The sequence below is a fragment of the Dryas octopetala genome, chromosome 3 (genome assembly GCF_963921425.1).
Source record: "Dryas octopetala chromosome 3, drDryOcto1.1, whole genome shotgun sequence".
In the NCBI taxonomy this organism is placed as follows: Eukaryota; Viridiplantae; Streptophyta; class Magnoliopsida; order Rosales; family Rosaceae; genus Dryas; species Dryas octopetala.
Genome location: NC_141368.1, coordinates 26,624,314 through 26,682,282, shown reverse-complemented (window position 1 = coordinate 26,682,282; position 57,969 = coordinate 26,624,314). Strand labels below are relative to the sequence as shown.

The following is a 57,969-nucleotide window of genomic DNA, read 5'->3' as shown; positions in this document are numbered from 1 at the left end:
TTATTGATTAACGTGTTAATCACATGATTAAGTGTTGGATGACATATTGGTCAAAGGACATTTGACTTTCATGTATGACATGAGATAAGTCACATAATATTAAAGAACTTGGGGCAATAGTGCAAATAAGAAAAAATGGTGATTAGTGGAATTAAATGGGTGAATGAAGACCATCCATTTAAGATGGATGACCTAGGTCATTCATTAAAGAGATGAGAAAACATAAAAGGAGGATTACTACTCCTATGTGCCGCACCTTTCTCACAAGGATGAAACCTAAGGTTTCATCCATTCTCTTCCTCCATGAAAATTAGGGAGAAATTGATGGGTCTTGTAAAACCCATCTCCATTACCATATCTTTGATGTCATTCTATGAAAAGATGATGATTTAGTAGCCAAGATCAATATTTTCTTTTCATCTTTCCTTCTCTCATACTTGGTGTGGACTAGCTTTAGAGAGATCACATTTGTGATCTTAAACCTCAAGCTAAAAGTGAGTTCATCCTCATGGTGGAGACAAATCATGAAGATGGACATGGAAAGAAGACATCCTCATAAATGTGTGCAAATCTTGGATTTCATCCAAGATGGTCTTCAAGGGTAAATTTCTTATCCTAATGCTATTACTACTTTTTCATATCTCATCACATCTAAGGATACTAGCTAGGGCTAAGGGAATAGATAAATAAAATTAAAAATCCACCATACTTCCACACTTAGAAATTGTTTCTAGGATTACCTACCATTCCCTTCACCAAAACCTTCCAGATCATCCATTGAAGAACCAAATAAGAAGCTAAGTTCACTGTTTGGAGTTGTTGCATTGAATCACCGATTTTTGCTTCAACATATATAATCCAGTAATTATGTTTTCCCTTGTACTAATTTGTTTGTTTTTAAATATGATGTCCCCCTAACAATTGATTAGCAATCATGTGTAGGTTTGTATAAAGCTGCAGTAAACGGTGATTGGAACACAACTAAAAGAATCATAGATAGAGTTTCGACTATTTTAGGTGAAAGTATCATACGGGAATCATATATTGCACTTCATGTAGCAGCCGGAGTGCGACATGTTCAGGTTGTTGGAGACAAGAAACCACTTTGTTTTGCTTCTTTGTTTGGATATGAAAATATGGCCACATACCTATATGCTCCTCACAATTCTTAACCGATGGCATATTTAGCAGAAGAGCTGCTTGGGGTATTTTTCGCTTCCATAAATTACGGTCTCTTCGGTAAGTTCAAAGTTTAAACGTTTCTCCTTTTCAGATCACTTATAAACATGTACAAGGGTGCTGAATAGTGAAGAGTGCTGAACTTTCAAAGAATGTTAGTCCCTAAGCCTAAAAATGAAGATAATTTTTTCTTTTGTTTTGTTTCATGAATCTTTTTTTCTGGCTGATGGTCCTATGAATCTGAAAATGAGGAATTAATCAAAGAAATATTCCATATTTCCATGCATTATGCATGTCTATATCCAATTAATTAATTTTTCATTTTCTTCTGTGAATTTTTGTAAGTTTTGCCTCGACATTGCTAAATAACTATTTAATTTTGCTTCTGAACGTGATTATGAAGGCAAGGTGACCTTGCATTTATTGACTCAAAAGCCTTCAACATTTACCATGGGAAGTCCAGCCTATGCATTACTCAAATAAGCCTTGAAAATAGTAGAAGAAAAAGATGTAGAATACATAAGGGCCACGTTTGGTATGTTGGATTATGTTGGAGCAGACTATTCTTATGGATTATACTAGATAGTGTTGGACTTGAGTAAGCTGGACTAGGTGTATCCTGTGTTTGGTGTTGTGTTGGATTATGAAGTTGGATAAGCTAAATAACACTGTTATGTGTTTGGTGCATAGTCAGACTAAGTTATAATTATTTTAATTTTTAAATTAATAAAAACATTTTAATTATCTATTTTTTAAAATATATTTTCAAGACCTAAAATAATTAACTTTATGTATTTGTTTATTAAATAAATACATCTTAGACAGTGAGAATCCACTTTTTATTATAGTTTGAAGAGTTAATATTTAATTATCAAGTTTCTCTAGTTTTAATGTCTAAAATAATTTATTAATTTGTTTTTAATTAAAAAAAATGCTATGAAATGCCATTGCATCTCTCCATTTCCTTGTACACCCTTTCATCTAATTAACATTTATATCATTAATTTTTTTGTTTATGATAAAACACTTCATTTATCTATTTAATTTAGGTGGTGTATGTGGTTATGTGTGCAACTTTTAACTCCTGGACTTCCATTTTTCCTTAATTCATTACAGGGATCTTTCGGAGGACAGTTGAGCTTCATTTGCTAAAAAAATTGAAGAAGCTTGAAATTAATAATAGATCAAAAAAAGAAAAAAAAAACCCCAGAAACAATAATAGATCAAGAACCACTATTCATCTATTCTCTCTCTACTCTTCCTTCTTACTATGCAATAGAACCATCAAGATGCCCATTACTGATGGGCCCTAGGCCGATTGCTTGATCCTGCCCTTTCCTTTTTTTTCTTCTTCTGTTTCTTCTTCTCTCCCACCATTTTTGCAGATCGCTCCCACCCCACCCTACCCTTACACCCTCATCTTCCTTCCTCTTAATCTGTAAAACCCAGAAAAAATTCAAGGCATCAATTCATTATATCAATCTCAAACAACCCAGTAGATCAATTCAAGCTAATCGATCTAATCCACAAAGAAAGAGAGAGAGGTTGAGAGAAAAAAAAAAAAGGAAGAAGAGAGGAGGGAGAGAGAGATAGGACTGGGCCTGTTGGTCTCCTCCCGTGGGTTCGACTGAGAGCTAAGATCAAACTTGGTGCAACTCTCGGAAGCGTCGAATAGTCTAAGGAGAAATAGCACTCGTTATTTAGCACGGTACTTCAGCACCGTGTTGTAGAAGAACGTCTAAGCCATGTTTTTAGGAAAACCGGTGCTATGTATGTAACGCTCCGAACCTTGCGCCCATAAAAATACTGAAACATTAACCTTTTTAAATTTGTTTTCTATTTCCTTTGAGCCATGTACATAAATATAAATAAATAAATTTATTTCAAATAAAACATTTATGTAAAACCTCTGTATAAAAACATTTAAACAAAACAAAGTGTGTCCCACTGCCACGACTTCTTCTCATTGCCTCCTCAGCCTGCTTAACCTGCAAAACACCAACCCTACACCACAACCATGGTGTACCGGGTTATACAACAAACTCGATAAGCTCGAAAGCTCGTATAAGTGAAATGACTTAATTAACTGACCTCACTAATTCTTCAATTTCCATACTTAATAATAATCCACAGTAATAATCAATATTTTTCAATCACAAAATAATTTCATTACCAATCATCCAAGTAACAAGATAATCATAATTCCTCAATTCACATAAATCCCCCCAATAATAATAATTACTCTGACAAATCAATTACTTAATCATCAACTATTAACCTCAACCTCGATCATTCACATCCTAATTAATAACCTCGATGCATGAACACCATCAATTCCATTCTCAAGATTCAAGCTTAGACTTTACCAAGTCCTAGCAAACAATGCAATACAAGCACACAAAATAAACAAAAATCTATCTAATTTCACTCACGTCACTCTTGGAAATCCTCCAGCTTTAAAACTATTTTCAAAATCTCTTTTTTCAAATCCATTTTTAAATCCCCTCAAACCGTAAATCGAACTCTTAAAAACAAATAATACTTTCAAGCTGTAAAACTATTAAAATATCTGAAAATAAAACGTAAAGCCTTACTGAAACTGTCATTTAAAATATTTACTGATGTAATATCATTTCTCAAAATACTCCACAACAGAAAACTCACGCTACACTAGTACCCGGGAAACTGCTAGTCATACATTGCCGAGTCATCTCTAGGCAAGTGCAGAGCAATATGTGATGCTGGTCATACACCGCCAACTAGGCAAGTGCAGAACAATATGTCATGCTGGTCATACACCGCCAACTAGGCAAGTGCTGGTCATACACCGCTTAGTCATCTCTAGGTGAGTGCAGAGCAAATCTATACCTGCTGAAGGGGGGGGGTACTAATATGGCAGTTTGAAACTGCTTTTGGATATCTCAATCAACCACATCTCAAAAATACTTCTCCAGATAAAAACTGAAATTTAATTCTTCCAATAAATCCGCTTAAATAAAATCATTCTCAAATTGTGAAAGCTGCTCGATCAAAATCATCTTCCAAAGGACGAAAATTCAATAATTAAACTTCCCCAAAATAATGCCAAAAACCATTTCCAGAAACTATCTATACTCAATTAAATCAAGAAAAGAGTCGAATTATAAAATGTGCAAAACAATTCGGAAACCAGAGATCCACTTACAATCTACCCCGAGCTATACCGAATCCTTTCCGAAATTAATTCCTACTGATAACCCCTCACTTGTTTACCACTCAAATCGTACCAAATACTTCCTCAATAAGTAACTTGATTATTATGTATGATAATTGCCTAATCATTATTCATTAATCCTCGACAATAAGCATTTCTTCTCTAATCTAGCAATTATTCTCGGGCAACTCTATAATTCCTAATTAATTCCCTAGCCTCAAATCATCAATTCATTCTCATGATCCAAATCATACACTTAGCCTTCCTAACATAAAGCAACAAATCACACAAAAACAGACAATTCATCCACGGTATTCTACAATATAACCAGATAAGTTTCACTCACAGTGCAAACACGTGAAATGACCGAAATGTCCTTCACGACACCATTGCTTGGATATCAAATCCGGCAACATAACGACATCGGGAATGAGATTTCCCGAGCCCGTGCACCTGTTAAGACCAGGCAATCAAATCAAAACAATTCAGATTCACAAATTGACCGTTCAACGGTCGGATTGGGCGGCAACACCACACCCGGTGGCTGCCCGGCCACAAACAACACACAAAACATCACAAAAACTTACCAGAAGAATCTAGAAAGGTTCTTGGGACTTCAATTGGACGGAATCGGGTCAAACAACCATTAACCTGCCGCCAAAAGTGGTGGTTCCGTTGGTGGCAGTGGCGGCACGAACCTAGAAATACCCAAAATCAACTCCAATTCATCCTAAATGCACAATGGAACCTTCAAGTACACAAAAACAACTCGAATTCAAGTCCAATTTCAAGAAATTCGAAATAGACATAAACCCTAAAATCGAATTTCCAATTTCTCAAAATTGGACGTGCCCACCTTAGGGGAAAGATTACCTATACCTCGAGGATCATTTTTGACAACTGGACCGACGGACAAAAGTCGCCGGAAATGACGGAAATCGGCGGTGAAAGCCGGCGGTTGGCTTGGCTTCCCGAGCTCATTGCTCCATCGTGGAGCCTCGTATGGACAAACGGAGACCATGGTTGAACTCACCGTGGTGAGAGGAAGAAGACCCAATAGGTTCGGTGTCTCGTTGTTGCCAAAAAAATGAGATCGCCGGCAGTGAGTTGGGTGTTTCTCGGCTGTTCCTGCACGTGGAAGAGTTCGCCAGTGCAAGGAAGACTCAGGGGAGGATGGCCAGCGGCTGGGGGTCACGTCAATGGCCTTCGGCCGTCGTGGGTTGGCCGGCGAAGGTGAGTTCTCGCTGAAGCTGGCCGTGCGCAAGGAGAGGGAAGAGAAAGAAGAGAGAGAATCGGGGAGAGAGAGAGAGAGATAAGTGGGGAGAGAGAGAGATAAATTAGATATAAAAATCTGATTTTGGGTTTTAAAACCCATTTTCATAAATTTACAAAATTGCCCTTCACTTTGAACGTCTGTAAAATCGAAACCGTAACTCCGATTTACATGTGTTTCGTGTCTACGAAATCGTGAACTTGAGACCTATCCAACGTGCCCAAAGTCAAAGACGAAAGCCCACTAATTTTAAAACTCAACTCTGGGTCAAACCCAATTTTAAAAATAGAATTAAAAATTAAATCCAATATCTTTTATTTCTAAAAAAAAATTCTCAAAATAATCAAAATAAATTCTCAAAATATTTAAAATAAATCTTTGAAAAATACGGAATCTCACAATGTAATCCCACTTAAAATAGCATCGAGTGATGCCAAACACAGGATAAGCGTGTTATTTAACACAATCCTCTCTAGTCCTCCCTAATCTGGTGTACCAAACGTAGCCTAGAAGGCTAAATTAGATTCAAAATATGAGCACAACACCTCATTTGCAAATTTTTACCATTAAAAAAAGTGCATTTGGGGTTTGCCAAGTCTTCATCTTTTCAAATGTTCCAAACCTTTATCGTTTGAAGAAGCATTGCCAACCATGATTGTAAGTATTTTCTCTATACCCCATTCTACCAAACATTCTTCAGCAAGTTTCCCAATAGTCTCACCCTTACGATTTGAATTGGAATCACACTAAAGTTCAAAATTATTTTATGCAACATCCAATCATCATCTATAAAATGTGTAGTGAGAAACATATAATTCACTTGTTGAATAGATGTCCACGTGTCTGTAGTGAGACTAACCCTATACCTACTTAAATCATCTTTCAATTTACTGTTTTCAGAATAATAGAGAGCAAGCACATCTCGAGCAATTGTCTTACGAGATGGCACTCTCCATTTAGGGCATGCAACACTACAAAAACGACGAAACCCTTCTCCTTCCACAAAACTAAAAGGTAACTCATCAAGAATAATCATCTCAACACATGCTTTTTGACAAGATTCCTTACTAAACCCAACATCCATAGCAGGATTATCATAAGCCAATATCTTTTGTTTTTTGTCCTCTACTCTATAAGGGTAATTCTTACATCTCTCAAGATGATGGTTCAAATTAGTTGTCCCATTTTTTTTGGGATGGGCAACATAATCAGCTTTGCAGCAGTTGCAAGTAGCTCTAATATTACCATCAAATGTAGTATAAACGATCCCATACCTCAGATGGTTGCCTTGTTGAAGATTTTCTTTTCACACTCTCAAGCTCGGTAGCTTGGCCACTCTCACCAACTTGGGTTTGAGTTGCATTAACTTGAGTCTCGGAAACTGGCGCCACATGTGATTCCGCCGTCTCGGTCCCGGTAGTTCTGGTCCTTGCTTCTTGGTGAGGTGATTTACCTGAGTTTTCCATCTACAACCAACAGCAACACAACCAATTTAGGGAATTAACCAATGAAACAACCAATTTCTGTGATTCAATATAATATATATTCACTATCAATTCCCTGATTTCCATCTTTAACTATTTCCAAAGTCACAAGTTGGTTCAGATAGTTGAGAAAGTAAATGGCCTCAATCCTTCTCATGTATTGTTTGATGCAGTGCAATCAAAAAATTCTAATTAAGCTTGTAGTTGAGTTTATTCACGCTTGTCCTGGTTTCATTTGGGAAAACAATGCCCAAAATTGGATCATAATACATGCAGCAATTTCACATCGTGATACAAGCGTCTTTAATTTAATACATGAGCAAATAGCTAGACCTAAAAAGGAATGTGATAGGTGCGTATGAAGATAAGCAAGGAAATACTTTTCTTCATGTAGCTACACAATCAGCTTCGAAAAGTCAATTAAATAAACTAATTGGAGCAGTGTTTCAAATGTAGGGGAATTATTATGGTTCGAGGTAGGGGCGGAGCCAGCTAAGACCCACAAGGGTCGGCTGACCCTTCTGACTCCCCCCTCTCCTCTTAGTTTTTAGGTTTTGTTTTTAACCCTCCCTCTATTATTCAGCATTATTTCAACTACTAAGAACCACCTGCAACATAATAAATTGCTTATTTAATTATGATTTTGTGGCTTTATCAGAAATGTTTAGATATTAATTTTTAGAGGTTTTGACATATCTTATTTGAGAGATTTGAGAGGTATTGTAAAACTTGAAAGTGTTAAATTTTGATGTCTTTTTTGTATTTAAAATAATTTAATATTATGGATTATTTTTCAATAAATTGCTTGGTAGCAGTAAGTAGCAGTAAATATTTTTTATAAAAAAAAAATTTTTAGAATAATATATTGTGGTTAACAAACAAAATTTGATGTTTGTTGATGCAAATTCTCGTAAGGCAGATGCAACAACGTAGAGATGATGACTTGGCTGATCCGAAGTCCTGCTGGATGTTGATGTGGATGTTGATTGGGATCTTCCTGTAGACAAAACAATATCAAAGGGAATGGACCGGTGTGGTACCAGCCAAACACACTCCGATGATGAAATCAGTGATGGTGTTTGGTGGTGGATGAGGAAGAACAGAGGATGAACTTGGGAGAATAGGAAGAACAAGGCAAATGTTCTGGGTTATTCTCAGCAAGTTGGGTAAGCTCTCTGGTGAATGGAAATTTTGTGTAAGTGTTTATGGGTAGATTTGTAGTAGTGGTTTTTGCACATTGACTTGATATATATATAAGCAAAGGAAACCTTAATGAGTAAGATACCTGCATGTGAATGAATGGTTGCCAGAGACCCACGCACCTGGTCAGACCCAGTTGCATGCTCAGCTGCCTGCTTCCTCAGCGTTCAATGCTGCATTGAATGCTCCATTAAATGCAAGGCTGGAAGGTTCAGGCAAACTGCCCAGCAGCCATGAATGCAGACTGGATATTCTATCTGTCAGAAGATTGTGTCAGATGCATTCAAGTGTGGCGGTTCGTCCCAGCATGATCTTCCTGGAAATGGCGGCGGAGGGCCGAGCCGAACCGGACAGATGTTCTTTCTGCGTATGCGTGAAGTCCATGTGTGATCGGATCGGGAATGGGATCCCGGACCGATCCGAACATAGGGACCAGGGTCCCTCCGAGCTCTAACTGGCTGACGTCAGAACTCGAAAGGAGGTTACTTCGGTGCCGAGCCGAGCCGAACCAGGATGACCGTGGAAAGATGGACATTCAATCCCCTGGAAGATCATCGGTTCGGCTCGGACTGGGCACGGAGGACCTGGCATGGGGATCCGGTCCGGGCTAGCGGAGGCAGTGCTAAGTGGTGATGACGTGGAGGTCAAAGTTTGACCACTGAGAGTCAACTCCGAGGTGGATGTTGACCAGCCACGTGTCGAGCTGTGATTGGCTATTCGGATCGATGTGGATTTTCCCACAAACAGGAGTCCCCCAACTTCCGATCCGAGCAGACAGTGGTGGATTGGAAGTTGAGATGTAAGGATCTTCCCAAAGATAGCACTTTGTTTGATCCGAGCCGAACCCTACAAGTCCATGTTCTCGAAGATCCGAACACATGACGACTTGTGATTGGCCAAAATATCTCAGGGGCAGGTGAAGGGACGTTTGATTTCTGCATGGGGGAACGTAAGGGTCACCTCGTTATGGGAATTTTTGAATGCTTGACAGGTGTCAAGATCTGGCATGTGAAGCGCCAGAAATGAAGGGCTGAGATCAGTTTGCATGGGGGTATAAATCATGCCTTTCTCTCTCTTCCCTCTGACTTTCCAACCTTTTCAGAAACTCCCACTCTCTCTCTGCAAACTCTTCCCTCCTCCGCCGTGAATCTCCTCCTATCTCCGTCGTCAGTGCAGCAGTTCGGTCACGGTTTCGGGCAAGCGTAACCATAGACGAAGCCATTCCGAGTGTGTGAGGGGTGGAGAGATTGGCCGGACAAAAACCAGTAAGTGATTCTGTCCATTCTTGAGTTTTTGTGTTTTTCGGGTTTTTCTGGGTTTGTTCTTGGTGTTCTTGAAAAAGGACACCTTTTGATCCAAAAAGCAAGAGAGAGAAAAAGAGAAACTGTTAGTGATGTCTGGATCCGACTCGAGTGATCGGCTCGGCTCTGGAGAGGCGTTTGAAGGAGATAGTGAGGCCGATCTGAGCCGGAGCCCTTCTGCGGACGAGGCCGAACCGAGCCGAAGTCCACTTGCGGGTGAGGCGAGTTGGGACGGGTTGTCCGAAGAGTTGGACGAGGCCGGCTCGGCATTGAATCGCAACCCAGGTGGTGAGCGCCGAGCCCGAGGAGACCAAGAGAATCCCGAGATACTGAGTTCCGATCGGGAACAAGGGACGGCCGAAGGAGGCGACGAAGAGCCTCTTGATGTCGAGCCGATCGCCACCATCCCGAGCAGACTCACCTCAGGCTCGGATGAAAGAGACAGGGGTCATGAGGCGTCGACCTCGGCCCAGGGGGTGACGGGGAGTCCGATCGACCCGGACTTCTACGAGGAATTGGCGTGGAAGGCCGATCAGATCCCCAATGAGATGACCGAGTACCATCTCCGGGACTTGAGGGACAGATACTCAGTTCCCGACTCCGTGTTGATGAGGTTGCCGGCCGAGGGGGAGAAGCCGAGCCGACCCCCGATAGGATGGGTGACCATGTACCCGGAGATGTTTGAGAATGGGGTTCGGCTTCCCCTGCACGCCTTCCTGCAGGATTGGCTCGCGACGATCGGCGCGGCGCCACACCAGCTGAACCCGAACGTATACAGGATCATCCTGTCTATGCATATCTTGTGGCACAAAGTGCACAAGTGTGTGCCACACAAGGATATCCTGTTCTGTAATTACGCGCTGAGGTCGAAGCAGAGCGAGCTCGGATTCTACAACCTTCAGGCGTACTCGGGGCCACTCTTCGGTGGGAATCCCTCTTCCCAGAAGACATGGAAGAAAAGATACTTCTTTGTCTCTGGGGATTGGGAGTTCGCCGATCCGAACAGAATGACTTCGGCTCGGGTTCCCAGAGCCTTTAGGATTCCAGGTGGGCATTGGGAGTTTGGGGCCGATCCGAGGACAATTTGCTTACGTCTTGTAATAATTGCATTTTTTTTTTTTTTTGTCTAACTCTTTTTGGCTTCGTCTTTGCAGTCAGCTGGGGCAAGTATAAACTCCGAGGTGAGCTCAAGGACCAGATCGCCGCGATCAGGGACTCACCAGCAGAGTACTTGTCAACCAAGTTTCTGCTCGGGGAAACCCAGATCAGACAGAGCGGGATCTCCTGGTTTGTACCCAGGTGGAATCCTAGGGCAGAGAGGGGAATGGCGCCCACCGAACTGGAGGCTCGCCTCAGGAGGAAAGCTGCTCGGAGCGTCCAGAGGAGGGCCGCGGGGCGGGCCCCTGCCGAGCCGGTCCAGGCTCCTGCCCCAGCGGCAGCTCAGCCTAGATCTCCTGCGCCGAGACCGACTCGGCAGGCAGAGAAGAGGAAAGCTCCCCAGGCCGAGGCCCCGGTGGAGAAGAGAGCTCGGGCCGGGCCCAGCGGTTCTGGTGCCGAGGCGTCCGGATCGGGGCCCCTGAAGGCGGTGGAGGTAGACCCTTGCCTCGAGCCGTTCGTCACGGGCTTTAAGCGTGTGATGACGCCGAAGGCGCTGGAGGGGCTGTGGACCGGTCATGGCGAGCCGGGCTTCAGCCACCAGGCTTTGATCACATCCCGCCAGGCTATGATGGTAAGTCTTTTTTACTTCGGATTTTGTCTATCCGCTCGGTTCGGATTAGTAACAGATTTGTTTCTATTGCAGCTCGCCATGAGGCAGTTCGAAGCTGCTAAGGCCGCCGTCGATGCCGAGGCGAAACTGGAGAGGTTTCGGGCACGAATCCTGGAGCTAAAAGAGAAGCTGGCCGAGGCCGAGCGGACGGTCAATGCCGAGCGCGAACGGTCGGAGGGTCTGCAGTCCAGGCTGGCCAGGAAGGAGGAGGAGGTCGCTCGGCTCGGCAAGGAGCTTGCGTCCTCGGAGCAAAATGTGGCTGACTTGAGGCACTATGTCGGCGATCTCCAGCGAGACGTCGACGCGGCCGAACGGAGGGTCGAAAATGCCGAGCTCCGACGTCGAGCTGAAATGCCGAGCGCCCAGGCACTTGCCGATGCCCACTTCGAGGGGTATAAGGAGCTTCTGGACGAGATCAAGTCGAAGAGGCCGGACTGGGATGTCTCATTCCTCGGCGAGTCCGATGACGAGGGGGAGGATACCCAGGGGAGTCACCAGGACGAGCTTCCTCCTCCCGATCGCCAAGTCCCCGCTGAAGCCGAGCCGACTCCGGAAGATCCTCCGCTGCCCGCGTACGAGCCGACCCCGATCCCCCCGGCCCCCGAATCCGATCCCAACGCTGAGATGCAGATCGGCGGGGTTGAGGTGGTGCAGCTCGGTGAGGAGTCGCCCGAGGAGTCCATCGAGCCGATCCAGGAGGGGCCTGCCGAGCGATCTGCATGATTGCTTATTTTGTTTAATTGGAAAGTTATGTTTTTATTTTTCTCCCCGAGCCGAGGTGTGGCTCGGGTTTGACTAATTTTGGAACAGATTGTATTTGGATTTATCTTGTTTAATTTTATCAGTATTTTCTTTTTATGATACAAGTTGCTGTCAGTTCGGCTCGGAAATTAAGCTAAAAGACAAAACTAATAACACATGGACAAGAAAATGATAAAAGTGAAAGACATAATAAAAACCAAGGCATTTTGAGATCGGCTCGGCATGCCGATCGCAATGAAAATGAATGGTAGTGATAAATTAGAACTTGTCTTCGGATCAGCTTGATAAGCATAACCAAGATAAGTAAAAATTTAAAAAACCAGTCACCTCGGACGGGCTCGGCATACCCATTGAGATATTTAGGAATGCAGTTTTTTGAGAAAAATATTCAAACCTACTTTCAGATCGGCTCGGCATGCACGATGAAAGTTTCGATTGGAGTGTATATTTTTCTTTTAGAAATATCCTGTTGAACGTTAGGACTGTAGGAAGTCACTTCGGCTCAGACAGGGATTTTTATAGACCTGATAAGTCTGTACCATGCCGAGCATTGGGCCGAAAGTGGCGCGCTAGCTCGGCACGGGAGTTTATAGACCTGATGAGTCTGTAATATGCCGAGCATCGGGCCGGAAATGGCGCGCCCGCTCGACACATGAGTTTATAGACCTGATGAGTCTGTAATATGCCGAGCATCGGGCCGGAAATGGCGCGCCCGCTCGACACATGAGTTTATAGACCTGATGAGTCTGTAATGTACCGAGCGTCGGGCCGAAAATGGCACTTCGGCTCGGCACATGGGTTTGTTACTTTTTTCGGAGGGAACACTTAGATCTTTCCTCTTTGTTGAAAGTGTATAGGAGTAGAGTCCCCAGTGTTCGCTTCGAAAAATAAGAAGAAATGAGTCAAAATGTGTTCATCTCTTCATTGATTGGAATGGGTGTTAGGTCGGACAGTCCCCGATCCTAACTACATTTTACTGGTAATAAGTCTTCAAGTGTTCAGCGTTCCAGCTATGCTTGAGAGGCTTCTAAGCCAGAGTGGCCAAGTTGTAAGTGCCAGGCTTGACTATGCCTGTGATTCTGTATGGTCCGGTCCAGTTCGGATCGAACGAACTCTCCTTGATGGCAAGGGGATTCTTCTTCATGACGAGACTGCCCAATCTGAAGCTTCTGGGTCTGACCCTCTGATTGTAGTATTTGGCTACCCTCTGTTGGTAAGCGGCTCGGCAGAGATTTGCGTCGGTTCGCCTCTCCTCGATCATGTCCAGGCCGAGCCGAAGTCCGGTGTCATTGGTCTCGGGATTGTATGTACTGGTCCGGAATGAAGGAGTCCCCATTTCGACCGGGACGACAGCGTCAGTTCCGAACGCCAATGCATAGGGTGTTTCCTTCGTGGAGTTGCGATAGGAAGTTCGGTAGGACCAAAGCACCTCTGGCAAGAGTTCAGGCCAATTCCCCTTAGCATTATCAAGCTTAGTTTTGAGGGTTTTCTTGATGATCTTGTTGATGGCCTCGACCTGTCCGTTTGACTGCGGATGGTAAGGCGCGGTGAAGCGCAAGTTGATGTTCAGACGTGAACAAAAACTCCTGAACTTCTTGCAGTCGAACTGTTTGCCATTGTCCGCAATGATGGTGTGCGGCATGCCGAACCGGCAAATGATGTTCTTCCAGACGAAGGTCTCCATCCGTTCGGCTGTGGTTGTGGCTAGGGGCTCGGCCTCGGCCCATTTGGTGAAGTAGTCGACTGCTACCACCGCCATGGTGACTTGCCCTTTCGCCTTCGGCATAGGGCCGATCAGATCGAGTCCCCACTGCGCGAACGGCCAGGGGCTGGATATGGAGGTCAGCAACTGGGGAGGTTGATGGGGAACCGCGGCAAATTGCTGGCACTTGATACAAGCGCGAGAGAGATGATCCGCGTCTTTGTTCAGCGTCGGCCAGAAGTAGCCCTGCCGGATCGTCTTGTAGGCGAGGGCTCTTCCTCCAGAGTGGTTTCCGCATATCCCCTCGTGGATTTCTCTCAGCACATCCTGACCTTCTCGGGGAGTGACGCACCGCAAGTAGGGCAGGGAGAAACTCCTTTTGTAGAGCTGACCGTTGATCATGCTGAACCGAGCCGACCTCGTATTGATGAGACGTGCCTTGTCCCTCTCTGGGGGAAGGATCCCGGAGACCAAGTAGTTGATGATCGGCGTCATCCAGTTCGGCTCGGCTTCGGTCTGCATGACGGTGACTTCGTTTTCGGCGGTGCTAGGTCTGTCCAAGATTTCAACTGGAACGTGCCTAGCGGATCCGGTGTCTGTGGCCGAAGCCAGGCGTGCCAAGGCGTCGGCTCGGCAGTTCTCTGCCCTTGGGATTTGGGATATTTTGTACTCATGGAAGTTCCCAAGCAGTAGACGAGTCTTCTCGAGATAGGCGGTCATGCTGGGTTCTCGAGTCTCATACTCTCCCAATATCTGATTGACGATGAGTTGGGAGTCGCTGAAGATGTTCAGTTTGGTTGCGCCGAGCTCCTTTGCCAGTCTGAGTCCGGCGATGAGAGCCTCATACTCTGCTTCATTGTTGGATGCTTGAAATCTGAAGCGAAGGGCATACTCCATCACAACTTGTTCTGGGGAGATCAGAACAAGCCCGGCTCCACTTCCCATGGTGTTGGAAGATCCGTCCACATAGAGGGTCCAGGTGAGGAGGTCAACCTGGCTGCGATCGCCGTTTGTGTTCGGATCAGACGCCGCTGGCATAGCGTCGGTGCGCGGTGGGTCCTCCGTCGAGGTGGTCGACTCACAGATGAAGTCCGACATGGCCTGACCTTTGATTGCCGTCCTGGGACGGTAGATGATGTCAAACTCGCCGAGCTCGACTGACCATTTGATGAGCCGACCCGAGGTCTCGGGTTTTGCCAGGATTTGTCTGAGCGGTTGATCCGTTAAGACGACGATTGAATGGGCCTGGAAGTAGGGTCTCAATTTTCGAGCCGAGCTGACCAGGGCGAGAGCCATCTTCTCGAATTTAGGATATCTGGTCTCGGCATCGGCGAGGGCTCGGCTCGTATAGAAGACGGGGTGTTGTACACCGCCGACTTCTCTTACTAGAACTGAGCTGAGAGCCGAGTCAGAAACAGAGAGGTAGAGAAAAAGTTCTTCACCTTCCTCTGGTTTGGATAAGATGAGAGGTTCCCCCATGTGCCTTTTCAGATCTTGAAAGGCCTGCTCGCATTGGGGGGTCCATTCTATGCTCTTCCCTGCTCCCCTTAAAGCTTTGAAGAAAGGGAGGCACCGGTCGGTGGATTTTGAGATGAACCGGTTCAGGGCGGCGACTCTTCCAGTCAGACTCTGGATTTCCTTGCGTGTCCTTGGGGACTTCATGTTGATCAAGGCTTGGATTTTCTCTGGGTTGGCCTCAATCCCCCGTTGGCTGACCAGGTAGCCAAGGAACTTGCCGGACCGAACCCCAAAGACACATTTGGCTGGGTTCAGCCGCATCTGATATTCTTTTAGGACTCCGAACATGTCTGAGAGGTCCTTGACGTGATCATCCGCCTTGATGCTTTTGACCAGCATGTCATCCACGTAAACCTCTACGGATTTGCCGATGGAAGATCTGAACATGTGGTTGACCAGCCTTTGGTAAGTGGCTCCGGCGTTTTTGAGGCCGAAGGGCATGACCTTGTAGCAGTACATGCCGCGGTCCGTTATGAAAGATGTGCCTTCCTGGTCGGACTTGTGCATCAGGATCTGGTTGTATCCAGAGTAGGCGTCCATGAAGCTGAGGAGCTGATGTCCTGCTGTTGCATCGACGAGCTGATCTATTCTGGGCAAGGGAAAGCTATCCTTGGGACAAGCCCTGTTCAGATCGGTGAAGTCCACGCACATCCTCCACTTCCCATTGTTCTTTTTCACCATGACCACGTTGGCAAGCCAGTCGGGATAATTGACCTCCCGGATGAACCCGTTGTTTTGCAACTTGGTTACCTCTTCAGCCATGGCGGCGTATCGGACCGGATCGTATGACCTCCTCTTCTGACGGACCGGTTTGCATCCCGGGTCGGTGTTCAGCCTGTGGGTGATCACGTCAGACGATATGCCTGGCATGTCATCGTAAGACCAGGCGAACACTTCCGCATTGGCACGGAGGAAGTCAATGATGGCAGAACGTTGCTCGGGGCTGATCTGAGTCCCCACTCGGACGAGCCGATCCGGTGTCTCGGCCGAGATCGGCACTTCCTCCCAGGCCTCGGCGGGAAGGGGCCGAGATTCTGGGTTCGGCTCGGAAATGAAATTGAATGTCTCCGCCCTCGGCCACCTGCCCGAATCAGCGATGGAGTCGAGTTCCTGTGAGTTCGGCAGCTGACCCTTCTGCTTGATCGAAGCGGCGTAGCAAGACCGAGCCGAGCACTGGTCTCCCTGAATGACGATGCAGTCGTCGCCCACCGGACATTTGATGAGGAGGTTGGCGTAATGGACGATGCAGTCAAGGTCGACCAGAGCCGGTCTGCCCAGAATGATGTTGTAGGCTGACGGCCGCTTGACGACAATGAAGTACGTCATGCAGGTCTTCTTGATCGGTCCCTTCCCGAGCGAAAGGGGAAGGTAGATGTGTCCGAGGGGCTGAACCACTTCTCCCCCGAACCCGACCAAGGCAGGTGTGTCGGTCTCCAGCTTATCCTCGCCGATGCCCATCTGCGCGAACGCAGAGTGGTAGAGGATGTTGACTGAACTCCCTCCATCGACGAAGGAGCGCGCGATGGTTGTTCCGGCCACCTCAGCCACTATGACGACTGGATCATAGTGGGGGAAGATGATCTCATTTGCCTCGTTCGGCTCAAAGGTGACCGGCGCCCAGTCCTTCCGCTGTCTTTTGGAAGTGCTGGACTGACCTGCCTGGATCGACAGGGACTCGTGAGCTTGAGCCGCCTGTCTGACATACTCCTTCTGGGATCGGTTCGAGCTCCCCACGAAGGTTGGTCCCCCGCCGATTGATCCTATGGCAGCATCCTGGACCTCGATGGTGTTGGTGGGCTTCTTCAGCGCGGCCTTGGGTACCCTAGGCCCGCCGGCCAGGAATTGGTTGATCTTACCCGCCCGGGCAAGAGTCTCAATTCCGTCGCGGAGGGCGTAGCAATCACCCGTGACGTGGCCGTGATTGGAGTGGTACTTGCAGAAGACGCCCTCCTTGATTTTGTCTGGGGGTGGTCCCTTGATCTCCCTGGCAGCTGGGAGTTGGTCTTTGATCTTGGAATAGATCGTCTCCAGACCAGCGTTGAGGGGAGTATACTCCGTGTACTGGACAAATTTGGGTCCCTTGCCCAAAAGTTGGCGTGGCTCCTCGGTCCTGGTCTTCTTGGATTGGACCTGGGGTTTGGGAGTTGCGACCTCTCCCTCCTTCCTCTTGGCCGAGGTCGGCCTGGGGTTCAGGGCCTCCACCTGAGCGTCCCACTCCTCAGCCCTCGCCCACTTAGTGGCTTCGGCAGAGAGCTCATCGTAAGTGGAGGGAGGATTCCTCATTAGGTGGGAGCGGAGTCCCCCGGCGTGCAGACCTTGCATGAGGGCGTTCTTAGCTGACCTATCGTCGCAATCGTCACACTTCGTATACTCGATGTTGAAGCGGATCAGATAGGCCTTGAGGCTCTCCCCTTCCTGCTGCTTAACGAGCGACATATCGTTCAAGTTGTAGAGTCGTTCGGATACAACCCGATATCTCGCCAGGAAGGCCCTTCGGAGGTCGGAGAATGAATCGACGGAGTTCGGTTGGAGAGTTCGGAACCATCCCCGAGTCGAGCCCTTCAAGGTCGAAGGGAAGATTCTGCACTTCGTGGCTTCAGATGCCTGGCGGGCCTCCATGGCGTATCTGAAACTGTCAAGATGGTCGTAGGGATCCTTGGTCCCATCGTACTGATCCATCTTGGGGGGTTTGGTGTCGCGGGAGACCTCAGCATCCAGGATTCTGCTGGTGTACGGGAGGGGGAGTTCCTCTCCGTGGTCGGCCCTACCGGTGTACCCCCTGGAGACCTCGACATGGCCGAGCCGATCGTGGACGCTCCGGATTTGGTCCTGGACCAGAGTCCGGACAAGATTTTCCACGTCGGGCGGGGTCGGCTCGGCCGCATTTTCCCCCGAGCATTCGGCCTGGTTACCGAGTCTCTCACTCACCGGCTGGCGAGTGATCCTCTCGCTCACCGGTCGTCGATCCGACATGATCATAGTCGATCCCAGTCGATCGCTCACCGATCGTCTCCCTGAGTGAGCTCCTGATGGGGAAGGGTCCTGGCTGGTAATGGGGCCGAGCCTATCCCCAATCGGGACCCTGGTTTCGGCCGAACCGGCAGAACTGTTGGCCCCCAACCTTGATTGGGCCGGGGGTCGTTGGTTTGTATTCGGGTCGGCACGGTCTCCGCTCGAATTCTTGGGGGCACGCTTCCCGAAAGCCGCCTGTTTTTGCTGAAGAAGACGGTGGGCGTTCAGGCACTCGGCCTGTTCGGCCGGGGGCATGTCCTCGAAGCCCGGGAAGACGTGATCCGAGTCCTGCCGATCGGTCTGGTCGTTCGGCTCGGCAGGAGTGCTTTGCCGAGAAGGAGATGGTGAAAGGACCTCCTGCTCGGTTCGGGTCCGACGCGATCGGAAGCCCGATCCCTCACTGTTCTCGAGCTGAGCACGATGGCGTGCAAGTTCGCCGGCCAGCTTGGCCTGTTTTGCAAGCAGCTCATTATTCTGCTTCAGGAGTGCATTCTCTGCGGCTAGATGTCGCCGGCTCTCCTTAAGGAGTTTATGGGCAGCTCGGATTTTCGAGGGACCTTTGGACTTTGATGTCCTGGGGAGTTGTGCTCCCCTCGTTTTCTCAGGCGTCTCAGGCTGATGTTGTTCATCATTCTGAGATGTTTCTGAGGAAGAGCTGGTGTCCCGAAAGATGGTAGTCATGATGACTCGCGTGAAGGAAGAGCTTAGCGCTTGCGGTGATGAACACAACGGCTGAAGTCAATTCCTACAGACGGCGCCAATCTGTTGATGCAAATTCTCGTAAGGCAGATGCAACAACGTAGAGATGATGACTTGGCTGATCCGAAGTCCTGCTGGATGTTGATGTGGATGTTGATTGGGATCTTCCTGTAGACAAAACAATATCAAAGGGAATGGACCGGTGTGGTACCAGCCAAACACACTCCGATGATGAAATCAGTGATGGTGTTTGGTGGTGGATGAGGAAGAACAGAGGATGAACTTGGGAGAATAGGAAGAACAAGGCAAATGTTCTGGGTTATTCTCAGCAAGTTGGGTAAGCTCTCTGGTGAATGGAAATTTTGTGTAAGTGTTTATGGGTAGATTTGTAGTAGTGGTTTTTGCACATTGACTTGATATATATATAAGCAAAGGAAACCTTAATGAGTAAGATACCTGCATGTGAATGAATGGTTGCCAGAGACCCACGCACCTGGTCAGACCCAGTTGCATGCTCAGCTGCCTGCTTCCTCAGCGTTCAATGCTGCATTGAATGCTCCATTAAATGCAAGGCTGGAAGGTTCAGGCAAACTGCCCAGCAGCCATGAATGCAGACTGGATATTCTATCTGTCAGAAGATTGTGTCAGATGCATTCAAGTGTGGCGGTTCGTCCCAGCGTGATCTTCCTGGAAATGGCGGCGGAGGGCCGAGCCGAACCGGACAGATGTTCTTTCTGCGTATGCGTGAAGTCCATGTGTGATCGGATCGGGAATGGGATCCCGGACCGATCCGAACATAGGGACCAGGGTCCCTCCGAGCTCTAACTGGCTGACGTCAGAACTCGAAAGGAGGTCACTTCGGTGCCGAGCCGAGCCGAACCAGGATGACCGTGGAAAGATGGACATTCAATCCCCTGGAAGATCATCGGTTCGGCTCGGACTGGGCACGGAGGACCTGGCATGGGGATCCGGTCCGGGCTAGCGGAGGCAGTGCTAAGTGGTGATGACGTGGAGGTCAAAGTTTGACCACTGAGAGTCAACTCCAAGGTGGATGTTGACCAGCCACGTGTCGAGCTGTGATTGGCTATTCGGATCGATGTGGATTTTCCCACAAACAATGTTCATATTAGGAATGACTTGTTTTATATTTCATAATGATTATGAATTTAGAAGAACAACAAGCATCTAATTAAGGATGACCCCCCCTAAATGAAAATTCTAGCTCCGCCACTAGTTCGAGGTACCTATTCTCTCGATCATCTACTTCCTACAGAATCATACAGTACGTAAGTATGTTTGTTTTTCTAACAAAAAAATAATGTATATATATTTTTGAATAGCTTGTCATATGCATATTATAACTATTCAAATGTTTATTCTAGAACCACACTACATGTTGGGAATTAAATCAATTTCTTATTACTGTTATTTTTGTAATGTCTTTCTCGAGTAAAAATTAGCTCGAGCCTTTTGTGTTATTCTTTGGGTTCTCTATTTCTAGACCCTTCTATTGGCAATGTCGTTTTGTGTTTTCCAAGACTATTGAGACGGATGTATTTTTATAACATATAGCCTGTTTTGTTTTCGTATGAGGTGTCTAAGAGAAGCTAATAGAACTTCTCCTTTGCTTCAGTTTCTCTCTTTTTCCAAATATCTCTCTCCTTGATTTGTTTCTGATTTGTGTGTGTTCGTGTGTTTGCTTGAATTAATCTCTGCTATATGCCATTGTTGCATTGATTTTCTTTGAGATTTCCACACTTCAGATAAAAGTGATGATTGATTGGTAGTTGAAAATTTTATGTTCCCTAAACGATCTGCGCATGTTTATCGCTTAAATTTTAAGATTTAAGTTTCAAATTTTTGGCCACAAAAGCTTGAGAGTTTTAACCTAAAAATGACGATTTGCAATGCAAATTCTGCAACGTCAATCAATGGGGGCTGAGTCCAGAAATTGATAACTTCCACACATGCCGACATGATAATAATTAATAAGTTAACAGCCTAAAATATAATTCTATTGAGTACTTCATACTAAAAATATATTGAAATTATGTTATAAGGAAAATAAATTATTTATATATATTATATGATTATTTCTATAAGTAAAATACAAGTTTAATGTTTAAATTGGTAAACGATTTGATCGATTCATTACTTTATCAGTACACTTTCAGCTTTCAACTTACTTTTACTTGTCTACTTTATTAATTGAAATTTATATATTAATACCATCAAGAGTATTTATATATTAATACCACCAAGAGTATTGGGGATGTGCACATTTACCACCTAAAAAAAAAAAATTTTACAATCAACCACCCATATTTTCACGAAGGTGACAATATTGTGGCACCTATCATCCATTTTCGTAAAATTTTCTGTTAACTCTAAGGTTATTTTCATAAATCCATATAGTAGAGTATTTAAATTTTTAAAAAAGAAAGATAATTCTAAATAGACCCACCCAATTTGCTCACTCGATTCCACTAACTCTTTTCTTATAAAAAATTAGAGACTTTTTTATATTTTACTTACCTAAACTTTGGACTTGATCTCACTTCACCACCTAAAAAAAAATTTGTGCCACTTTATCACCTGAATTAAAAAATGAGTGAGGCTATATATGCAGACCACCTTCAGCTGTTAAGTTGACCACCCTAACATATTTTGTCCAACTTTTTTCCTATTTTATCCTTTATTGCAAAAACATGATGAAATCACCCAGATTCATTCGGTGGTTATCTACTGAAACATCCACCAATGTTCGACAGATAAGTGTCGAATAAACAAACATTTCAGCAAATAACTGTCGAATGCTGTTTTCATTTCTATTTGGTGGTTATCTACCGAATAATTCACTAATGTTCACTAGATAACTGTTGAATAATCATAAATATTTATATAGATAACTGTCAAATGACCCAACGAACAAAATTAAAATTTTTTGTTTTAAGGGTAAAATTGAAATTTTGAAATAGAATGGTCAACTCAGCAGTTTAGGGTGGTCAGAGCACTGACTTTAAAAATTTGCTGTAATGTATCACCTCTAGCTCATTCCATCTAAATTTCAGTTAATAACAACAAAGCACTGCTACTGCACCACAACAAGTAGGCACTGCACCACAGCAACAAGACACTGCACCGCAACAACAAGACACTCCACCGCAACAACAAGGCACTGCACTGCAACAAGAAGGCGTTGAATGCATTGCACTACAACAAGAAGGCATTGCACCGCAACAAGCCACTACATTTCAACAACAAGATACTACACCGCAACAAGGCAAAACACCTCAAGAATTATTCACTTATGAGCATCAAGAGTTATTGAAAGAGGGTCAAAAATGGATGAAAATCCTATACAATCGTGTCAACCATTATTGCTGGCGTTTTATTTGCTGCAGGGACTACTGTTGCGCATGGAGGAAATCAGTATAATCAAGCAACAACTGGTCAAATGGGAAATCATTATAATCAAACAATTCTTGATCAACGTTTCGAAAAGTCTGCATATCAAATTTTTATCATATTTGTGTATCTGATGCGTTGGCATTTTTGTTGGCTATCCTCACCTCAAGCCTCAAGGTATGCTGAAAGAGATTTTCTTGCATCTTTACCCTCGAAGCTCATAATGGGACTCACATTACTCTTCCTTTCAATTATGGGTATGATGGTGGCATTTGCCACGGCTTTTTTTATTGCTTACGGTCGTAAAGATTACCTCCCTGCACTCGTAACTGGATGTGCAGTTGTCCCAGTGCTTCTATATGTTTTGCTGCAGTATTCCCTTTTCACCGACATTATTTATTCCACATTCTTTTTCACATGTTTATTTAAACCACACAAGTAATTTATGAAGAAACTGAAAATTGCATTGTCCTATACTCCTATGCATATATTTTCTTGAATAAATTAATTATTATGTTTGTAAAAAGTATTCTGTACATCACCCTGTAAAAGGGGATCATCATGTTTGTAATAAATTTCTGTACACAACCATTGTGATAAATTTCTTACAATCTATTAAATATATTCGATCTATTGTTGCTATCAAATTCAGGTTGGAGGACTTTAATATATGGTGCATGCATATGTTAAATACCTATTTAACTTTCAAAAAAAAAAAAAAACCATGAAGTGATGCTACAAACATACCAAAGATTTAGAAATGCGCACACAAGTATTCAGAGACTCGTCAATATGCTGTCACAACTCACATTTCTTTGAATTGGTTGATATGCGTAATGTAGGGGAGAAGAAATAGGAAATCAGTACACAACCAATTCTTGTCTAGCACAAATTTATGTACAGATCAACAAACTTGTAGACAGGAACTCATCAAATGAGACTCCCTGCAAATGTTTCATGGCTATTGCATGTATGATTACCCTGCAGATTTGCATCCCACATGCTCACAGTCAGAGGTTCTTCTAAATTATAGTAATCCATATTCACAGAAAAGTTACCATCAGGGGCAGGACCACATGGCTCTCCATCCTCCACCAAAATCAAGTTGCAATCCTCACCAACTGGGGGCACATCACCAGTTTCAGTTTCCTTGACGGAAGGAACTTCGGTCATTGATTCTGGAAATTCATCATAAAGGGCTTTAAGAGAAGAATTGGCATCACAACTATCCTGAGAAATGAATTTCACATCCAGCATTGGAATTTCAAAATCCACCACAGAAGCAGCCCGTGAAAATTCAAGGATATTCTTTAAAATATCTTTGTCAGATTTCTCTTCAGTCACTTGCTTTGCAGTAGTTAAATCAGTATTTGTATTAGCATCTTCCTGGGTGTTATCATATCCATCATCATTCTCATTTTGAGGAAACAGGTTTGGAATATCAGTTTTATCACGGCCCAGAATGTTGCTTAACTCACTGCTCACTTCTCCAATTTCAAACTCTTCTGTTAACAGATAAAAATCAGTTCTAGCCATGCCATGATTGGCCGGATCAACTGCATTCTCAACACTATTTCCATCAGGTTTGCCTTTTTCTCCACCCTCGTAATGCTGGTGCTGTCTATCAATTCCGTCTGTTTTATCAGTGTGCTCATCATTAGAAGATCTTATCACATTGTCCTCACCCTCTTTTACATCAATTTCATTAAAGCACATGGATGGATCTGTGCCTATTTCATGTTCAATTCTTGCCGAAGATTCTCTGTCAACGCTACTATCTTCTTCGCTTAAAAACTCAGGCGCTTTAACTGAAAGAGTTTGAGTATATTTCTGTGACTGGGTTGAAGTCAAAGACATGAACCCAGCTAGAGCAGATGCTAAAGCATCATCAATTGTCAAAGCAGGCCTTGGAATATTTACTGAAGAAGTTATCCCTACATCTGATGCATGATCTTCTTCCTCATCATCACCATTCGAAAATTCAGGAGCAGTTACTACTAGACTTGGCAACAACTGAGTGGAATTTACTGAATCAGACATGTCATAAGGTGTGATAGGGAGTGCATCAGATTGAATGTCCTTTGCTGATTCAAATGCCTCACAACGGGGATAATCATTTCCACTGTTGTAGAAAGAGTTGGAATCAGATTCATTGCATGAGAAAGGAGGAGCACAGAATCTTGAGCAACTTGGCAATCCAGAATTCTGCGATTTGTTGGCAAGTACTTCAAGTTGCTGCTCTACACTTTCGAGCCTTGCCTCAATGCTGCTTATGGGCTTTAGCATTTTGTCTTCGAACCTCAAAAATAGATCCTCTATTCTGCTGATTCGGGAGTACAGCTGGTCCACAACTCTTTCAACAGGAACTTGTGGAGGGGAATCAGGTTTGCTTTCTCTAATGGGAACTTCTGGGGGGATCTGTATTTGAGGTGTACCGACAGTAACCCCATACACATCCTGCAACTTTACTTCTTGATGCTCAGGTATGGTGGATTTTCTTTCCTTCGGAATCTTAGTTGCAACACTGGTACAATCATTTGCTTTTGACCCAATCTCTAGGAAGTTCTGATTTTCGGATGTATCAGAAATTGGCTTGTCTTGTGTTTGGTTAACACCCCTCGTTTTAGATAATTGCAAAAGGGTAGGCACAAGCATGGCCATGAGAGAACTTCCAGCTGAGTTTTCAACTGTACTCACTTGATTTTCTGAATCAGCTGAATCAACAGGATCAGCAAACACATAGATCTCATCAACATAAACACAATCTTTCCTCTCAAGCGATAATAGACGAAGCGTAAGGGATACACAAGGATTTACATCATTAATCTGTGCTGTAGCTTCATAAAAAGCCTGAAAAATTTACCTTGATCAGTGAAGATAATAATCAATATAGATTAGTACTCTCATGTTTAATCACTCATCCCAGCCCAATACATCAAACAAAAGGGCACTACAAGTGACAAAAAGCATCTGAAGAGGCCTTGGAGCAGTAATAATATATTCTAAATGTGAAAAATGTCAAATAGAAATTGGCCAACGAACACTCCAATAAGCTGATTTGACACTACGATAATTTGCACTCATAAACCTCTCAACCACAATGATAATGGGCCAACACCTCCATATATGTGGCTAAAGGCATGAGGAGCACCATAAAGGATTGACTAGATGGAAGGGAAAAAAAAAAGGGGGGGGGGGGGGGGGGTGGGGAGAGGTGGGTCACTGGGATTAATGTATGGAGAACGAAGCAACATACCTGTGCAGAACCACACTTCAATGTCAAAGAATTCATTTTGTTATCAAGAACATGAGTATCTGGACCTTTCACTTCAACCCAGTCATCTTCACTGGGGCTCAGGTTATTTCCATTTCTGAAATTTTCATCAGATAGGTCCTTAAGAGACCCATTTGAATGTGCAGATCGAACTTCTTCATTATCAGCTGTGTAAAGCACTTCATCTCTGGCAGCAATGCCACAGCGAACAGTACAGAGATATTCGTTCTCACTCTGCAAATCAGGTGTGTAGTATATCTCATAGACTCGGGCAGTACTCCGAACATAAACCTGCTGGACCTCATGCTTTTGTGTGAAATTAACTGCAGTGCAATAAGTTGTTGGTCATTTGAAAGTATCAATTATCTTCTTTTTCTTTTTTGACTGACTCTTCTACTTTAAACATTTGAATTTTTTTTCTTGTTTGAGGGACATTGTTTTAAAAGCTTTCTTTAGGGGACATTGATGCATTTGGTACAATTGTAGGGTGTTGAGAAATTGTTCCTGTGCAAAGGAAGAATAAAGACTTGGACAACAACAAAGACGATAACCCCAAAAACCAGCCAAAAGGAAAATAAAGTATGCGGCTTATGAATGCAATGAAGCACAAATTTGCAAAAATCAAAGTATCTATTGCCAACAAAATAGCAGTGCCGGGTGGTTTATGCTTAAAATTCTTGATACATGTACTAAGTGATGAATTGTTCCATCAGAGGACAACCATATTAACAAAAGAAAATAAAAGTCCATGTTCAGAGCTACCTTAAAGGTTTAAGATATATCTAAGTAATTACAATATTTATAACCAGAGGGGCAAAAGTGCATGGTTTCATGTAAAATATTTGTATTATCCTTTCCTCTTTTTGATAACTAAGTATGTTGACCATGTCATATTTACCGAGGCTCAACACAAGCACCTTTTATCACCCCTCCATTAGGCTTCATTAACATCTTCGCTATTTTAAAAAATTAGACAATCCTCATTCTCACTGAATTCTATTTTAGCATCAATTATCATTCAAAAATAACAGAAAATCTTACTCCACCAAAAGAGAAAAGAAAAAAAGAAGAATATATATACAATTATTCTCTAATAGTCTAAGTCCTCATCATACATTTGATCCATTTGCTAATTAACAAATGCTTATTTAAGGACCAGTTGGTCCTAATTCACAATCTGACAGTGCCAATATGACAATTATATTCATAAATAGACACACACACACACACAGAGGAAAGTGAAAAATTTGTTAGGCAATGGTCCGATACGTTCCTTGTTTAGGATCAACCAATTTAGAAATGATTTAAACATTTAATCATCACTATGATCGTTCAGTGTTATCGGAGAGTGTCTGTAATTGTCTATTTAATTTATTATAAATAGACGGGTAAGGTTTCTCATTTAGTTGATTTTTCTTCAAGTATAATTCTTTAGACCTAAAAGATAATGGTTGGGATCATGAGGTGACACATATGTGCGGTGGCCAAGTTAAGAAAAGTACTGAACTTTCTGTATATATTCATAGAAGTAGATTTGCTTTTTTTTTTTTCGACCACAAAAAAATTTACTATTTTTATGTTTTTCTCATACCCCAAACATGGGGCTACCCTCAATATTTTTAACGTAAATTGAATCGAAATTACCAAATAATAAATTAATCGTTTTAACCACAATATTTCAACAAAGAAATCACGCATACAAATTCAATAAATTTTCTAAGAAAAATGCTATCCCGGAAAAAATTCAAAAACGAAAGAAAATTGTGGAACATACTGGTGATCTCGCAAGGGCCAGAATCGGTTGATGGAGGGTGCAGAATAAGAGAGGATTTGGGGGTGGAATTTTGAGTCTCGCTGTCGTCGATCGGGGAAAAAGAGGACTCCAAAGTGACGCTATTTACGAGAGAGCCACCGGTGATGGACCAGTTTGCTGCAGAGCTCCATGAAGAGGTAGTGTTGAGGTTGTCGCCGTCTTGTGTTTCCATGGTGTTGTTTGAGTGATTCTGACGAGAGATTTTTGGGTTTCAGAGAGCTGCTTAGGTACAACTGTACAAGTAGAGAACCAGTGGGGAGGTATACACACGCGTGGCGTTTATTTTAATCAATTTTAAGTTTAATTATGTTTTTACCCCTAAACTATAATTTGTGTTTCAGAACATAATTTGTGTTAAAACTATTTACTAAGATGAATATAATGCATGTTGAAGGCAAATACTGTTAAATAAAAATAATTCACTAATTAGCAATTACATAAAAATGACCTCTTTTTAAGGGATATTTAATCATTTTGAATCCAATTGTCCTTAAAACATATGTGGACAAATAAGAAAATGACATGTATTGTTATTTTCTAAATCTCTTAATTTAATAACCAAACACAATCTAAATAGATTGTGAGATTCAGAAAAAGTTGGTTTATAATTTATTTTTGAGTAAATAGTGATTTATTAATTATTATCTTGTTAATTTGAAGATATTATAATTTTTCTGGGGAATTTTGGAAGGTAATAAATGAATTTGAAGTCGTACAAAAATAAAATTTATCGAGACGAAATCACGGGATTTTATAGAACGTTTTTCAGACCTCGAAGTTAATTTGTATGAGTTATTTGAATTTTAAGTGGTTTCGGCGAGCCATCGAGGAACAATAAAAATTAAGAAAGGCACAGTTTTGATTTTAGTCTTGTTGAAAAAGTCTCGGGTCAACGAGCGCGTAAGCGCAAACGGAAAGTGTTTTGGAATTACGGTTTGAGAGTTACGGACAAACGAAGATTGAGGGGTATTTAGTCTTTTCATCGACTAGGGTTTAGTATAAAAGAAACCCAAACCCAGAATTTATATTTCATTCTCTCTTCCAGCTGCCACACACCAGACCTCATCTCTCTCTCTTTCTTTCTCTTGTTGTTCTCTTTCCCCCATGATTTCGCCGCCTCATCTCGCCCCATGTTGTCGAAATCCACTAAAACCCATAAATCTCACCCCCAAGCTGATATTTTCGCCGATATTTCTGAAATCTTGACGAAAATAGTTTGGTATCGTGATAAAATTTCCCCTTCCCCAAAAAACAAAATTTTCGGCAAAAATTTCCTCCTTGCTTCTACATACATTAAATGGCTTGGATTAATTGTAAAATGTCCAACAAAATTTGGTAGCTTAAGTGCTATACCATTTTGACATTAAAGAGTTAAAAGGCCTCTCAGGTCAGCATAGTCTCCAATGAGAATTAACATCTTATATTTCTTTATATGATTTTTAGATGAGTTAATTACACTTACACCCCTTGAGGTTTATCGTTTTTTCACTTACACCCCCTGGGGTTTCAAAAATTACATATACACCTCCTGTTGTTTCAAAAATGTTGCATATAACCCCTTGCAAGAGAAAACAATAAATAAACAAAGAAGATATTTGTATTGAAGTTGGACCTTACACTTTAAGTAATCTTATTAGGCCATTCACCCCCTTTAGCATACATTTTTGCATACATTCTCATCATTTTTCGTCTCAGTGTAGGAAGTTATATGCAACAGTTTTGAAACCTTAAGGAGTGTATGTGTAATTTTTGAAACCTCAAGGGGTATATGTGAAAAGACGATAAACCTCAGGAGGTGTAAGTGTAAATATCTTTTGAGACACCCCACCATTCCAGTCATAATTTCTCATTTCAACACTTAGTAAACTAAAAAGAGCCTTAGACCATTAAGGGCATGTTCACTTATTTGCAATAGGAATGGAAAGAATGAGAGTGATTCACATTCATGTGTTTACTTACATTTGGGAGTCATTCTTATTCTGATTCACTTGTTTCCTTATACATATTAGAATGAAAAAGAGTGTAGGGCCCATATGAAATAAGGTATTGAATTTCTTCTCTTGGAGGAATTGAACTCCATAGAAGGGGGTTCGGAATAGATAAAAGGGAATCAGAATAGAATTTTTCAAGCCAAAACTACCCTCACCCTTTTTTAAAAATACAAAATTGCCCTCAACCATAAATCATTTTAATTTTTTTTCTTCACTATAAATAAAAGTATGTAAAATAAATTTAAGATAATTTTAATTTTTATTCTTCGCCATAAATGAAAGGGAATTGAGGGGATAATTTAAATTTTTTTCTTCACCATAAATAAAAGTATGAAAAATATTTGACGTAAACTTTACTTTTAGGCATTTTAAAGATTATGAGTATCATTAAACATGTTTAATTTTGTATAAAGGCTTTTAGTAATCAAACTAATTTTGATTCTGATTCCTGAAAATAAGTAAACATGTGTATGAAAATCATGTTGTTTTTTATTTCGATTCCAGACAGTTAATAAACATGTTAATGAGAATATCTGACTCTGATTCCTGCTCCGATTACTCTTCACTCCGATTCATCCTCACTCCAATTCTAATATATGCCAATTCCAATTACGGGTAAGTAGACGTGCCTTAAAGACAAAAAGAAAATGAAAAAGAGAGAGATCCCCAATAAAGGTATAACCAAGAGCTATAGTGTATTTTTTATCATAACAATACCAATAAAGGTATAACCAAGAGCTATAGTGTATTTTTTATCATAACAATAACAATTAAAGGGTATATCCCAAGAGAGAAATGACAATGCCGAGGGCTCAAACCAAAATCCCTTGTTCAGTGATAACAAAAATATCCCATAATCGTAACAGTGTTATTATTTAAAAAGCAGTGTAATAGATTGGTAAAGTCAGGGAGGTTCTTAGTATAGAAGATCTGTGGTACTCAAAATACAAATTGTTAGTCACCATCCCAAAGGATTTCAAGATAGACTGTGACTGCCGTCCAAAACAATATACTTTTGACTATGCACTGACATATTTGAGTACGTATTGTCACATGGGATCAATGAGGTTACATTCCAAAGATGTAAAGAATAAGCTTAAACTTGAAATTAAGATATTGCCACTAAAGAATACAATTTGCATAGGATACAGTCATACAGACTAAGCATATTGTAGTTCTTGTTCCCTTGATTCATACGGTGGAGGCAGCAAACTATGTATATTGGCAAAAGGATCTTTACCACCAGATGGTAGCTCCGGAACAGGTGAATCCAAGACAGAGTCGGGAATTGCTACAAGCGTTTCATCAAAAAATGATTTCATAGTCTGCAAGGTTCAAGAGCCATCTCAGAAACTTTAGGAATAAAGAGAAATAAGAGAAGTCCTTGGAAGATCATAGTAAAAAAAAAAAAAATTACCGAAAAAGAATGAATGACTGTAATAAATGCAATTAAGGTAAGCATCAAGACAACTAAATTTTTTGTAGGATTATCCTTTCATCTCATAACCTTCATCCTATGTGTCATGTTATAGTAAGAAAAATATTCTATATACTGCCCCTTTCCAACAATGATACAGTTGCATCCCAAGCTAGATTATATGCCTAGAAAGTACACACAATATTGGTTGTTTAATTGAACATGAGCAAGTTGAAAGTAAATCTTCATTGGCAAAAATCAATATATTCTTTACTAGATGACAATTCATATGTGCTCCAATTTTATTGATTATACACTCATAGTATAACTTACATACCAAAACAGCAACATCATTTTAAAGTTCAAGTTGGAGATCTCTTTCAAAACTTCTTGAACACTTCATCAGTGTACATGGCTGCCAATGATGCGGCATTGCTAATAGCTAGAAGGGTCAGGAGAAAGGTTGGCTGTTTATCCAGCAGATATTCAGTTTGACATATGTATCATGTACACCACAGTATAACATGACTGTTCCACCAAAAAGATTTCTTTTAGTTTAAAATGTCTAATGCAGCTGGTCAAAAAAAAAAATGTCTAATGCAGAAACCAATGATATTTCCTTCTCACATAATGCAACATAATGGCATGCAATACCATGTTTATGGGGAGTCATTGTTTCCTTCACAAACTCATGCCACTCACAACTCTCAATAAATATGGATCTAGTCCCCGTTCTGATAATATTGGCTGCCTACATATTTTCAGACTAAAAATGTGCTGTTTTTCTGATTCACATGAACTTTAGAAACAACTCAAGCTGATAAGCATGATTGATAGTACACATTTAAGGGAGGAAACTGGAGGGCAAATATTGAAAATGATTGTTGTGTTTACCAGTAATAAACATGGCTGATAGTTTACATGGGGAGAAAAGTGAAAACTAAGTATGTTAAAAGAAATATTGGGTTTTGCTTGGTGATAGAATTTTCAAGGTCCTGTGTTTCATAAACCTCCCCTGCATTAAATTGTAAACATGGAACAAAAAAGGTGTTTAATAATAGTACCGTGCAATGCAGGAAAGCAGCGTCAGCTTTGCGCTTCCACAGACCATTCCCAGGTTCCGCATAGAAAAGACCAAGCAAAGGCTGCAGCAGAATAAAAAGATGGTAATGTAATTACACCAAAAAACATTGTGGAAGGGGAAAACTTAGGTCTATAGAAGGCCAGATTAAGATATTGTATCCCGGTCAACGAAAAAAAAAAGTGGTAAAAGAGCGGAGGATAGAGACATCAGATAATATGGAATTTCACAAATTGTGTCCACAAAGCAAAAATATTTGGGGCTATCTTTGCAACAACTTCTTTACGCTCTTAAACATATACACACTCCCATATCCCAGTGTTAGACCCATAAGGTAATGACTAGCATTCAAGAAGTCGGTTTGAGTCACTGTAGCACCAACAGAGAACGATAGCTACAAACCAAAATTCAGTATATAGAACGATAGCTAAGCAATATATGTCAAAATACATATAACCCTGGCCCTTGTAACAGGCTCAATGCAACATAGCCTTCAGAGACCAATGGTGATATATTGTTGTGATGTTAGACACATGACAAGACAGAAGAAACCCATGCTCTGAGTGCAAAATGCCAACCAAAAGTCAGATGACAGCTTCCCAAGTTTTCCATTCATCTTTTATTAAGGCCAATAATAACATAATATTGCAAGGTCAATATTTTAAAGTATGCAGAAACAGTTGTTGGCATTCTTTATCCATTATTTTATGACTTGTAAAATGTAAGGGCATGTGGCAAATTTTCCAGACAGTACAGTACAAAATATAATGAGGACGACAGTGGACAGTATATAGTGAAAAAATGGGAAAGTACTAATTGAGCTAAACTACTAGCTATTACTAACCCTTGCCACATCTCGAACATTTGGTTTGCGTCCATATTTTCCCAAAACAGAATCTCCATAAACTTGAAACTTCTCAAGTATCTAAAAGTGAAAAAAGAAAAGAAAACTTTGAACTGTCAGGAAACCATTATTTTAAAGGAAATTTCACGTATAAGCGAAGTTTGCAACTGAACCTGACGCCGTGTTACACCACTGCTTGGTGCACCATAAATAGCAGTATCAACATGTCCTAAAGTATGCCATGGGCTGTAGAAAATGTACAAAAGGTTGTCAGTCAACTTATTGAGTGACCAATTAGCATTAGAATTGAGAGGATTATCAGAAATCTCAATTAAAAAAAAAAAAAAAAAACCAAAACTCAAAGGGAAGCAATTCTAAGGCTAAATTTATATGAAACAGCAACCTTTTCAATGATGTACTTATATATATCTTAAAATACATTAGGTTTTGGGCAACCAGTTATTCGATATAGTATAATTATTACAGCCTAGTTGTCAGTTAGTCTTCATTCAAGTCTTGATCTTTTGTTTTCCAGTAATTTTCCTGATTGGAAAATGCAAGACTCACATTTGGTTCAAGGGTAGTGGACAGACCTACATGTGAGGCAAGATGTTAGCTGTAAGAGCTCGATATAGTGTGGAAAGAAAAGAAAAAATACTGCTTTCCCATCTTGGATAGGACTCTCTTAAAGCAAAAGAGCTAAACTGAAGAGGTTTCATTCTCCCCAACTGCAGCACTCCATGCTCAAATTTCATAGAAATCGGTTACCATGATCTCATAATATTCTCATTACTTCAAGTTTTACATCTTCTACTTAATCCCTCGTTTGCATGCACGAGGTTCTTTTGGTTCTTCTATTTCTTTTATTTTTTTATTTATTTTTTGTTTATAGGAAACCCAGACACAAATGAAACAAAAACAGATATAAAATAATTACAGGGAGGATAAGACCAAGACTTGAAAAAAAATGTAACCAACTTAAAAAGTCTTCCAATAATGAGCATACTGAAAAGGAAAAAAAAAAAAACCAAATCACGGATATTACATACTTCTGAAATGCAGCACGTCCAACCATTACACCATGAGCTCCTGCCCTTCTAGCTGCATTGACCTGAAATGAAAAAGACGTGAAAAAAATAGGTGAATGGAATCATCATAAATTTAATGTAACAATTATAGTAGAAATCAAAAAAATAAAATTGCCTACAGCTTTGTTGTATTATTATCAACATGCACTCCCAAATCATGTTAGAAACCAGGATGAGATGTTAAACAACTACTCAGTTTATAAAAGCACAAAATGACAACATGCATAAACTTGTTACTTCTAGGCATCAAAATAGTAACTTCTAAATTCAAGGAGGCGAATTAAACTGAGTTATTCCCACTTCCTGCAACTCTTTTTAAGTGAAAAGATTAGGGCCCGTCTAGTAACGTTTAACAAAATTATTTTCTAAAAATTGTTTTGCAAAATGAATATGAGAAATTAAATTTTGCATTTTTAAGATTTGAGAATGTGTCTGGTAGCATAAGCCTAAAAACGATTTTCTGAAAATAAAAATAGTAGAATGCATCCCGTAGCATAAGCCTAAAAAATATTCTTAATGAAATGCTACATATAATTTTCAATCTAGCATGTTACATATAATCTACTAATAAATTTATTAATGAGTTGGCATATTATTTTTATCAAACGAGTGACCAAAATCAAAGAGATTGAGTTATATTTTCATCATCTTCTATATGTAAAAATGAAATTTCAATGATTTTTTTAACTAAAACTTTTATTTTATTAGTAGATATAAAAAACTAGTCCCTCTAAGCAAATACAAAAAACCAAAAAAACTCAATTAGTCTACAATAAACCAGAAGACCCTAGAAACTCTGTCTAGTGCCCATCAATGCTTCAGAATCTTGAAAAGAGACCCAAACTAGAAAGCATCAATTAGACCCATCAACAAGGTCAAACTCATCATCTTCCAGCCAATACCACCGATACCAAACAAAGACCTCAAAGATTCCATGAATAGAGCCCATCAAAACTAACACACAGAGAGAAAGAAAGGAGATGTGGGTTTGGCCGGGGATGTGAGTTGGCTGGCGGAGAGAAAATTAATTGAAGGTGAGAAAGAGTTGTGTTTCTTTGTGGGTTGGTGTTTATGGTTGGGTTTGAAGAAGACGAAAGAGGAGGTGGATAACCATGGTGTTGTTCTGTAATTTACGGCCATATGAATTTTTGCAGATGAACTAGAACAAGAGAACTCGAAGAAGAGAGCGAGCGGCAGGAAAAAATAAAGCAAGGGATTTTCCGTGTTTTAATTTTGTATCCCGCGTTTCCTGAAAACAATGAGAACGTCTTTACGATGTTTTCAAACTTAACATACACTTTTGAATTTGTTTTCCAAATATTGTATTCCGTGTTTTCGCAAGTGAGCTCACCAAACGTGAATTCTGTGTGTTCATTGTTTTGTAAAATGAAAAATGGTATTTGAAAACGTTACCAAACAGCCCCTTAAATTTTTCAGAGGCAAGAATAGGGATGTGGTTTTGGGTAGATGTGCTATGATTACAATTTTTGGGTTATTTGGATGGAAAGGAATAGAGGGGTCTTTGAGGATTCTAAAGGGCTATGAGAAAGGGTTCGATTTTGGGTGTCTTTATGGACATCTGTTCTTCAGAATTTAGTCTTATTTTTCTGTTATATTCTCAGATTAGGGAGCAGCAGTGTTATAGTGTATGTAGCTGAGGGGATTATTGTTAAGGGGTTGTTTTCTTGCAGCTGTTATACTTTTGTTGAAAGCTCCTAGTTGTTGTAGTTTTCTTTTTGTATTTTGGTGGACCCCTTGTCCACTGATTTGTACTTTTTCATTTGTTTAATGAAAGGTTTCTGTTTCTATAAACAAAGAGACAAGAACTTCTAAATTTAACAAACGCTGTATTGACTGATTACAACGAAAAACAGTTCAGAAAATACAATTTTAGACTAACCTTTCTCAACAACAAGGAAATGTTACCACAAATGTTATTTACAATTTAACTTGAGGGAAAATTTTATGGAAAAACAAAAACCAGTAAGTATTGAACAAAAAAGTAGCTGGCAAAATTTCATATCCTTCTTTAGGACAAAATAACAGTTATTTTGACAAGGCTCACCACATCAACGGTGTTTATGCCCCCATTTATTGTAAATCTTAAGTCCGGAAAGTCACGCAAAAGGCCATAAAAGTACTCGTATCTGCAAATAAGGTGAAATGCGGTCAACAATAATAAGCATCATATTAGTTGTGAGAAAGTTGTTTACATTTATTAATCTAAGAATTTTTAGGATAGCAGTATTGAGTTAAGTTGATACCAATAAAAAATCACTTTAATAACCCTACATCAGTTGATTTAAATATAAGTTCACAATACAGAACATTACACAGTACATACTTAAGAGGTGGAATACTTCGATTTTCAGCAGGGCTAATTCCATTGAGTAGAGCCTTCCGTGAATGTATTACGAAATGCCTAGTTGGTGATTGAGAAGAAACCTTGTATATAAAATCACCTGAAAAGGAGACAGGTGATGGGACAATAAAGTGAGGATGCAACTATAACAATCAACATAACCATAGGTAGACTCCTTTCAAATCCAGATAAGCAACAGCAGTGCAGATTAGCTGGTAGCAAAGAGGTTTTGGCTTCACAGATGGAGGCCATAGCCACCTCATGGAGAGGAAAATAAAATATGGAATAAGATTTACACAGCTATAAGCATTAAACCAATAAATAAATGTTCTAATTATCATCTGCATAACATCTCACTAACCGCATTCAGTAAGCATATAAAACAAATTAGTGTGGAAAGAAGTGTAGGCAACAAAATATTGGAATATGTGGTTCTTAACTTTTACCAGAAAGCAACATTCTCTTTCCTGATTCCTCTCCATAGCCACCTCATGGAGAGGAACATAAAATATGGAATAAGATTTAGCAGCTATAAGCATTAAATCAATAAATAAACGTTCTAGTTTATCATATGCATAACTTCTCACTAATCACATTGAGTAAGCATATAAACAAATTAGTGTGGAAAGAAGTGTAGGCAACAAAATATTGCAATATGTGGTTCTTAACTTTTAACAGAAGCAACATTTTCTTTCCTGATTCTGTTTAGAAATATAGTAGGCATCACAGAGTGGTCACAAATAGGTCACAAATAGTAATAAAATGCATTTTCTTATATAAGAAAATTAATATAGCTTTTAGATTACCTTTCAACTGTTAGTTCTATTATTTTCCTTTACAATTTTCTAATCATCCACCTATATTTGATTGTTTTAATTTCTTTTTTCAGTATTCTTTCATGTGGCAGCTTTGTCCTGCAAACCATGTCTAAAATTTATTTCTTCTTATTTTCCTTTAACTCAGTGATCATTTGGAGTTTGTGTAGAACAATCACAAGACTGTGAGGAGTTTAACCTTGTAATAATGTACAGATTTTGTATAATTGAATGCCTTTATATTTCAATGGCATAAGGACAAAAACTTAAAGCAACAAACAACCACAAGATTTTGAAAGGTATAGCCGATCAAGGTATGCAAAATTCAAGCAGAATATACATACACATACATAACATAAACTACTCGTTCTCTGTTTATTACTGGCTATTCGAATGTTTAGTTTTTCTCTCTCTTTTTTTTTTGAAAGGTAGTTTTTCTATCTTATATATATATATAGAAGAATTGTCCATAAAAAGACATATTGTCTAGTTTGTTTTCAACATAGACAAATAATATTCAGAAAAAAAGGACCTTACAAAGCTCATTATATGAATCATGATCATCAACACCAATTCGACACTTAACACTGACAGGGACATCTGTGTTCGCAGCAATCACTGACATAGCCTCAGCAACAAACTTTCCTTGTAGAGACCAAATGTCTTTATCAGAGCACATTAAAAAAAATATATATATCATAAATATTTGTTGCAATCTGCAATATAATCCACAATTTTATCAAACCTTTGGATCAAGCATAAGACGAGCACCAAAACACCCATGTCCAGCTACTCTTGGACTCGGACATCCACAACTGGTAAACAATAGGTCAGTTAAGTGGTGAGGGAAAAAGTACAAAAAGAAAGGAAGAAGATTTAGTGAACAAAAAGATAGGTAATAGCAAGTGTACTAACTTAAAATTGATCTCATCATATTTATAAGAATTAGCAAGCTGAGTCGCTTTTGCCAGGTTTTCCAAATTATTCCCACCAATTTGAAGAACAATAGGATGTTGTTCCGGAGAAAATTCCAAGAATCTGTCCTGAGCAATACAAATACAAAAAAAAAAAAAAAAAAAAATCATGCTATCAGTTGTCTCCATCCGAATTAATCCAATGCACCAAATTTTTCAAGAAATGATGGTAACTGTTAATGGCAGTTGAGAAAAAAAAAAGTACAGTTTAATCAGCATTCCAGTCTGCTACCTTCAGAAGATAAGGCATTTACTAAATTGAAAAGGAAAAAAACACTAACACAAGGTTCAATAGAAGCAGTATATATAGCGTAAAAGTAATACATAAGCATTATACTGAACAATACTAGCAGATCCGATAAACAAAAACTTGAATAACAATGTCTGATGGAATGCAAAAAAATAGTTGGCCCACATCCTAACAGCTTAGACTTTTGGGAATAGTGGTAAACCAACAAACTTTATCATGGTATCGGAGCAGAAGATCCTGAGTTTGAATCACTGCAATTGTCTACTCCCAATATAAGTTGAATTCCACATGTTGTGGCTCTGATGGTAGAGAGAGACCCACATGGTGTGGGGGAGTGTTGGAAAATAAAACAATGGTTGGCCCACATCCCAATCCATAAGAGATGATACCTAGAGAAAACATCTTAAAAATTCTACTTGGATCATGCTGCCCTAGTCAACTCCAATTTGGAGCTTCAACTCACAAAGTCTCTAGTCTGCCCATTCTGTCTGAAATTGTTAAAAAAACAAACCACCGCAATCAAAACCTTTTCAGACACTAATTACCTTTCAAGAGGCGGTAGGCTCACACTAATTAGGAGAACTCTTTCTATCCTTCTGACCCAATCTCTCTGTTTTCCCTATCCCAATGTCAGTAGCCAAGTGGTTAGACCAACTTTGAAGGGAGTTCCTTCGCCATAGAGGAGAGATTAGCTTCAAATTTCATCTGGTTGGATGGAATCAGGTGTCTTGGGATCAGAGCCCTAAGGCCTTTTAAATTAATTTTCTGGGTTGATATTATTTCAAAGCTTTACCGAGGTGACCCTTAAAAATTCTTACTGTTTTTATACAAAATGAATTCCAAAGTCTCATTTGAGGCTACCAAATGTAATTCTAGTAGTAATTTTTTCTTGGAAGAAAAAAGTACAAAGAGAACTACATAAGCTATACATAAAAAAATAAATAAATAAATAAAAAAACAAGCCTACTGGTCCTACCGCCGAGTTGAAGTTGAACACAAAATGCAGTTAGAGTTGCTACATTGTCTTGTAAGAGAAAAAAACAGAATAAATGGGTTACCAGATTGTCCTTTTGATAGACAATTGTTTCAGCAGCAAGCATCTCAGTCCAGAGCCATGCATGTTTTGATATGAGCCTCGCCAGAGTCCTGTAGTGATTATCAGTCCATTCCATCATAGGAGCAACACTGCAAATTCAAAATTAAACCAACCCAAGTCCACAGAATCATCAATTACCAACTGAACATATATATATATATATATATATAATAAAAAAACACAGAGCAAGCAAATCAGTTGAAAAAGTAGAGAAAGATGATAATAAGAACCTAAACCAAGGAGGAAGGTACTGGGCATGGACGTGAGAGCGAGAAGAAACCATGGCGGGCGTGCTTCGTTGATGGGTTTGAGAGTGAGTGGATGTGGATGCTGTTGAATTTGTAGAAGTGCCCTGAAATATATTAAATGACAATTTGCGACGGTTTTGAAGAAAAAAAGAATGATATGGAGTAACTGAACAAGTTAGTGAGGAATAGGAATATGTATATGTTGTCGTAGCGAATTTCATTTTCGCTCGAATCAGAGAATTTCAGATCACTCACTGAGTCACTGAGTCACTGAGTCAGAGCCTCCTCCCTGGGGTTGAGGTATGGAGGAGGTAACCTATCCATAAACTCGGGAGGGCTGATAGGGTATTCCTGGAGGAGACGACAAGGGCCGTAGGCCCGGAGCGAAGGTTGGTATTTATTGGAGTCGAGCGTATATGGAAAACAAGCCCAATATTAGATGGACTGTTGAAGAGGCCCAATATTAAAGACCAATGCTATTTGCAAATTAATTTTAGAGAGGGTTGTAGGGTCTTTTTGCATTTAAAAAGCTTAAAAACGCTTTTAAATAGTAAAAAACGTTTTACACTTGAAAAAATGATTAAAAGTGTTCTTAATTATAGAAAATGTTTCATGTAGGTGTTTTTTCAAAAAACTTTTCAAAGTACATTTATAAGAAGCACTTTAATTTTTAATAAAAAATTTATCAAAAGAAAAATTTATGTGTTTTTAACTACTATTGAGAAAAAGTGTTACCTCATAAACACTCCCAAACAGGTCTTAAATGCTCTGAAATTTAATATTCACACTTTGGTAGCTGACCATGCAAAGACTTCACACTCATGCAACCATGAAAAGCAAATTTAAGTTATTTAAAAGATGGATTTGGAAGAAAAATATTTTTTAAAAGTCAAGTATCAAACCCAAATCCTAATAGATCGGACACATTATCAGTTTAGATTAGTGGTGATATACAATTTCTCATTTGTAGAAAGAGGACATGAGTTTAAATCTCATAAACACCGGTTGTTAATAATATGTCGAAAAATGATAAAATATACTCTAAAATTAGCTTTTCTCACACCATATGAGATGGGGGTGTTGACTCTGTTGACCATAGAGATCATACCTTTATTTATTTATTTTTAGTTGTATCATTAGCACTAATTACAAAAACATGAAATTAGATGCTGGGTGTACTGATTAAATATTGGGTGCTTTAGGATTAGGGGTGGGTACGGTACGGTAACCGTACCGAAACCCACATACCGACTTCCGACCGAGAATGAGCGGAGGGAGGATTTTGGACCCCGATACCGTGCCGACGGTAGTCGGAATCTGATGCATTCGGCATCGGTCGGAGCTAGGCGGTGTCGGAACGGTACTCGGCAAACCCATTGCAGCAAAACCCAGAAATTGAAACCAAAGGGAGGCGGCAACTTTCGAGTGGGCGGAGACCAAACGGAGAGAGGGGAGGAGGAGGCCAGTAGTCGAGCATGATGAGCTCGGCCTCGTCACCAGCCATTGCCGGAGGGCGCAGATCGAAGAGAGAGGTGATCGGGGAGGGAGGAGAGAGAAGAGAGATAAGAGATCTGGGAGAGAGAAGGCCATGGGGAGGGAGAGGAGGAAGAAAGGGAGAGTTTGGTGGTGGTCTCGCCGCCTAGCTCGCCGGCGTCACGCCGGACTGAGGAGAGAGGGTGTCGCGAGAAGGAGGAGAGAGAGAGACTTCGAGAGTGAGAGAGAGACAGACTTCGGGACACACCGCTTGGTGGTGTTTGCATACCACTGGCGATAAATCATGTAGTGGGTGTGACTGTGTGAGCGTTCTTACATTGGAGGAATGTTTTATGCCTAAATTGGCATGTTATTAAAATATTAGTTTTAGAGAGATATGGATGCTTTTTATTTCTTTTCTAAATTGGACACGTGTCACCAATTGGTTAGTGGTTTATGCAATTCTTTTGTAGCCATCAGATCAAATCTTCAACGTCCAGATATATAGGAGAGCACAGCTGTTGCTAAGAGAACAATGATACGGATTTAATAATTGCTAACAGATTATTAGAAAACTTAAATTATACATACAATTTAAAACAAGTATTTCCCACTCATTTATTCATAAAGGTAAGATTTGATGGACTTTTAGCTCTTGAATTATTTATCACATTAATATATATAAACATGTAAATGGAGCTGCTACTTCAAAATCCTACGCATACCCAACCCTACAATGTATCAAGTATTGTCATTTGGTCTAATGAATAGTATCTAATATTTTCTTTGTAAGAGAGGGTCCTAAGATCAAATATTAATTATGGACGACAAAATAATAAAAATAAAACCCTACAATGTATCAACCCTGCAACATATATGAAGAAGATGTTTGCAATGCATTAGATTAAATTGAAAAATTATAAGTTTCAGAAAAAGAGTTATTGACTTACTAATCGATTAATTTCAAAGTACTAATCTTTATTTGATATAAAATCTACATAGATTACTTATCTATTTAATCCAAAAATGATCTCACGACAAATCTAAATAATCTTATGATTCATTATACCAGAAAAAAAAAAAAAAAAGAATCTTATGATTCTTTTAAGTTCGATCTTCGATCTTTTGTTTTTATAGCTAACATTTGTTAGTGTTTTTATACTATAAATTTATAACTTATAACTTATAAATACTAAACCCTATAATTTATATGTTTTTTAAATTTTTATAGTATATAGTTAATACTTAATAGTTTATATGTTTTTTAATTTATATCATTAATTATATCCTAAACCTTAGGGTATAGCACTATAGCAGTATAGCCTATACTCTATACTTCTATAATGTATTAATGTATATAGTATATACTTAATAGTTAATACTATATAGTCTATATTACTTTACTACTTTATACTTTTATAGTATATTAGTAAATACTATATACTATTTAGTATATAGTATATAATATAAGTTATATAACTATATATTATTTACTATTTACTATTTACTATATTACATTATTAGTATATTAGAATACTACATTAGTATATTACCTAATAGGGCGTTAGGCTAAATGACTAATACCATATACTAATAATAATATATTATACCATATTATACATTTATGATTGAGGTAATTACATAAATCATAAATAGTCCATAACTCCATAGTCCATATTGATATTAATATATTATACCATATTTTACTATATTATATCATATTATACAATATACTAATTAAATTATTAATATTATCATATTATACTATACTATACCATATTATACCATATTATAGTATTATACTATATATTATATACCAAACTCTAAGTTACCAACTATGAATCAATGAAGTATAAATTTATAGTATTAGACTATTAGGGTATAGCCGTATAGAAATTAGTAATTTAGTATGAGATATCATATACATATACTATATAGGGTTTATAATTTAGTAAAATATTAGGGTTTAGGATATTTTTAATTATTTTTTATATAAAAATGTATTATATAAATTAAAAAACATATAAGTTAATAAGTTATAGGGTTTATAAATTTATATATGTTTTATATAAATTATAGAAAATTAGAAATGTATTATATAAAATTAGAAATTATATAGAAAGGTATTTAGTATTTTAGTATTTTTTATTTAGGGTATATCGATATAGTATAAAAATGTATAAAAATGAATTATTTTAATTATATTTTTTCAATATACGGTCGGTATCGGTATACCGTCGGTATCGAGTTTTGTAAACCAATACCGTTACCGAAATCATCGGTATCAGTATGAATACCGAATATCGGTATCGGTAACTGGCTAGTTCGGTATTTTTCAGTATAATAGTCGGTCGGTTGTCGGTAATTTTCGGTTTTTCGGTATAAAAACCAAGCCCTATTTAGGATGGTGTCCCAAAACAATACATAATGGTAACGTTTAAATGGGCTTGGGGCCCATACCGCCAGGTAGCTCCATTCAAGGGCCCATTATCATGAACAAATATATGTGGTGGATAACTGCCAATAACAGTCATCTTGCAAACTCTATCAAGTACTTCCATGGCGAGCTTCAGCTTCAACACCACCAGAATCAGAACCCCAACGGTCCAATCTCACAAACCCGTCTCCAAGTTCATCTCTTATACTAAACCCATCAAAATACCGTGTACTTTCTCCACCAATCTTTCAAAAACTCGACCAAAACTGCACTATTTTCGATCAAATTCCGTTTCAGAAAGCTCAGTCTCAACAGAAGATGTGGAGGAAGAAATTGATGAAGAAGAGGTTGACCCAACTGCTGAAATGAGCTATCTTGACCCGGAAACCGACCCGGAGAGCATTTCGGAGTGGGAACTGGATTTTTGCTCCAGACCCATTTTGGATATCAGGGGAAAGAAGGTGTGGGAGCTTGTAGTTTGTGATGAATCTCTTTCTCTACAGCATACAAAGTACTTTCCTAACAATGTCATCAACAGCATTACTTTGAAAGATGCTATCGTCTCCATTAGCGAAGAATTAGGTGTCCCTCTACCGGATAAAATCCGCTACTTCAGGTATATTTGTCATTACAATTGGTCATGCAGGTGTTTGTTTCTTTGTGTGTGTGTGTGTGAATCCAAAAATGTCGAATGTATTCTGTACGTTTGTGGACTATGCATACCTACAAGCATGGCATTCAGTCATTGAGAATGGTACAATTTGTATGATTGATTTTGTTCAATGGATTATAGGTCACAGATGCAGACAATTATAACAAAAGCGTGTAACGAGCTTGGTATAAAACCTATTCCCAGTAAACGGGTAAGTAAGTTTAATTTGCTTATCACTTTATGTTATGTTAATTCCATTCAGTATGAAACTGGTTGAATGAATTGCATGTCCCAAGAGGCATTCTGTAAATCACATAACAAATTCTGAAGTCATTTTTACTAATCAAGTAACTTAAGAAAGTTCAGCTAATTGCCTAGAGAATTTAAAGGGTCATTTCAGAGTGGAAGGTGTTTTTATTTCCTTTTTTTTTTTTTTTTTTGAAATGTTCAAATACACTTATTATCATTACCAGTAGATAAGGATAGAAGGTTTGCATGAATTTAATCTGTGGATTAGTGTTTAACAGAGTCTTATTCCATAAATCTTCAAAACTTCGAACAGATTATTTTCTGTTGCTTTTTGTACACTCTAAAACTGAAATTTTTAATTGTATGAAGGTGGAGGGTGTCTTCCAACTTGAAGGAAGAGATGGACTAGCCATAGGGGAAACTTACCTCCTCTAATCCCACCAGTTTTGTGGGAATCGGAAGGGATAAGTTTCCCCTTATGACTAATCCATCTTCTTCCTTCAAGTTAGAAGCTTTTTCATTGAATACACATGAATCTAGCCATTTAACCTATCCAATCCAATCCTATGCATCAAACAAGACCTTAGTGAACAGCACAAAAGGATACTTTTCATCAAACCCAAGTAGTTGATGAAGCACAGATTACCAGACCCCCGTGATTTTTCTCCCATTTTTTGGGCCTATGTTACCAGACACTACAAATTACAATGAACTGTATGTAAGAGTCAATTTATTGAGACACTCCAACAATGCAGAAGTTGCATGTCTTTGAAACACTGGACATGATTATACTAATGAAGCTTTCTTCAAATTTCACTTATTTTGTTAAAACTTTACTTTTTTCAGTGTCTATCACTGCTTTTATGGTTGGAAGAACGCTATGAGACTGTATACACACGCCATCCTGGCTTCCAGAAAGGATCTAAGCCACTCCTTGCATTAGATAACCCTTTCCCCATGGAACTTCCAGAAAATCTTTTTGGGGAGAAATGGGCCTTTGTCCAATTACCCTTTTCAGGTAAGGCACTTTCTTATGATGATGTTTGACAAATATAACAAGTCCCTTTCTCACCTGCCCTATACATCTAATATTTCTTTTAAAAATTTCCTGTTCCTATGCTAATTATAATTTATTTTAGCTGTTCAAGAGGAAATCTCAACCTTAGACTCAAACCTCGTGTTTGGTGCAAGTCTAGATTTGGATTTATTGGGGATCGAAATTGATGACGAGACATTGATTCCAGGGTTGGCTGTTGCATCTTCACGTGCTAAGCCTCTAGCAGGTATATTTTCTCTCAAACATCATCATCCGGTCTTTTTATATCATTAATATTAGGGATTAATGCCATTTTGCTCCCCAGACTATGACACTTGTATCAGTTTGCTCCCCAGACTATTAATTTAGAAAAATAAGGACCTTGACTTTGTCAATTTAGCCAATTTAGGATATTCCGTCAATTTATCAAGCAAAATTTAGCAACAAATAAAAGAGGAAAAATTATGCATGAGAAAAAAATGATAAGATCTAATTGGAAGGGACCATTTTGCCCTCAAAGATTTGGATAAAAAATGTGTAAAGTGACAAAAAAACCTCAATTGGCAAAATTGAAAAAGTCAGAGTCCTTAATTTTCCAAATTAGAAGTCTGGGGAGCAAACTGATACAAGTGTTATAGTCGGGGGAGCAAAATGGCATTAATCCCTTAATATTATTTGTTGCTTATTATGATTATTCACTTTGTACACAGCAAATATATATATATATATATATATAAAGTGATTCTCTTTCTAGACAACCTCAGACTGGTCTTGAGAAATTTGGTTTGTAATATTGTGAGGTGTTTTTAAAAAGGATGACATGGTATAGAAGTTTTCGATCAGTCCAAAAGAAGCGTGGTACATTAAAAGTTCTAAAGACTTGTCAAATGATGTTTGAAGTCCATTAAATCAAAAACTCATTTGAGTCCTGACAGATATGTTACAAGAGCCATAGATACTTGTCAAATGATCTTTCTAATGAGTCTACCATCAGTTAATTTTTACATGCTGCAGTTGGCTTATAACCTGGACAAATGAGTTGGATTGACATATGTGTTATATGAATTGTTGGATAAGACAACCAAAGTGTATACTTCTCTTGGACAGATTATGGTTGGATTGAGTGACAAGCCTGATAATAATTTTCATGCTGAATTATCATCTTTGTTGTAAATGTAATTCAAAAAGGATGGGAAGCAATGCCAGGACATATAATCCTCATTCTTATTGACCTCATGTATCCCAAAAAGGAGCTAGTTCTTTTATTCGAAAAGGCAAACATAACTGCATATTACAATCATGGAATAGGATTGTTATCATGGTTAAATTTTCAGCCAAATATTAACAAAATGTGAGATGAAAAACTACTGCAGTGATCTGATTGATCTCTTCGCTACAAGTCTGAAAGTTTTGCTATATCTTGAACAAATAAACTCACTTACCGCATCTTTTAAAGACCATAGTGTAAAACCTTTATTTCCAAAGTTTTTATTTGACATCATAAAGATGTTAGAATACTCTTGTTTCCTTGAATGTACTCTCCTTCCTATTCTTTCTTATACAATTTTTTGATGTTCCTCTAACCATAAATGAGCATAACCACATCTTTTGATATGCTTATGTAGCTTGGATGAATGGGTTGGAAGTTTGCTCAATTGAAGTCGATTTCGCACGGGCTTGCTTGATTCTCTCTGTTGGAATTTCTGGCCGATATATTTACGCTACCTATAATAAAAATTCTATAACAACAAATGAAGCCGAGGCTTGGGAATCAGCAAAGAAGGCTTCTGGAGGCTTGCATTTTCTTGCCATCCAGGATGACTTGGATTCGGATGACTGTGTTGGATTTTGGCTTCTACTAGACTTGCCACCTCCACCTGTATAATTCAATTAGTTCAAAAATATTTCAAGGAAATTACTCTTACACATTAGTTTCTCGATTATATTGTATCATGCTTCCTCTTTGCAGAATGAAAGCAAATATGGGTTATTGTTCCTTTTTGGATCTGTCTTTTTTGATTAGGTTTTATAAGGGTTTTTAACCGTTTCTGATTTGTATGAAAATACATATGCTTATGAGCACCTTATACATTAGAAGAAATGAGGAATATTTATGTGACCATTACATATGGACCTTCTCATAACATGCTTGTGGGTATGGTCATATAAAAGTGAGTTCCACATACACATTGTGAGACGGTCACATATGATCGTCAAGAAAAGGATATGAAAATCATTATTTCAGCTGCATTTTAGAAACATAGGTTAGTTTGAATGGGCATCTTGACAAAACGAGTCAGCCAAATTGAAGATACCAATAAATCTACATTGATCATCTATCACCACAGAGATTGAATTATCATCCAATCCCAACATTGATCACAGCAGCATAGATAGAGATTTTAAGTTTATTATTATTAGGGTTAAATACATTTTTGGTTCACGAACTTTGAGGGATTTCTCAAGTTGGTCCACAAATTTCAAAATGTGACAAAAATGCCCATGAATTATCCAACTTTTGTCAATTGAGGAAATCTGTTAGCTTCCATCCACAAAGCTAACAGAAACAGCCATGTGCGAAACATGTGACCACATCCCCAAGGGTGATTTCTTCCATTCAAACCCCCTTCCGCCTAGTTCCCTATGTCCTTCCACTCCCTGCATAAAGTATTGAAGATAGAAAACATATGGAATCTTGCAGAAAGTAGGTATAGGGTTCTCAAAGAAAACATGAGGAATCTTGCAGAGAAAAGTTAAGATTAATTCATGTTTGGTAAGTGAGAAGGTGTGAGTTCAAGGTGTGAGATCGATGCTATTGTGACACTTGGAGGCTGAAATTTCAACAAAACTACGATGAATTTTCGAAGAAGGACTGATATAAGCCTGCAACCATTGTATGGTTAATGTTTGATCCAAGATCTATAGTTTATTCTCTTGTTTAGTACTGTGATCTATACTTTTTCCTTTGTTTTTTCACTTGTGGTCCCAGTATGTCTGGATAATTATGGATTTTTCATGTAGTCCCCCAATATTGAATTTTAGGGTTTTATTTTTGTTGCATTGCAATAAGTTATGGCAGCTTTGATACAATTGGTTGGTGGGTATTATTTATATGGATCTATGCATTGAATTCAATAGTTTATTTTCACATGTCACTACCATGGTTGGAGTTGGTATCTTAATTCTTTGTTTTGCCATTGCATATTGGATCATATATATTTTCTTAACACAAAGCACTACTCCCTGCAATATATAACACAAAGCACTATTCCTTGCAATATATGACTACTAATTGAAAGAGTCAACACTCATTTGCACCTTTATGCTGCATTTTTTATGTAATATAACACAAAGCACTTTCTTTATGCTACCTTTTTTTATGCTGCCTAAAACATATGACAACTACTCAAGAGGTAGTGGCCTCATCTATTCATTTGGAAATTACATCAGGTTTCTAGAGTCATGTACATCCATCAGTTTTGTAGAGCTTGGATTGTTCATGTTTATATTTAATTTATGGGCTTAGGCCCACCATCATACTAAAAAAAGAAGGACAACCAGTAAAATCTATAGGTTAATGTCAAAATTCATATTCAAATTATGGTATACATATTAGTCTGCATTATCATTGTATTGATGGTTAAATCTATTGATTACATGATTTCTTTTACAAAATGAACTAATGGATATTAGGAGTGACATTCATGTGTATTTATGTTTTCCTTAACTTGCAGATAATTATGATGGGCACTTTACTGTTGAAATGCACCATGGAGGACGATTCTTCAATATAGGTGCAAATGAGTCGCACAGGATATATGTGGGTGGCTCAATAACATACTTTGACTATTGTGACAAGAAATTTATGTCCATGTTAAACTTGACAGACATGGCTAAGGTTGAAGGATATATAGGGGCTTGTGAGTTTTGTTTTAAACTTCTAGGTACAATAGATGATGAAGGCTTGATGACACTCACCAATGACTTGCAGGTGTATGATCGATATGTGTAACTGTGTGCCAATTAATAAAGTGATAAATGTTTATTTGTCTACTATAGAACCTGTTATTGATGAAGATGAAGAGTTTTCTCCACGAATGCATGAGTCAATGCATGCACACAAGAGACAAGAGGAGGTGCTTATTGAGGACTATGTAGAGTCAGCTGAGGATGGTGATAATGAAAAGGATGATCCTGACTTTGTGGATTCCGAGTATGAGCAAACTGATGATGACTTGGATTTTGATGAATGTATAAATCCCGAATGTGAGTATGTAGGCCCTAGCCAAGTTAAGAAAACTGATGGTGCTGGGACTTCAAAGAGGACCAAAACTCAAGTTGGCACATCAAAGAAAACAAACCATGAGGTTGAGAAATTGTGGAGTCTGCAGATGAGTGTGCATTTGAAGATGAGCTGAGAAGTGTGGATGGTGATTCTGAAGATGATGGAAATGGGAACCCCAAAAAAAAGTTAACAAAATTTCATGTTTTCAATCTTAAGATAGATCTAAAAAATCCAAAGTTTGTACTGGGACAGTGGTATGAGTCGAAGAAGTTGTTTAGGGAAGCAGTGAGAGCATATACAATCAAAATTGGCAGACAAATTAAGATTGTGAAAAATGATTCTAGGAGAATGATGACAAAGTGTCAAGGAAAGTGTCCCTGGACTATCATTGCAAACATGGCAGATGAAAGTGGTACATTTTAGGTTAGAAAGTTTGTTGACAAACACTATGTTCAAGGATGGTAAAGAACAGAAATGCAACCGCAAAATGGATCTCAGAGAAATACTTGAATGTATTGAGAACTAATCCAGACTGGAATGTGAATGCATTTGGGGAAACTGTTAAACAAAATCACTCTGTTAAGATTTCAATGGCATCACTGTATAGAGCTAGGAGGAGGGCGCTCAAAGTTGTTGAAGGGACCTATGTGGAGCAATATGCTTGTCTTTAGGACTATGCTGAAGAACTAAAAAAGACTAACTGTGAAAGCACAATTGTACTGCAAAATGATGCAGACAATAATAGAAATATGATCATCTTTAAAAGGCTCTACATATGCTTTGGTGCAAAAAAGAAAGGGTTTAGGAATGAATGTAGGCCTTTGATTGGCCTAGATGGTTGCCACATCAAAGGCCCTCATCTAGGGCAACTGTTGGCAGCCGTTGGTATTGATGCCAACAATGGACTATATCCAATTGCTTGGGTAATGGTAGAGGTTGAGAACAAAAGCTCATGGTGTTGGTTTTTGCAACATTTGAAGGTTGATATGGAGATCAACAATAGCTATGGTTGGACCTTCATTACTGATTAGCAAAAAGGCCTTGTTCCTGCTCTTGAACTTGAGCTACCTCACTCTAACCATAGGCACTATTTGCGCCACTTCTATAACAATTTTAAAGTCAATCATTAAGGTCTCACATTGAAGAATATTTATGCTTTGGGATGCAGCTAGAGCAACTACAATGGGAAAATTCACCAATGCAATAGATGTAATCAAGGAGGCAAATGTTGAAGCATATAACTGGTTGCAGAAGTTTTCACCAACAAACTGGTCTAGGTCTCACTTTCATACCTTCCCAAAATGTGAAATATTGCTTAACAGCTTAACAACCTATGTAAATCCTTCAATGCAGCTATCATTCAAGTAAGAGACAAACCAATCCTTACAATGCTTGAAAGAATTAAGATGTATGTTGTTAACAGAATGGCAGTTAGGAGGCAAGCTGTGGAGAAGTGGCATGACGATATTGGGCTTAAAATTCATAAGATACTGGAGAAGAACAAAGTGGATGCTGGTTGGTGCTTGGCTCATTGGAATGGGGAAGGGAAATTCCAAGTAACTTGTTACTATGGTACAACCTTGACAGTGGATCTTAATGCAAAAGAGTGTAGTTGCCGGAAATGAGAGTTAAGTGGTATCCCAAGTCTATATGCCCTTGCTACAATTTTCTGGAAAGATCATGATCCACTTGACTATATTGATGAGTACTACAAGAAGTCCACATATCTGAAGGCATATGAGCCTTATATCAATCCAATTAGGGATCAACAAGAGTGGTTTAAGAGAGGATATCCTCTAATTTCTCCCTCAGTGTACCACAAACAACCTGGGAGGCCAAAGAAGAACAAAAACATGCAAAGAGCCAGATGAGGTACCTGCAACTTATGAGCATGATCCAACAAAGTTGAAGAGGCTTTATATTAAAATCAAGTGTAGCATGTGTGGTGGAGAAGGTCATAACATCAGGTCTTGTCAAAGATGGATGTGGTATAGATGGTTGTAATTGTTTACTAGTTAATTAATTTGACTATATGCACCTAGTTTCATGTAGGGAACCTCTGGTGGAGAACAAGCTAGAACATCAAGAAGGGCACCACCTAGAAAGAAGGCTACTTAGGTATGCTTTTAGTAATTATTTGCTATTATATTCTATCACAGCATCAAAGCACACTTTGATTATAGTTAATTAATCAATGCAGGGGAGCAGCCAAGCACATAACACTCAAGGGAGCTAGACACATGTGAGCCAAGCCAAAAAATGCCCTGTAAGCAATCAGATAAAGGCCTTTAACTTTTTGTGTTTGTATGTAAAATTCAATGCAATCAATTGAAGCCATAACTCACTTTGACTATAGGTTAGAAGGCTAAGACAAACCACTATGAATCACTCATCTCAGCCTACTGGAAATGTCTCATCTCAGCCTACTGGGCAGACCAATACTCAGTCAAGTATTCAATGGATGCCATCACAGAATGCCAATTCTCAGATTGACTTGGGTGGGGCGTATACATGGAATAGACTTAATTTGAGACATCAAGCTGATGAATTAACTCTTGGAGTGTTTATTTTGGAACTTGTACCTGGAAATCTAGTTATTTAGGGGACTTGTAGTGTATCAATTTGGCTTATTTTGAAAAAAGACATATTTTGGAAGGGGGTTAAAATATTGCACAATTAGATAACCCTAGTATAGTTATAATGTTATTTTGGCCATGTGATGAGATATGAAAGTTATTTGTATAAGAGGAGTGTTCATTTTGGTGAGAATTCACTCATGTATATTTTGTAGCAATTGTTGGCAAAATCCTGTAATCAGTATGAATGATATTTTGTGGAAAAATGTTGGCAATATTGTGCATTCTTTCATATGAAATTAAATAGTACCATAATAGTCTAGTAAGCCAATATTTTTGTCAATTTCTAATGTAGGACAAGGATGGGTTTGTTCTTTATCCCACAAACGCACCCCACTTACTTTAAACAAACCACATCTTTTTGTTCTTTAAACAAATCTCCCACTTGCTTTAAACAAATGTAAATTTTCAATTGTCAATTTGGTTACGTTCCACTAATTTGTCCAATAAGACAATGTGCTTGTAGCCATTGAATTCATTTAGGAGTGAACACGGGTCGGTTTGGGTCGGGTTTAGGCCTAAACTGCAAACTAAACCAATCCCTATAGTTTCCTATTTTCACAACCCAAATCAATCCAATCAAAGGATGGAAACCAAACCAATTCAAACCAACTGTGATCGGGTTGGTTTGGTCGGGTAGACGGGTTGGGCTTGGCCCATATAAACAAAAAAAAAGGACAAATTTGAGGCCCAAAAGACAAAAAGTCAAAACAATTACAAGTTCATCCTGAAATTCATTCATAAAAACAATTCATCCATACTTAAAATTTCATCCATGATCCAAATCCACATTCCAAATAGTCTAAGTTCCAACTTCCAAATAGTCTAATTTCAACTTAGAACTTAAAAAACATAAATAAATAACAGTCTAAGCATAAATAAATAATAGTCCAACTTAAATAAAACATCAATTGGCAGCAAGTAGCAACTCAGCCAGTCAGCATTCAGCAACTCCTTAATCCTCATTTCCTCATTCTTCATTCCTTTTTAGTCACTTCAATTGGTGCAAAACCTGGATCAAAACAATTCACAATTCCCATCATCAATATCAACAACTAATCATAAAATCACATCACCAAAACAAAGTCATATATACCTCTAATCAACGTCTTCCATATTCTGAACATTGCTTCCCAACTGTGTAACTTGAGAGGTCACTTCTGCATATTTGGACAAAGAAAAATAAACATGAGAACTTAAAATAAATAATGAACACACTAAAATCAACAAAACAAATTCATGAATCATAACAACTAACATGTATACTTGCCTGTGTTGATTGTGTCCCTCCATGCAAAGTCTCAAAGAAGAGTAAGCCATCAAATAAGGGGGCTGTATACAAGGTTAATGCATTTGCACTAAGCCAATTTTGGCAACATACAAGGGCCTCCACTGTTTTAGGGTCCAAGGCACTCATATAAGTATCCACAGCACGCCTTTCGGTACTAAACGTGGACTCGAAAGCCACTAAGAAAGCCTGGATAGCAAACACATCCTTTGCCATATTTGCTAAACCAGGATATTTAGTCCTATTAGCCTTCCACCAAACCAACACATCAAACTTATCATCTTCCACATTTTCAGCAGGATTACACAAGTACCTGTCCACCTCATTCTTAATCTCAACAACATCCTTCTCCTTTCTCATTTGTGAGAATCTTGCAAGCCTCTTAATCAAGAGGCCAGCTGGTCTTGGATCATTTGCACGCATCATATTAAAAGATGACCCAACAGATTGTGAAGATTTTTCAACACTTGATCCTACTTGAGAGTTATAAAGTTCCCACATCCTAAAAAAGAGATTCTTAATGCTAATTGTCAACTCCTCAGCCACATCAACACCATATAAATCAGAAATGTTGTAATTCACATAATCAAGTTTATATCTTGGATCTAGAACCGTTGCAATAACTAGAATCTTGTTCGCACTCTCAACTGACCCCCAATACATGTCAAATTTCTTCTTCGATCATGTTGGCTGCCATCCTACTCAAAAGAGGATCTCCACTTGTACTCAATGTATTCAATTCAGATTGAATTGAACACAACTCAGTAACGGGCCAGTTGGATGTCACACATAATGTGCCACTAAATTTCTTGGTACAATCATAGAAAAATTCTAAAAACTTAACAAACACAACAAAATTATCCCAATCAGCCCCTTGTGGGGGCCTTGCCCTTTTTCTCCCACGCTCATTTTCCTCAAAATAGCTCACATAAGCATTGTCATCGTCTTCCAACCACTCAAATGCATTTCGAAATTTAATGGTAGCCTCCAACATTAAATAGGTGGAATTCCACCTTGTAGGCACATCTAAGACCACAAGCCCTTTGTACTCAATCTTTGAATGCTCAATCGCTTCTTTAAATTTTTCCAATCTCGCGGGGGAGGACCTAACATATCTCACATAATTGCGAATACAAGCAATTGAGTCATGTAGTTCCTTCAACCCCTCAACCACAATCAAGTTAATGATGTGGGCACAACACCTAAGATGCAAAAACTCCCCAGCTAGCACACTTTTCCCCCAAGAATTAAGCCTACGCTTCAAATAGTTAATAGCCACATCATTTGATGATGCATTATCAACAGTGATAGTAAACACCTTATCTATACCCCAATCAATCAAGCATTTCTTAACAAGCAGAGAGTCGCAACGGAGAGAGCAGAGGGCCTGAGAATCTGAGGCGAGCAGAGGAGCAAAGGCGAGCACATCAGAGGCGAGCACTGAGCAGATGCAAGCTGAGGGTAGCGACGGAGAGAGAGAGAGAGGGTAGCGATGGAGACAGAAAGAACTCGAAGAATAAGAGTGGCGGCTTGAGAAATGAGATTGAAAAATAAAAGAGAAACCCTAAAGAGGCTAACCCGATTTGGAATTTTGGAGTTCGGATTTGATGGGGTAGGGTACATGGTAAGCCACTGAGCCTGAAAAACATCCAATAACATGTTAGGGTTTAGGGTATAGAGTTTAGGGTTTAGGGTATATAACTTTAGGTTACATGTAATTGCAAACATTTAAATATCATTAATAATTTAATATATATGCATATATCATTATATCATTTGAATTTGCTTATATCATTATATCATATGAATTTACTAATATAATCATGACTCATAAGCAAGATTTTCTAATATATAATTATATATAGCATATTAGCATAATAGCATGTACATTTTGTGTGTATATTGATAATTGATATACACCAATACATGTTTGGACCCAAATGTTATTAGTTAAAAATAACATTATAGTATTATACAATTTACATCATTGCATTTGCATTTCATATCAAATAGTATCAAATACCTAATTACCTATCAAATAGTATTATACATCATTGAATTATTTGAAATGTATAATTGCATTTGCATTTCATATCAAATAATATTATACTTATTACCTATATCAAATAGTACTATACTTATTACATATATCAAATAGTATTATAAATTTATAATTGCATTGATATCAATTAGTATTATACCTATTACCTATATCAAATAGTATCAAATAGGGTTTAGGGTTTTTATATCAAATAATAACCTAAATAATAAATGATGGGTGAAAAGAGTTTTCATATCATTGTTGTCAAATAAATGTGATTTCCTTTTATATTCTAATCAAAAGAGTTATGTTAGGTGACAAACACTTCTAAATTTCTAATGGAATATTTAATTGTTTTTAGGTGAAAAAATAATTAATTAAATGGTGTTAGCCGTTAGGACTTAGGTAGTTAGGTGTAAAGAATAAGGTAGAAAATAATATTTAGTGAATTTTCATAAGGTAAATTGATTAATCTTATAATTCTTATTAGGTTTTAATATATATATATATATAGTTCATTGTGTAAAGTAATGAGCACAAGAAGCTCTTGGTGTGATGGGTTTGGGCTCCTTGAGTGGCTGTGGCTTCTTCTTGGTCTTGTGTTTGATTCTGCTTACTTTAATTCATTTAGAGCAAAAATGTATTATTTTTGCTGTGTAAGTATAGGAGGTCGGGTCGGGTGGGTTTGGAACGGTTATTTGAAGTTGTAACTCGCAGGCCAACCCATTAGAGGTCGGGTTGAGCACCGACACCCCCAAAAAGTGTGTTAAAAACCAACCCAATCCAACCCAATGTGGTCAGGTTGGAACGGTTATTGTCCACCCCTAAATTCATTAGCTCAAAATAGTCAATACGTACATATTCATTTGAAAGAGCAGTCATTACATATTCCAACCTCACAAGCCAAAATAGATTACTCCACCTACACTCATACATTACATAACATACAAAATAGAAATACCTAGGCATTACTAAAACTAGCATTACATCACACTAGAAATTGGCCACCACACAGCCTACATCAGCTGTCCATATGACTATTTGCATTTTCCATTCCACATCACCAGTATCACCAACCAAGATAAAACCAACAATAACCACAAAATCTTTTCTCTTGCTCTACCCTTGTTGGATTTGAGTTGCCCAATACGTCTCAACAGCACTGGGATCACTTGTTTGGATCGCTCACAAATGGGTGGATCAACGTCCCACAACCACCATGGCTTTGCTACACGAAGAAATCTAGTGAAATAAAAAACCAGGTATGAGACCCTCACTGATCTCTCATTAAAACCAAAATAAAACTCACCTGATATCTTGCACATGTGAAGAACCTTCTCCCTGGATTAGCATCAATCTATGCTACCTTTTGATGGGCCAGCCTTGAACAATGACAAAAAACTGGATTCATCTTCTTCCTTGTTTCAGATTTCTCTCACACAACCCAACTCTAAAATCCAAAAACCCAAATGTTTCTTAAATGCTAAATGCTTTATTTTGTTTAGAACCCAAGCCTTAATAACATCTTTACCTCGTGACATAAATACCATAAGATTAGATGTTTTTTTGGGAAAATGAATGTACAATGGCGGAAAAATTGGCAGGGAGTGGAGGGAAGTGGAAGGACACTGGGGATTAGGTGGAAGCACGAAGTGAATGGACGAAACCACCCTTGGGGATGTGGTCACATGTTTCGCACATGGCCATTTCCGTTAGCCTCAATTGACAAAAGTTGGATAATTCGTGGGCATTTTTGTCACATTTTGAAATTTGTGGACCAAATTGAGAAATCTCTCAAAGTTCGTGGACCAAAAATGTATTTAACCCTTATTATTATTATTATTATTTTCATAGATAAGGGGCTTTATAGAGTAAGATAACTACATAGACCGAACTAAATCAGCATCTTATCCAACACCTCCGAAATCTGTAGACAGAGTAACAAATTTGATTAATTTATAAAGATCAGTAAAGCATCTAGCCTAAGTATTCAAGAAACAACACCAGGCTGTTCAATTTCTATTATGTTAAATATCAAGTCTGAATATTAAAAAATCAGAAATCTATTCAAACATATGTAGAGAATGAGTAAGGGGCATTAATAAAAAAAATTTGAGGAA

At 39.1% G+C, this 57,969-nt stretch overlaps 4 protein-coding genes across 5 annotated transcripts; 1 reads left to right on the top strand and 3 right to left on the bottom strand.

Annotated features, from left to right (window-relative positions):
* Window positions 1-23,292: 23,292 nt before the first annotated feature.
* On the bottom strand, window positions 23,293-27,814 carry LOC147292130 (40S ribosomal protein S27). The gene is made up of 3 exons (XM_086238784.1): window positions 27,548-27,814; window positions 25,756-26,096; window positions 23,293-25,349 (listed from the first exon to the last, which is right to left on the bottom strand). The coding sequence occupies exons 1-3, from the start codon at window positions 27,756-27,758 to the stop codon at window positions 23,430-23,432; spliced, it is 2,472 nt and encodes an 823-aa protein (XP_086094910.1). The 5' UTR covers window positions 27,759-27,814; the 3' UTR covers window positions 23,293-23,429.
* Window positions 27,815-30,468: 2,654 nt separating this feature from the next.
* LOC147292129 (uncharacterized) lies at window positions 30,469-40,104 on the bottom strand. Of its 2 annotated transcripts, XM_086236630.1 has the most exons (13): window positions 40,008-40,104; window positions 39,735-39,856; window positions 39,467-39,593; window positions 38,100-38,227; window positions 37,930-37,999; window positions 37,722-37,824; window positions 36,352-36,469; window positions 36,073-36,154; window positions 33,969-34,030; window positions 33,093-33,165; window positions 32,920-33,000; window positions 32,059-32,139; window positions 30,469-30,902 (listed from the first exon to the last, which is right to left on the bottom strand). In XM_086236630.1, the coding sequence occupies exons 2-13, from the start codon at window positions 39,785-39,787 to the stop codon at window positions 30,738-30,740; spliced, it is 1,143 nt and encodes a 380-aa protein (XP_086092756.1). In that variant the 5' UTR covers window positions 39,788-39,856; window positions 40,008-40,104; the 3' UTR covers window positions 30,469-30,737. The 2 variants fall into 2 exon arrangements, with proteins under 2 accessions (XP_086092756.1, XP_086092755.1); XM_086236629.1 differs by having other exon boundaries at window positions 39,735-40,093.
* A 3,661-nt stretch (window positions 40,105-43,765) lies between these two features.
* Window positions 43,766-47,600, top strand: ATAB2 (RNA binding protein). Its single transcript, XM_086236437.1, has 5 exons — window positions 43,766-44,278; window positions 44,456-44,525; window positions 45,410-45,581; window positions 45,703-45,846; window positions 47,225-47,600. The coding sequence occupies exons 1-5, from the start codon at window positions 43,785-43,787 to the stop codon at window positions 47,482-47,484; spliced, it is 1,140 nt and encodes a 379-aa protein (XP_086092563.1). The 5' UTR covers window positions 43,766-43,784; the 3' UTR covers window positions 47,485-47,600.
* Window positions 47,601-53,618: 6,018 nt separating this feature from the next.
* On the bottom strand, window positions 53,619-54,471 carry LOC147292127 (zinc finger BED domain-containing protein DAYSLEEPER-like). The gene is made up of 2 exons (XM_086236133.1): window positions 53,787-54,471; window positions 53,619-53,680 (listed from the first exon to the last, which is right to left on the bottom strand). The coding sequence occupies exons 1-2, from the start codon at window positions 54,469-54,471 to the stop codon at window positions 53,619-53,621; spliced, it is 747 nt and encodes a 248-aa protein (XP_086092259.1).
* Between the last annotated feature and the right edge of the window lie 3,498 nt (window positions 54,472-57,969).

Bases quoted from the DNA above. Each gene is read 5' to 3' on its own strand.
- LOC147292130 (XM_086238784.1), bottom strand. From the start codon at position 27,758: ATGGAAACACAAGACGGCGACAACCTCAACACTACCTCTTCATGGAGC. The intron at 26,097-27,547 runs GTATGTTCCACA...ATTGCACTGCAG, and splicing joins TGGCCCTTGCGAGATCACCA to TTAATTTCACACAAAAGCAT. The intron at 25,350-25,755 runs GTATGTTGCTTC...TAAATTTTTCAG, and splicing joins TGAAGTGTGGTTCTGCACAG to GCTTTTTATGAAGCTACAGC.
- LOC147292129 (XM_086236629.1), bottom strand. From the start codon at position 39,973: ATGAAATTCGCTACGACAACATATACATATTCCTATTCCTCACTAACT. The intron at 39,594-39,734 runs GTTCTTATTATC...TTGAATTTGCAG, and splicing joins TACCTTCCTCCTTGGTTTAG to TGTTGCTCCTATGATGGAAT. The intron at 36,155-36,351 runs GTATGTACTGTG...CCTTATTTGCAG, and splicing joins CGAAGTATTCCACCTCTTAA to ATACGAGTACTTTTATGGCC.
- ATAB2 (XM_086236437.1), top strand. From the start codon at position 43,785: ATGGCGAGCTTCAGCTTCAACACCACCAGAATCAGAACCCCAACGGTC. The intron at 45,582-45,702 runs GTAAGGCACTTT...AATTTATTTTAG, and splicing joins TGTCCAATTACCCTTTTCAG to CTGTTCAAGAGGAAATCTCA. The intron at 45,847-47,224 runs GTATATTTTCTC...ATGCTTATGTAG, and splicing joins ACGTGCTAAGCCTCTAGCAG to CTTGGATGAATGGGTTGGAA.
- LOC147292127 (XM_086236133.1), bottom strand. From the start codon at position 54,471: ATGTATTGGGGGTCAGTTGAGAGTGCGAACAAGATTCTAGTTATTGCA. The intron at 53,681-53,786 runs GTATACATGTTA...CCAAATATGCAG, and splicing joins GACACAATCAACACAGGCAA to AAGTGACCTCTCAAGTTACA.